Source organism: Vicugna pacos, chromosome 30 (genome assembly GCF_048564905.1).
Source record: "Vicugna pacos chromosome 30, VicPac4, whole genome shotgun sequence".
Taxonomy (NCBI): domain Eukaryota; kingdom Metazoa; phylum Chordata; class Mammalia; order Artiodactyla; family Camelidae; genus Vicugna; species Vicugna pacos.
In genome coordinates, this window is record NC_133016.1 from 35,244,380 (window position 1) to 35,316,468 (window position 72,089).

The window sequence follows — 72,089 nt, forward strand, 5'->3', positions numbered from 1 at the left end:
TCCTGAACTCTGGTAGAGTGTCTTTTATTTTGAAATACAGGAAGATTCTCACAAAATATGGTAAGGAATAAAAAGAGAAAAGAAAAATTCAGTGCAGAACTGATCCTGCAGGGAAAGAGTAGCATAGGAAGAAAGGCACACTCACACTGGGACACAACCTCTGTAGCTGGGAGATCAGCTAGGAAAGAAGCAGAGCTTCCAAGGTTTGGAGGAGACAGTGGCAACTGCATGGCAGGCAGAACTGGAGAAAACTGACACAGAGGGTCCCTGTGATGACCAGCCCTAGACATGAGCTAGAAGGGATGAGCCAGAACTGGCTACTGGAGTCAGTGAAGAGCCCAGGCAGAGGGCTGGGTCACACTGCAGACAGGCAGCCTCAGGAAACTAGAGGGCAGTGTGAGCTCTGGCTGTGTGTGTGTGTGTGGAACAGAACAGACTGAAACTCTCATAAAAAAGCACCGATGTTGGTATAATGGGGGAGGAATGAAACACAGCTGTGCCAAAGTCACTTTCTCCACTTGGCTCCATTGTTGGTGTGTTCTCATGAGAAGAGAAATGGGGCTTGGTGATAGGCAACACTTCTGCACAAAGGCAGAGCTGAATGTTGACTCCATACCCTGTGCCATTGCAACTTCACAGGCAGGAATGAGATTTGTTTACAGCCCCAGGCAGAGAGGGTGGATTTGCTGTATCTGGTCACTTTGTGGATCCACACCTCTGAGACTTACAGGCAGTGAGTGGAGTTCTGACTCAAGAAGGGTGGCCAGTGAGGGTATTTACAACAGGGTGGTGTATGGTTCCATATGTGGGTGCGGGATTAGGGTTTGAGCTGAACCTGTAGTGGACCACAAATTCATGTGTGTGACTGCACACTTGCTAAGGCAGGTCCAAGGGACTGACACTGCTGGATCTGCACTGATGTTTCCTGGGGCTCAGAACCTGAGGGGCACCAGAGTAGGTGGCTGACATTCCCATAGCTAAGGCAGGGATAAAGCCAACATCAACAAATAGTACTTTGTAAGTCTGCATAACAAGTGACAGGCAACACCACAGAGAGAACTCCCCAGTGAACATCTTCTGCCTATTCTTCTTCACAACTGAATTGCTCCAACCCTGCCTACTACATATCACAGCTCAGAAACGGGTCTAAAAGAAATACATAGAGCCAGAGAAATATAAGTAAAATAAAGAAGCCGAGGAACCACTTTCAATTAAAAGAACAAGAGAAATCCCCTGAAAGAACAATCAGTAAAATAGACTTTGATAGTCTACTAGACTTCAAAAAGGAAATGATCAACTCACTGAAAGAAATAAAAGAGACTATCAATAGAGACAGAAAACTTTAAAAAGAAAATTTAAACTATAAAGAAGAGCTAGTTAAAAATAGAAAATTCAACTACAGGCAATCAAAAGAAGACTAGATAATGCAGAGGAATGAATAAATGGCTTAGGAGACAAGATAAAAGAAATAACCCAAAAAGAACAGCAGACAGAAAAGTCAATAAAAACCAATTAAAGCAAGATAATATAAAGTGTGCCAGCCTATGCATAATGGTGAGTCCCAGAAGGAGAAGAAAGTGAAAGGGGGATTGAAAAGTTAGTTAAAGAAATCATGACTGAAAACTTTCCAAACCTTAAGAAGGAAAGAATTATCTAACTACAGGAGGCACACAGGGTCCCAAACAAGGAGAAACCAAACAGACCTACACCAAGACATATTATAGTTAAAATGGTTAAAGTAAAATAAAATATTCTAAAGGCAGTGAGAGAAAAACAAAGTGTTTGTTACAAGGGAGTCCCATAAGCATTCAGCAGATTTCACTACCTAAAATCTTCTGGCCAGAAGGGAGTGGCAAGATGTATTCCAAGTCCTGAATAAGAAAAAGGCTGCAAACTAGGATATTCTATCTAGAAAGACTATCCTTTAGAACAGAAAGAGAGAAAGATTTTCATAGACAAGCAAAAACTAAAAGAATTCAGCAGTACTAAATCTATGCTAAAAAACAATTTGAAAGTTCTAATCTAAATAAAAAATAAACAGGAAGCTATAGAAATTAAGAAACCATAATTGGAAATGCGATAAATACAGTGAGTTGCAAGGGAAAACATGAGGATATAAATAAGTCAGTAAGTCAATAAAGAAAACAAGAAGGCAAACAAGAAAGAGAGAATAGCAAAATCATGAAAGGTGGAAGAGGAGAGCAAGAGAATATATATTTTTTCTCTTTTTTTTCTTTTTTCTCTTTGTCTTCTTTCTTTTTAGGATGCACTTGAGCCCACATGACTATCAACTAAAACCAAACAGATGAAGTAAGGGGTTACCATACTTGAATGACAAGATAACCACAAATCAGAAGTATATAATAGAGTCATAAAACCCAAAAAGAAACCAAGCTAATAGAAAAGGAATTTATCAAACCACAAAAATAAAAATAATTAAAAGAAAGAAACAAATAATTACCAAAATCAACTGGAAAACAAATTTCAAAATAGCAATAAACCCACATCTATAAAATAGCTACTATAAATGTCAATGGACTAAATGTTCCAATCAAAAGAAAAAGAGTGAAGGAGGAGGAAAGATGGTGGAGTAAAAAAGATGCTCAGAGCTCACCCTCTCCCACAAATTCACCAAGAGTGACATCAACAGACACACCCACCACCCAGAACACCTGCTGAACTTTGACAGAATATTGGCTTCTTCAAAAGATAAAATTTTCCACAAATCTGGTGGGAGAACAGGAGAAAAGGAGAAAAAGGAAAATAGTTCTGGACCATTCCAATGGGGAGGGAGCTGCAAAGGAGGAATAGCATTAATACACTGGGTCTCTCCAACTCCAATGGCCAGTTCAGCAGGATGGAGATGGAACCTCAGAGGCTCAGATCTGTATAGAATAGACTTTGACTGACAGAACTAAGTTAATGGGGCACAAAGGGTCCCAACGATCCCCAGCCCTAGATGCGAACCAGCAGGTGTGGGATGGGACAGCCTGCCTGAGTTGAGCAGAGGACTCGGGCTGACTCTACAGAGGAAACCTTGGGGGACTGCAATGTTCTGTGTGCCATGGCTGGGAGAGTATACAGAACAGCCTGGGTCCCCCATAAAATAAAAAAAAAAGGCAGAAAACACTGCTGGTGTGCCCTGGGGGGAAGGGTAGCCATAGCCTTTGTGTCCGCAGACCCACAGTGCCATTATTGGAGACTTCTTGGGAGAAGAGAGTCAAGGCTCAGCCATAGCCACTATATTTTCTGGTGCATGGTTCCCAGATAGAGGAGGGGTCAAAACCCAAATCCCTACCTAGGGGCTCCACAACCTCATAGGTGGGAATGAGATTTGTTTACAGTCCCAAGAAGAAGGGACCATTACACACCGATGCCTCTCTGAGTTGGCTCTTCTAAGACAAATGCACAAGAAGCAGTGTTCTGGAACAGAGCAGGGGTGAGGGCTAGTGCAGCTGTTTCCTCTGAGTCCACCTACAAAGCATGGACCTAATGCGGCAGGGGAGCTACCTGCCAACTACCTTGCACAAGTGTGGTCCTGGGACCAGGCATCTGGTGGGGGGTGCAGACCACCCATTTACAGATGCTGGGACACAGACCAGGGGCACGACTAGACGGCCTCTGGAACCAGCAATTGGAGTTTTCACAGCAGGATATGGGCAGGAGTGTGACAACCACAGGAAAAAAAGGAGTTCCTGCTCAATAGCCAGGGCAGATTCAGGCCACCAGAACACCAGCCACACCACCAACAAAGGGGATAACAGGCAAAAGGCGTGGAAGGAAGACTTGGCAACCACCCATAGTTAAAAATAACCTTATGACAAAATTATTAAGAGTGTATATTCTTGCAGAAAGGCCAAGATAGTGGAGTAGAAGGATGCTTGTATCTTATCCTCTCCAATAAATTCACCAAGACTGACATTCACAGACACACCCATCCACTCAGGACATCTGCTGAACTTTGATAAAACATTGCCATCTTCAAAAGACAAAATGTGCCACCAATCTGGTAGGAGAAAAGGAAAAAAGAAGGAAGAAAATGCAAAATGGCTTGGGTTGGTCCTTTGAAGAGGGAGCAGCAAAGGAGGGATAGTGCTGGTTGACTGGGTCTCCCTCTTTCCAATGGAGAGGTCAGCAGGATGGACAGGGAACCTCTGAGGCCCAGATGTGTACAGAACCACCCTTGACTGACAGAATTAAGTTAAATGGGCACAAAGTGTGACAACAACCCCCAAACCTAGAAGTGAATCAGGGATGGGAAGGGACAGGCTGCTGGATCCAGGCAGACTCTGGATGACTGTACATAGGTAACCCTGGGGGACTGCAGTGTGCTGTGGACATCTGCTTGGATTGTATACAGGTCAGAACAGCCTGGGCCTCCCATAAAATAAGAAAAAAAATAAAGCAAAGCAATATTGCTGGCTTGCCTGGGGGAAGGGGTGTTTCGTCCTTTGTTTCTGCTGACTCATGGCAACATAACTGGTGATTTCTCAGAATAAGAGAGATGAGGCTCAGCAACAGCCATCATACCCACCCAGGCAGACATGGGGTTGAAACCTGAATATGTACCTGGCAGTTCTGCAACCTCATAGGTGAGACTGAGACTTGTTTACATCCCCAGACATATAGGAAGTTTCTGTCCTGGTGCCTCTACGAACTCACACCTCTAAGACAAATGAACAAGGAGCAAAGTTCTGGCAAAGAGCAGGGACTAGGGCTGGTGTGGCCATTTGCCTCAAGCCCACCCACAGAGTGTGGAACAGATGTGGAGTGGGGAGTTGCACTGAATATGGGAGCAACCAACCCAACTATTGTGGAGGACTGCTGCACCTGGACACGGCATTGGGAAGGGGCACAACCTGCCCACCTACCATGCAGGAGTGCAGCACCAAGATGCAGCACTGGGAGGAGATGTGACATGTCTACCTACAGGCACTGGGAGCAGCACAGACCAAGAGTGTGACCAGAGGGTCTCTGGAAACAACGAGCTGAGTTCATGAAGCAAGGCAAGGGCAGGAGCTGTGACAACCACAAAACAAAGAGGAGTCCCCATTCAATAGCCAGGGTAGGCTCTGGTTAACAGGTTAATGGCCACATCATTAACCAAAGGGATAACAGACAAAAGGCACAGAAGTAAGACTTGGTAACCACACATATTTAAGAAGGACCTCTTGATAAAATTACTAAGGGCACACAATCTCCACGGGAACATACTCTTTTCTTTTTCTGTTCCATTTTCTTTTACTTTTTAAATGTTACTTCTTAAATAATTTTTATATTTCTATTTTTAATCCCTTTTAAAATTTTCTTTTAAAATACTTTTATTATTATCTTTCAATTGGTCTAATTTCATTTTTATCCTTGTTTTTTTTCTTCTGTTGTGATTATACTCTGTTGTCAAATATTTTTTCTTCCTTTAATATTTTAAAAATTCATCCCAACTCAATTGTTATCTTGTTTCAATATGTTCTTCTGTTATTGATTATACTGCTTTTAAAACTAATTTCTTTGTGCTTAGTTTTATTTCTGCATCCATTTTATATAAATAAGTAAACTCTTAAAAGACCACAGTAGATAATTGATACTCCATAAGCCATAGTGCCAGAGAGATATAAGCAAGATAAAAAAGCAGAGCAACCTGTCTCAATTAAAAGAACAAGATAAACCCCCTGAAAGAACAATCAATGAAATAGACATTGATAGTCTACTAGATGATTTCAAAAAAGGAGTGATCAAAGTACTGAAGAAACTAAAAGAGATTGTGTATAGAGACAGAGAATATGTCAAATAATGAAATTGAAACTCTAAAGAGGAGCCAGTGAAAATTGGAAAACTCATTTGCTGAGATGAGAGTTGAGGTAAAGGATGTAAAATGTAGGCTGGATAATTGAGAGGAATGAATATGTGACTTAGAAGACAGGACAACAAAACAGCTGAGAGACAACAAATAAAAACCAATGAAAGCAATATAAGGGACCTATGGAATAACATAAAGCATGCCAACCTACTCATAATGGGGGTCTCAGAAGGAGAAGAAAGAACAAAGGAGATTGAAAAGATATTTGAAGGAATCATGACTGAAAACTTCCCAAACCTAAAGAAGGAATCAGATATCCAAGTACAGGAAACACAGAGCGTCCCAAACAAGGAGGACCCAAACAGACCCACACCAAGACATATTACAATCAGGATGACCAGGGTTGAGAATGGGAAATGATTCTAAAGGCAGCAAGAGAAAAACAAAGAATGAGATACAAGGGAACCCCCATAAGACTTTCAGCTGATTTCTCTACAAAAACAGTAAAGGCCAGAAGGGAGAAGCAAGGTATATTCAAAGTCCTGAATGAAAAAATGATGCAGCCTAGGATACTTTATCCAGCAAGGGTATCCTTTAGAATAGAAGGAGAGATAAAGAACTTCACAGACAAGCAAAAACTAAAAGAAGTTAGCAACACTAAACCTATGCTAAAGGAAATATTGAAAGACCTACTCTAAATAGAAAAGAAGCAGGATGCTACAAAAAGGAGAAAACCATAATTGGAAAGGTGATTGCTACAATGAATTACAACAGAATAAACATGAAATCATAAAAGAGGGCATCTAAATCATTAAGGGTGGGAGAGGCGAGCAAGAAAATATACAGGTTTCTCTCTCTCTCTCTTTCTCTCTGTCTCTCTCTCTTTTTTGTTCTTGGTAGGATGGGTTTGAGCTTATATTACTATCTGTTTAAAACAAACAGATATAGTAATGGGTTAATATATGTACAAAGTAGGTTAACCACAAGCCAAAAAGTTACAATAGAGTCACAAAACTAAAAAGACACCAAGATAATAAAAAGGAAAATTATCAAACCACAAAAAGAAAAAGTAAGGAACAAAGAGGAAATACAAAATGAACTGCAAAACAAAGTTCAAAGTGTAATAAACACATTTCTATCAATAATTAATATAAATGTCAGTGGACAAAATGCTTTAATCAAAGGACATAGAGTGCAGAGTGGATGATAAAGCAAGTATCTACAATACGCTGTATAGAAGAGACCCACGTTAGGGAGAAGGACACACATAGATTGAAAGTGAGAGGATTGAAAAAGATATTCCACACAAATGGAAATGACCAGAAAGCAGGAATATCAACAGTGATTTCAAATAAAATAGACTTTAAAACAAAGATTATAAAGAAAGATTAAGAAGGATATTTTATAATGATTACAGGAGTCATAGATGAAGATATTTCACTCATTAACATATATGAACACAACATAGGAGCACCTAAATACATAACAGATAACAAGAAAATACTAACAGATAAAAAGGGAAAATTTGATCGGAACACAATCACAGTAGAAGACTTTAACAATCCATTAACATCACTGGACAGATATTCCATACATAAAATTAATAAGACAACATAGAAATTAAATGATACAATAGAACAATTTGTCTTGGGTAATATTTTCAGAACATTATATTTCCCTAAAATAGAACATACATTCTTCTCAAGTGCACATACCACATTTTCTAGGATAGATCATATACTTTGTCACAAAAGAAGTATTAACAATTTGAAGAAGATAGAAAATATTTGAAGCAACTTTTTCTGACCACAATACCATGAAACTAGAAATGAACTACAGAAAAATAAAGGAGAAATAAATGACAGTATGGAGGTTAAACAACATACTACTTTAAAAAAAAATGGGTGGATGATGAAATCAAAGAAGAAATAAAAAACACATTCAGACAAATGATGATGAAAACACAACCATACAGAACCTATGGGATCCAGAAAAGGCAGTGCTTAGAGGGAAGTTTATAGCGAGAGAATCAGGTCTACCTCAAAAACGAGGAACAACTGCAATAAACAATCAAACTTACCACCTAAAAGATTTAGAAAAAGAAGAGCAAAAATAACAAAAGTAAGCAGAAGGAAGGAAATAATAAAGATCAGGGAGGAAAAAAATAAAATAGAGATATAAGGAACATTTGAAAAAATCAAGCCAAGAGATGGTTTCTTGAAAGAGTAAACACAATTGACAAAATTATGTTCTATGCTGGAAATTGACACAATAATGCAAACTGAATATAACTCAATAAAATAAAAATTAAAAAAATAAATATATTAACAAAAGAAAAAAGAAAAGGTAGTTTCTACTCACCAGACTGGAGGAGGGGACTGCAACCCATGCGGGGTCACACCCCATGGGAAAGCCTGGGGTCAGGATCGGAGGAGCAGGGTGCTGTGGACATGATCTGTCACAGGGTTTCTGCAGGAGGGGAGTGTGAGGCATGTGAGCAGGCTGAGGACTGGCCATTTGAGTAAGTTCATGGGCTCTGTGGTGGAGGGGCTCCCCCAAGTTTCTGGACTTGACTCTGGGTGAGTTGGGCAGGTGGACAGTGGCTCAGTGTGAGTCCAAGTCCAGTGGAGGAGGTAGTGAGTTAGATCTAGAAGGACTCCTTCTGGGGTGGGAGGGCCCACAAGGGAGGCAGGAGGCCAAGTCCAGGTGACTGAGAACAGGGTGTGTCCTGCACAGGGCTGCAGGGCAGATGAAAGCATCCAGTCTACAGAAGGTGGAAACACGGTCCATACAAGGGCTCAGCTCAGATGTCACCTCCTCAGAGGAGCCTTCTCTGCCTGCACAGTCTACAGGGACAGCCTCCTCCAAGCACATCTCCCCAGCAGACACCTTCTCCATTTCCTGCATAGCATTCAGGACACGGGCCCCTGCTCCGTACCCAGCCATGGTTCCGCTGCCCTGAGGAAAAGCCCTCACAGGAGCCATAAAGCCCTACACGACCTGGGCCCCACCTCTCTGTCTCCTCTGGCACCACTGTCTCCACCTGGCCCTCTTCTCCTCCACTCCTGCACTCCTGACTTCCCCCAGCCTTATGTGCTCTCCAGAGCACAGGTCCCTCCTAACATGCTGTGTGTGCTCACTGTGTCTAATCCACTGCATGCCTCCCACCCAGGTCAGTAACCAGCACACAGTAGGGCTCAGTAAGTAGAGTATGAATGACTCTTACCATGACTGCTGGGAAGGCTTTTGTCTGTGGCCTACAGTGATCACACACCCGTCACAAAATCTCTGAGGTCCTACTGTGTTGGGTGGGTTCCAGATACCGGGCACAGCAGGTAGTGAAGCAGTCAGGTCTCCATCCACATGCAGCAGACAGCCTGGTGGGGGACACAGAGAAAATTAAGTAAAATATATACAATGTCCGGAGGTGATATGTTCCATGGAGAAAAATAAGGTCAGGGAGGACATTTGAGCAGATTCCTGGAGGTGTTTAAGAAGCAGGGGGAGAGAGAGCCTGGCTGAAAGAGCAGCCATCCCAAAGGCCCTAAGGGCAAAGTGGGATGTATGTGGAGGGTCTTAGTTATCCGTGTGAGTTCTTAGTCCTGCCTTGAGTATGTATGTTGCTTTCATTTGTAAACCTTGATTTCACCTTTATAGCAAATTAACCTGCATCATCAGTCTGCATAATTTAGTCAACTCTGTTTCAGGTGTTGTGGGCACAATGGCAGGCTAATTACTTGGGTTGGTAAAGAATTACCAGCGTCTGAGAAGGGTTTAGGAAAGTTCAATAGGGACACTGCTATAGGCAACATCAGGCCACACAGGCAAGAGGTGCCTACACGAGAGCCAATGTTGAGTGTGTGGGGTCTGTTATTGGGGGGGTGCTGTGCACACAAGGAGGAGGGGGCTGCATGATCAATTCATGCACAGGTACCTTGTTGGTTGTGAGATCTGTCAGGGGCTTCTCTGAACAAAAGGCTTTACCACTTTAATAAGGGAAGGATGTGAGTTCTCTCTTCCTGGGGCAATGAGGTTTCATAGGGTAAACACACAGCAAGAGAAGATGTTTTATAGCTTGTGGAAATGCAGGTGTGCAAAGGGTCCTGCAGTGGGGAGTGGGAGGTAAGGGGCCACTGGGCTCTAGGCACACAGAGAGCCCATGGGTGAGGGTGTATGACTCTGAAGAGTGCCTGCTGGCTTCACACCAGGGACTTTATGTGGAAAGAGGAGAATCTAGGTTATCGGCACGTGTCTACTCAGTGACCTCCCTAAGCCTAACTCTGTCAGGCACCAGGTGGCTATGAAATGAACATGAAGGTCCCCACCCTGAGGACCCCAATGAATGAACATCTTGATATCCTCAAGCCCCTTCCCCTGCACCACCGCCCCACCACATCTGGGTCTCAGGCTTTGACCCTGACATCAGTGGCATCTTCGTTCCCTACATCCAGCTCCTCTGGACATCTCTGTGATGAGCTGTTCCATGTCAGCAAGCCCCAAACTGAGCTCTGCCTTTACCCCATGTTTGCTTCCTTCCTGTGAAGCCCCTCGTGAAGGAGCCACCACTAGCAGGATCCTACAGCTCTGAGGCTCTGCCTTCCCCACCCCTCCGATGTCTCCCAGCCCATGATCCCCTATGGAGGTCCCTATTATCCTCTCCCTCCCACTTCATTCTTGGGATGCACACCAAATCCCTCTTCACAATCTCCCACAAGACAGGTCCAGGTCCACTTGGGGACACTGAGGTGACACAGGCGGATGTTGCTGGGAATGAAGAGCAGGATACTTTAGCAGAGGAGAGGAAAGGGCTCTAAATCCACCAGAACACACGCTAAAGTGGTGGCAAGACACCCATAAAGGGTGAGGCAGGCATCACACTGCAGCCCCGCCCTCTGCTCCCCCAGGGTGCCCTGTGTTTCCTGCTTTGGCCTAGGGGACTCCCCCCTCACTCTCTGTTAGAGGGGTGCCCATCCATTCATTCACACCCTCATTAACCATGTACATGGGTCCTGCTCAATGCTAGGCCTCAGCTAGATGACAGCTCATCCTTGGGGACACAGCTCAGATCTTACCTCCTCCATGAAGCAGTTCTGGATTCCCACCCCCCCTGAAGCTCCTCTGGCCTCAATTGAGACCACTAGGGCTGTGACCACACTCTGATTACATCCCAAGTCTGTGATCTCTGTGAAAGCCCTGGGCCCAATGTAGAAAGAGACTCAGAAAAATGGGGCCAAAACGGGCTAAGAAAAATGTTACTAGTTCTCTATTACAGAGAAGGGCACTGAGCAGAGAGAGGGCAGTGTCCAACCAAAGCCACAGAGGAGGGTCTCAGTGAGCCCTCCCATGGCCCTGTTACTAGTTCTCTGTTACAGATGAGGACACTGAGCCACAGAGAGGGAGCAGAGCCCTGCTATAGCCTTGGCCCCACGACCTGTGTCCTTTATGACTAGCTCCATGCTGCCAGCAGGGGTGTGGGCCTGGAATGGACGTTGAAAGCAGCCTGACCCCCAGGCCCCCTTCATACACAAAGTCAGTCTCAGGAACACCCCTCAAGACCTACCCTATACCCCTGGGATTGGGACCTGATTGCTGTTCCTGGAAGCTGTCTGGGCTTCCCTGTGAATTGCCCCAGGAGGTGCTTGGGACAGCCACAGGGCCCCTGAGGCTTCCTGTCCCCAGCTGAGCAGCTCTGGTCCCCTTGACTGTCCCTGGCCCAGGCCTGATTACACAACGTTTTGGCCGGGTAGCCAGCTGTGGAGATGAGGAAATGGGGGCAACATGCAGATACACGCAGAGGTTCAGGTATTCACTCAACAATCACTGATTCAGGCTTTGCAGTGTGGCTGGCCTGGGCCCAGGCCTGGGTGTCCAGTAGTGAATACAGTCAACCCCTTGAGCCTTCTGGGAAAGCAGTCCTCAGAGAAACGGGCCCTCAGTGCAACCACCCTGCTCCCCATGAACAATCACACTGAGATGAGGCTGCGGCCATGGGTCCCAGTGGAGGATGAAGGGAGGAGGAAAACCCAGAATGGGCACTTACCATGAGCCTGGACACTGGAACCAGATGACCTGGGCTCTGTAATCTGGGGTGGTCACCTCAGCTGTTCTCTCTGCGCCTCAGTTACTTCTGCAGAAATGGGTGATAATGCCTGTCCCTGCCCCACAGATTTTCATGAGGAGTCAGTAAGCTTCTCTAAGGTGTGTAGGACAGTGCCTGGCTATGGGTCAGGATCCTGCTCACCTCACAAGAGTCTGTCCCACTTTAAAGATGATAAAGTCAAATCTAAGGGGGTTATGAGACCAGCCTGGGCTAGCCCCCTTCTCATGGTCTGCTGTCCAGGTCTCCTGCTTTTACATCATACCTCTGCCCCCATATCCACCCAGCAAAGTAGGTGCTGAGAATCTGAGCAAATCAGAGTATGAATGGAGGCACACCCTCTCCCCATCTTGGGCACCTGGTGTGGTGGGCAGGTTGGGGATATCGGGCTCCTCCAGACTGTCCAGGAGGCCCAGCATGTCGGTCACCTCATTTCCACTCAACACGGAGTAGGTGTGTGGCCAAGGGCCAGAGGGCGCTGGAGTAACCCAGGGTGGGTGGATGCTAGGTAGGTGTGGGAGGCACAGAGTGGCCCCTGGAAGACAGTGCCCAGGCAGCCAAGGTGCAATGAATGAGGGTCCCCAAAAGGGACAGAGGACAGAGTCCAGCCTGGACACCACCCCCTGCTGGACCCTGATCTGGGGTGAGAATTGGGACAAGCCAGTGCCCCTCTGGGACTCTACATCCAGCAAAGAGGTGAGGAAAAGTTAAGGAGACCGTGCTCCCTGTGTGAGGGCGCTGCTTCCAGGATCCTGGAGGTTCCATAGACCCTTGTGAAGTGGCTGCTGTTTGCAGCCCCATGTGGGCAGAAGAACTGAGGCAGGGAGGACAGAGTGACTCAGGACAGAGCTAGGATTCATCCAGGAGTGTGTGCTGAGCCTCTTGCTAAGAGCAGCCTCTGGGCATCATGGACTCAGGAAGTGTCTTGTCGTCCCTCTTAAGGCTCCTGGCATGTTAGGCAGGAAAGGTCCCAGTGCCCATACCTGGGCCTCTCTGGGTGATTCTGACATGTGGGATCATGATGGTCCTGAGAAAGGAGAGAGAATGTGGGCTGGGCGTCAGGTCTGCATCAGACCCTAATGATGCCCCTAATGTTGTGTGACTTGGAAACTCCCTGACCTCTCTGTGCCTGGCTTTCCAGCCCTGACTCAGAGGACTGCTGTGATTGGCACACAGTAGGACCTCAATCAGAGGAAAAAGCCAGCCCTTCCCCAGGAACCTCTCCTCTTACATTCCCAAAGCTAAGCCCATGTTCCACACATCACCAGAGCTGAAACTTGACAAACAGGGCAAGTGAAATCCAGCAACTCCTCCCTCCTGCCTGAGGCCCTTCCCTCCTCAGTGACAGTGGCTCTGAGCAGATCTCTGCATCCCAGAAGTCTGAACTGAGCCTTGTGACCTGGAGGAGTCCCTGTTCCACACAACTTTGTTTCCAGGTCCTTCCAACAAGACACAAGATCACCTGGTCAGTGCCTTAGCTACAAGGTCCTCCCTTTGCAAATTGCCCCATCACACCCGGGCTAGATGATGTGAGTTCCAGAGCACATGACCATCCAAATGATGACTTCAGGGAAACATCCCTGCCCACACTGCACTCTTCAGAGCCCACCTTCTAAACTAAGGGGTAGTGACCCACGGTTGTGCACACTTTTATCAGAACACAGCCCTCACCCACCCACCATTGGAAACACGTGAGAAGCAGAGATTCCCAAGTGCCTGGACCCCTGTCATCCAGAAAGCAGAGGGTAGGATAACAGACAGAAGGGGAGAAAGTACTTTCAGACTATATATCTGATAAGGGGTTAACACCCAAAACATATAAAAAACTCTTACAATTCAACAGCAAAAAACAAGCAATCTGATTTAAAAAGTGGGCAGAGGAACTGAATAGACATTTTTCCAAAGAAGGCACACAGATGTCTATCAGGTACATGAAAAGGTGCTCAACATCACTCACCATCAGGGAAATGCAAATCAAAACCCCAGTGAGATACCCCCTCTCACCTGTCAGGGTGGGTGTCATCAAAATACAAGAGATAACAAGTGATGGTGGTGGTGTGAAGTAAAGGGAAACTTGTGCAATGTTGGTGGGAATGTAAATTGGTGCTATCACTCGGGAAAAGAGTAAGAAGGCTCCCCCAAAATTTAAAATTAGAACTTCCATATGATCCAGCAAGTCCACTGCAGGAAATATATCCAAAGGAAATGAAATCACTATGTCAATGAGACAACTGCACCCTCATGTTCACTGTATCATTATTTACAATAACCAAGATATGTAAACAACCTAAGTGTCCATCAGCAGATGAATGGGTACAGAAAACGTGATGCATATATATGTATATAAAATGGAATCTTATTCAGACATTAAAAAAGTGAAATACTGCCATTTGTGACAACTTGGGTGGACCTTCAGGGTATTATGCTAAGTGAAATAAATAAGACAGAAAGACAAATACCTATGATCTCATTTATATGTGGAATCTACAAAATAAACCGAAACACATAGAAACAGAGATCAGGTTGGTGGTTGCCAGAGGTGAGTCAGGGGGTGATTGAAATTCGGGAAGATAATCAAAATGTACAAACTTCCAGTTAGAAGATAAACAAGTCCTGGGGACATAATGTACTGCAAGGTGACTGTAGTTAACAGCACTGCGTTGTGCATTTGTTAGTTAAGAGAGTACTTCTTAAAATTTCTCATCACAAGGAAAATAGTGTGTCACTATGGGTGATGACAGACGTCAAGTAAAGTTAATGAACTGATCATTTCACAATATGCACATGTAACAAGTCATTATGCTGCACACCTAAAGCCAACAAAGTTATGTGAAAATTGTATCTCAGGAATACTTATGTCAGGAAGCGGGGGTGCGAGCCTGGACTACCTACTGCAGGAGCTGCCTTTGCCCTCCAACAGCAGAGGGTGGTAGTTGTGACAGAGACTGTAGGTCCCTCAAAGCCTAGAATGTTTACTGTCTGGACCTTCACAGGGAACGAGTGCAGACCCTGCCCTGGAAGACAGTGGTCATGGCAGCAACAAAGGCCTGCCTGTATGCAGGCTCAGCCCAGACAGCTCCTGTGCTCTGCTGTCACCGCATTTACTTCCCTCCACACCCTCAGAGGGAGAGGCTTCAAAGTTCTCATTTTACACGTGAGAAAACTGAGGCTGATTTGCTCTGAATTATTGACAAAGTGGTGGGGGAAGCTTTGAATTCCAGTGTTCTGATTTCAAAGCCACATCTCAGTCCTGATTTTTAGAAGTTGGAGGTCCAGGCACTGGGGATCCTCCACCTTCCTCACTTGTAGTCGTACTCCAGGGCTGCCACTCCCAAGGCGTCTGGGTGAACACATTTAATCCGCTTACTCTGCACCAGCTGAGCCCTTGGCTGCCAGTCTGTGGTCACTGCCTGAAACCAGCTGAGGTTTTACAAGTGAACCATCACCCCCTGCCAGCCCACCTGCCCTGCCATGTGGAGAAGACCCCTCCTAGCCTGGACATTCTAAACCCTTAGCTCGCACATTTGCACAACTGCATCAAAAGGACCCTACTCCCTGTGTGGAGATATCGACAAGGGGAAGGGAGAGGAGTTTGGGGTGGCCGCTTACTGTGAAGGTGACACATGACAGGGACATGTTCATGTCCATAATGGCACTCAATTTGAAGCTTAGAACATGGTCACAGCGAGGGGTAAAAGCTGAGAGGCTACAAGGCTGCCTAGAAAGGGGCTTGACTATTGAATTGTAAATGTGTAATTTAATTTAAAAATTAGCCCCCTGGGTGATAAGAATTTGCCCCTAAGGCCAGAATTGGCCACCTGACCCCTGGGAACCCCTCAATTCCAGGATGTAATCATCTGAGCATGGAGGGGGCTTAAATTGGAGTGCTGTCCTCTCAGTCATGGTGCACCTGCCCACGTGTGCACCCATGATCTGCAGTGCTCACACATCAAGGAGGTCCAGGTCATAAGGAAGGGATGACAGACTGTGAGGTCACACGTGTGCCCCTGCAGGGGTGAATGTTGTATAGAGAAGAGCCCCCCACTCTCACCTCCAGGAGGGGTGATGGAGGGAACAGGACTCCTGAGCCCCGAGGCTTAGCAAGCATCCTGGCTGAGGGTGGGGAGGCTGTCCACTCCGAAGTCATAGGTCAGATGGTAGATTGGGGTCCCACCCCCACATCTCACCAGTGAGAACGTCTAGTCTGTTTTCTCTGTAAACTGGAACCCAGTCACCCTCACCCTCAGAACTGGGGGCAGCCTGTGTAAATTACTACACAAAGCCCTGGGCTGTTTCAGGTGCCCGGGGGTGTCCAGCCCCCCCTAGGCCTGGCAGGTGGGAGAGGAGAGTTGTGGGTTAGCAGGTGTGACAGCAGAGCTGAGACTTGGCTGAGTGCATGCACTCTAATATCCAGGAACTGGGAGCTACCAGTAGCAAATCTGTTCACTGAGGCCATGTGTACTCTCCCTTGTCATTTACAATCCCCTGTTTGAACAGAGGCCTCTGGAGTCTATTTGCCACATTGTTGCCTGTCACCTCACTGTTGCAGTTCCAGGGTCTCCATTTAGCCAGCTTGAAGGAATAGTCAAACTTTTTCTTAAAACCAGTGACAGAACACCAAAGTGGCTTTAAGAAGCAAACAGGGCAGGAGAGAATGACTTACCTAACTGAGACGTCCACAGGCAGATAGCTTCAGGCAGGTCTGTACCTGGTGCTCAGTGACATCAACAAAAGTCATCCTTCCCCACCTCTGGGCTCTGCCACTGGTGTCATCTTCACATGGCTCTGCCTTTATAAAGCAAGAGAGTCACCAACTGCCACAGGCTGACATCACCACCCCTCAACTCCCAACTGAAATAGAACTTCTCTGCTCCCAGGATTCCAGCAACTAGGCCTGACCTCCGTGGAGCCTGATTGGGCTGGTGCCCAGCCTTGAGCCAATCACAGTGGCCAGGGAGGATGGAAAATGCTGATCGGCCAGATCAAGGCCATGTGACCATCCTCTTCAGGAAACCTGTGAGCTGTTCACCTGTTTCCAGCTTGGGAGAGTGTGATGTCTCCCAGAGGATTCTGCTTCTAGCACAACCTGCTGGTGGCACAATGAGCTGGAATGAGCCTGTCTGCTTGGTGACAAGTGACAGGTCACTTAGTGGTTCCTTGCTCCGGGGAGGGAGGCATGTCCACACAGTATTGGGGCTTCAGAGCCAGAATGTAGTAGAAAAGCCTCCTGGTCTCCCAAAAGGTGGGAAAGTGAGCAGTGACACTGGAAAGGCACTCCTCTCTGTGGCCCTTGGCTTTCTCCTTGTTACAGTGGAGAGTGCAGTGCTGCCACTGACAGCCCACTTCCCTGCTTGGAGGCCTTTGCAACAGGTGGAGAGTGCTTGGAAAAGCCCATTTATTCTGAGGAACTGTTATTGCTCCTGGTGGGATTATTATTTTCATGTCACTTGTGAGGTGGGCCCTGAGGGGTCCCTGATCTGGGGGCACAGACACCCACAGAAACTTGGCCCAGTATTGCTGTTCATTCAACAATGTCTTACCAAGCACCTACTGTGTGCCAGATTCCCAGGGTAGAGCAGTGATGTTGACAGCACAGGTCCCTGCCTCACCTCATCTCTGCATCCAAGGTGGGGTCACCAGAGTGGGAGTTCAGGAAGCAGAGGATGTGGCCGAAGCCTTGTGGGAACCCCTGGGTTTTTCTCTGTGCTGAGGACCCAAGCAGCACACCGGTTGTGGGACTCAGTACCCGCAGGACCCAGCATTGATGGGTAAAGGAGAGGGGCATTTCTACAAGCCCATCCTCACTAACCCCAGGCTCTGGAGGGCAGCTCCAGTCTGCTCAAACCCAGGGGGCATCTTCCTCCATCCTGATCACCCTCTGGTATTACTCCCCGCTCAGATGCAATTTTCCCTGTGATAGCTACACTCAGAATATGTGTTTGTTTCTCTCCCATGTGGTTAAGTGGACTTCACATGCATGATAGCGATGGAGTGGCTAAGCCTCTGGGCAGATTGCTGGGTGACCCGTGGAACTTGCTGCACATGGTGAGCTCCCTTCTGTCAACCAATGGGCCAGGCCCCACCACTGTTCTGTCTGTTCTACCTCACTTAATCTGCACAGACACTCTGTGCGGGACATCCTGTTATCCCCCATCTCTGCTAACCGTGGGTGGACAAAGCTTGGGTTTGAGAAAGTTGCCCAGGTCACATGGTTGACAAGTGCGGAGCTGGGGATTTGCACCCTGGTCCCAGGAGTCTGGATCATGGAAAGGGCTGGGTGGGGCAGCTTATTGCAAAGGGAAGTCCTGCCCAAGCCCCTCCCATGAGAGCCCACCCAACAGCACATCTAGGAGAGTCAGCATTTCCTGGACCAGATGGACAGAACCTCAAAACTTCTTTGCAGATAGTTTCCATGTTCTTTTGCAAGCACAGAAAGGCCGCAGACCAGGGAAGGATAAGGCCAAGAGTGTTTTCACTGGGGAGAGTGAAGGACAAGTGTGAAGACACACAGCACTCCCAGCAGCCCTCTCGGCAGAGCCTGCCACTGGGTGAGCAGCTACCGTGACTACCTACCATAACCCTGTGAGGTTCATGCCTGTACAACTCTGCCTGTGAGAAGAGCAAAGTGAAGCTCAGAGAGGTGTGGGGACATTCCAAAAAGAAACAGATAAGGTGGGATCATCACCACCATGCTGTGCAGGTGTCACACTGTCACACTGCTCATGCATGGCCTGCTGGGAGTAGTGAAGGCCTGATAGGAGCACAGGAACACTGTGGTGAAGGTGACGTTTCTACCTGGGACAGCTGGTACCGGGGACTCTAGCTGGTTCTTCATTGTGCCTGCTTTGAGTGTCAGCGTGTTGCAGCCTCATGTAGGGGAAGGGCTGTCTCCTTTCCACACCGGTGCAAAAGGAAGAGCATGTACACACTGGCATCACCATAGACCACCGGCAGGATCAGGATCTGGAGCTCAGAGCAGAAACTGCCAACACCTCAGGAACTGGTGCAAGAGGAGGACCTGAGTGCCCCCTGAAATATTTCTAGTTTTAAAAACATACTTCATTAGGGGGAAGTGATAAACAGTTGATCCCTTCAAAATATTCTGTTATCCAAGGAAGAATAGCACCTCAGCATTGTAAGAGGTTTAACTCAGTCATCAATAACCATCACTATAGGTATGAGAAAACAGAGTGTTAGGAGTTACAAAAGGGTCTCAAGATCATGCAGGTCAGAACTGAGAACCATCCAAAGCATGTGCTGCATGATAGCCTCTCTAAGCTACCTGAGGCTTGGTCTGCTCCTGACACAGGGCAGATGGTTCTGAGAAAACCACACTCCTCAGGGGACCCCAGGGAGTTGACAGAGTTGAGTTTGGGTTCCTGGTCATCTTCTAAGTCTGGAATTTTGAGATTCTTCTGCACCTGTCCTTCCTCCAGAACAGAATCTGATTCAGGCGGGATTCCAAGGACTGAGGCATGTGCCAGGCAAGAGAGCAGGCATGGCTGGATGAGAGCATCACCAGTGCCATTAAAAAAGAGGCCAGGGCACTGAGATTTCCATTGATTTAGCATCATGGCTGGGAGGGGTCATGTGTTCTACAGTGAGTTCCGAGTATCCTGCACCGCCCTCGAGGACCTGCAGGGGGCGAACGAAGCCAGCGTGTCTTAGGTGGCGGTGCGCATGCGCAGTCCGCATCAGCAGCCAGCGTCTTCCCTGGGGGCGGAGCTTGCTTTCCTCAGGCCTGAGAGGGCGGCGCCAAGGAGGCTCCGGTACAGCGCTGCCTGCGTGTCTGCGGGAGGATGCTCCCCACTCTCTGTCTGAAGTTACGCCGGTTTCCCACGGCCTGAGCCCGCTTCCTGCCGGGGTGTGTGTGGACCTGACCGAGCTGGGGCCCCGGCCAGCAGGGCAGGAGGGGACGTGTGCCCTGGCGGGCCCGCTTCGACTATTCTCCTCGCCCGCCGGGAGCGGGTGAGTGTCCGTGTCCATCGGGGCCGCTGGGGTGTCCGCGCCCCTGGTCCTCACCGCCCGGGTCCCCCCTTCCCCCGTGTGATCGTAGGTGTGTACACCGCGGGTCAGGAGCGGGGATGCGGGTGTGAGTGTCCGTGTCCATCCGGGCCGCGGGGGTGTCCGCTCCCCTGGTCCTCACCGCCCGGGTCCCCCCTTTCTCCGTGTGAACGGAGGTGTGTACACCAAGGGTCAGGAGCGGGGACGCGGGTGTAATGGGAAAGGGGCTGAGAAAGTACTGAGAGTTAAAGAGAAGTGTGTAAAATTACATTATATTAATTTTTATATTTTAAGTGTGTCAAAGTCAGAGTTTATCATGCTTTTACTTTCTTGTCTTTAAAGGAATGCAATCATTTAGTTTATACTTAAAATATGCTTCTCAGCTTATCTCATTTTCAAGTCAAAATACTGCCACGGTTGACATTTTCTCATAATACAGTGACAATCTTAAACATGTGTGAATATAAACTCATTGAAAAAATCTTGCAGTATTCCATGGTGAGTTGTCTTCTTAAAAATAATATCCAGGCCATTGCTAAATTATTACAAAAATACAAATTTTTTGAAGCACTTTTAGAAGTTCCACACACAGTGGTATTTTTAAAACACCAACCACTGCATAGTGCTTAAGATCATTTAAGATGAAATATATTCAGACCTAAAACTTTAGAATACTCAAAAGGCAGGGTAATGGCTGCTTTTTCATTGCAAATACATTTTTTTCTTCATAAGTGCAAAATACGAAGGTATTCAGCTAAATTTTGTATATCTTAATTCAAAAGGTGAAATTAGAATATAATCTCCTTATTTTTTATTTTAAGGCTATTTCCCATAAAAATTGGTATTTTTATCTGTAGGACCTTAATTGTCTATTCATTTGTTTTTTTCTTTTCGTTTATTTTCTTTAACAGAGAGTGCATTCTTGTGTCTTGTTAGAGTTTTTAATTCTCCTAACTTATTCCAAGACTTTCTGACACTGATAGTAAATAATGGGAAAGGCCTTATAGTAACTGCATCTTTTCATGTAGTCAGGATTTTTTTTTTTTTTTGGATAACTTTTTTTTACAATTTCCACTTGGTTCACAATATTATCCCATTATGACAACTCAATAAAAAATTGTAATCTGTTTACACCAAGACACTTATGTCAGCACAGTGCTTTTGCTGATATGATTTTACATTAGATTATAATATAATATTTGATTTGATTTACATATAGACTAATACCTATTTTATATATTTACACACATATATGAATATCTGCTAAATGTCATTAATTTGCATGGGGTGGTAGCTGATAACATGTGATCTTTCTGACCATTGGCTATTCTTATATGTGTCTAACGTACTTCTTAGAACAGATACTAGAACATCACACCTCTCATTATACAGTATTTTAAAGGTTATATTTTATTTTATTTATTTTTAAACATTTTTTATTGAGTAAGAGTCATTTTACAATGTTATGACAAATTCCAGTGTAGAGCACAATTTTTCAGTTATACATGAACGTACATATATTCATTGTCACTTTTTTTTTTTTGCTGTGAGTTACCACAAGATCTTGCATATATTTAAGATTCCACACATGAGTGATCTCACATGGTATTTCTCTTTCTCTTTCTGTACTGCTCCACCATGAATAACATTCTTCAGGAGCATCCATATCTCTGCAAATGGCGTTATGTAGTCAGTTTTTGTGGCTGAATAGTATCCCATCATATAAATATCCCACATCTTTATCCAGTCATCTGTTGATGGACATTTTAGGCTGTTTCCATGCCTTAGCTGTTGTAAATAGTGTAGAAAAATCAGCTGAAAACCTTATGGGGGTTCCCTTGTAACTCACTCTTTGTTTTTCTCTTGCTACCTTTAGGATCATTTCTTTATCCTTGAATCTGGCTATCTTGATTAGGATATGCCTTGGTGTGGGTCTGTTTCGGTTCTTCCTGCTTGGGACCCTCTGAGCCTCCTGTGCTTGGATATGATTCCTTCTTTAGGTTTGGGAAATTTTCAGTCATGAGTCCTTCCCATACCTTTTCAATCCGCTTTGTTCTTTTTCCCCTTCTGGAACTCCTATTATGCATACATTGGCACAGTTTATATTACCCCATAGGTCCCGTATATTGTTTTGTTTTTCATTTGTTTTTCTCTCAGCTGTTCTGATTGGGTGCTTTCTGTTGTCCTGTCTTCTAGGTCACTTATTTATTCTTCTGTATTTTCTTGTCTGCTTTGCACAGCCTTTAGGTCAGCTCTCATCTCAGCCAATGAGTTTACTAATCCTACCTACTTCTTCTTTATAGTTTCTATTTCATTTTTGATACATTTTATATACCTAAACACTATTTCTTTTAGTTCCTTCAGTACTTTGATCACTCTTTTTTGAAATCTTGATTTAATAGACCATCAATGTCTATTTCTTTGTTCATGCTTTCAGGGGATTTCTCTTGATCTTTTCATTGGGAGTGGTTTCTCTGCTTCTTCACATTGCTCATATCTCTCTGGCACCGTGGCTTAAGGAGTAGCAGTTACCTACTTATCCTGGAGATGGTGTGCCCTTAATGATTTTATCGAGAGGTCTTTGTGTCTTTGCCCTGCTTCATGAACTCAGCTTGCTGTTTCATAGGCCTTCTGTTGGCACCCTCATCTGTGCTGCTCTCAGTGGCTGTTGGCCAGCAGATTGTGCCCCCTCCTAACACTAGGTCAGGAGCTGAACTCTTATCCAGTGGGTGGGCAGGTCACTCCCCCTCCTGATGCCACAGTCAGATGCTGTGCTTAGGGGGAAGCAGGTGGGCAGATCACACCCTGTCCCAGCACTGTGGTCAGGTGCTGTGTTCCTGCCAGGAAGGTGGGTGGCTGCCCACCTGCCCTCTCCTGGTGCTGGTCGCTCCGCTGCTCTGTGCAGCTGCCTGCTCTGCCTCGGGTAGGCGGTCTGTAGGTGGGCTCAGGGAAGACCACGGAACAGCCCCGCCTACGCTCTGTGCCAAATCTGAGCTCCTTGTTTCCCTTGGCGGCACAAGTTCTCTGAGGTGTCAGGGTAGAAAAATCCTCTCTGCCTCAGGCTATAAACAAGTCTCAGTCCTGCCTAAAAGGTTGTGGGGCCCCCACGTGCAGATTCAGGTCTCAGCCCTGCCCCCGCCCTGGCAATATGCACAGGAGGAGATGGTAGCTGTGGCTGAGCCCTGCCTCTCTTCTTGCGAGATGTGTCAGTAATGGCACAGGTCTGAGGAGACAAAGGCTTCAGCACCCCTCCCCCTAGGGCACATGCCTGCTTATAGTTTTGTTTACCTTCTGAGTTAAAATTTACCTGACAATGAAATGTATAAATTAGGCTTTTGAGGTTCATCCTTGTATCAGTAGTTGATTCTTTTTTATTGTTGAATTGTATTCCATTGTTTGAATATACTATCATTTGTTTTATCCATTCTCCTACTGATAAATACTTAGGCTTTGGATATCTTTTTTTGCAAGCAAACATTTTTTTTAAAAAATGCAAATATAATATACATGCTTACATGTGAACATATCTTAAGTATACAGCTCAGTGATTTTTCACAAAGTAAACACATCTATGTAACCTTCATCCAGTCAAGAAACAGAACATTGCTGTTCCACTTTGGGTTTCTTCCCAGATACTATGGCACCCCTTTGATGGATTCACCATCCTAAATTCAGCCACCATGGATTGGTTTTTTTGCTTTTGAAATTTTTAGTCCCGTACATTCCACTCAACATTATGTAAGATTCATCCACTAGTGTTTTCTGTAAACTAGTATATTTATTTTTATTGCTTTAAAGTATACAACTTGTATGCATGTGCCACCACTTATGGTTATGTATTTATTGTTGACAGGTGTTTGGGTCATTTTCTATTTGGGGCTATAACAAATAGTGATTATGAGAATTTTCTGGATGTCCTTTTGTGCTCTGATGTAGAAGCTTCTGAAGGGTACACAGGGAGTGTGTGTTTGTATGTATGTATATGTGTGTGTGTGTACATATATACACACACACACATATACATATATAACTTTCATTCAAAAAGCCTACTTTCAAATTATTTGTAAGAATTTATATTCCCACTGGCCATGTGTAAGAGTCCCCATTGCATGTTACCCTCACCAATGCTTCATATCACTTAACAACTAACTATTCTAGTGGATGTCTAATGGTGTTCCAAGTGTGGTTTTAGTACGTATTTTTATTATTACTAACGAGCTCAGCCACTTTTCATAGCTTATTTGGATTTTTCTTTTTTTTTATGAAGCACCTGTTCAATTTTTTTGCACATTTTAATATTGAGGTTTTGCCTTTTTCTACACTGGTTTTTGTTCTCTATATGCCCTAGATACAAGTCTTTTGGTGGATATAGATATAGCAAATATATTTTCGCACCATGTGGCTTTTCACTTTCTTAGTGGTATCTCTTGATAAAAATAATTCTTAATTTTACTGAAGTCCAACTTAAAACTCTTCTTTTATGTTTAGTGCTGTGTCCTGTTTAAGAACTCTTTGCCGCTTCAAAGTCATTAAAATATCTCCTACACTATTTTCTAGATGCTTTATTTTGGTGGGGGATTAGGTTATTTATTTTAATGGAGGTACTGGGAGTTGAACCCAAGACCTTATGCATGCTAAGCACACATTCCACCTGAGCTTTACTCTCCCCCAGATGCTTTGCTTTTTGTTTCAAATTTATTAGATTTATAATCTATCTAAAATTACTGTTCATGTATGGTACAGGGTTTAATTCAATACTGTTCCATTGGTCTATATGTCTAACTTTAGGTAGTTATCACATAGACTTAATATTGTTTTATAATAAGTTCTTTAACATTGTTCTTTAATATCAGCTTGGCTATTGTTGGCTCTTCAAGCTTCTCTATGTATTTAGAATCAGCTTGTCAAGTTCTACAAAGAAACAGTAACAACAATTAAGTTTTGGGGATTTTGATGTGCACATATAAATCTTTGAATCAGTTGAAGGGGAACTGACATCTTTAAAATGTTGAACCCTCCAATCCATAAATTTGGATTACCTCCCCTATACTTATTTTTATCACTGCTGTTACAAATTATCACAAATTTTGCAGCTTAAAGCAACACAAACTTATTATTTTATGATTCTGTAGGTCAAGTCAGGAACAGGTATCACTTGGCTAAAAATCAAGATGTCAGCAGGCTGTATGCCCTTCTGTAAGTCAAAGGAAGAATATATTTCCTTGTCTTTTCCGGCTTCTAGTGTTCACCCACATTTCTTTACCCATGACCCTTCCTCTATCTTCAAAGCTAACAGCTTTACAGCTTTCTAATCCTTCTTCCAAAGTCATATCTTTCTGACCACATCTGGGAAAGATTTTCAATTTTTAAGGACTCCTGTTGTTAGACTAGGCCCATGTAGATAATCCAGGCTAATCTCCCTGTCTCAGAGTCCTTAACCTGATACATCTGCAAAATACCCTTTGCCATGTAAAATAACATATTCACAGATTTCAGGATTAGAACATGGATATAGGTAGGGGTCAGTGTGGTGCACTATTCTGTTTATCAAACTGTTTAACATTTGATACTTTCTGACAAACGTATAAGATAGAAGATCCTGGTCATGTTTAGAATGCTTCCTCTGCAAAATATTGGGCACTGAGTTTATTTGAAAGGACTGAAAATAATATTACCACAGGAATGGTTTCCTAATTCTACTGACATTTACTTACTTTATACTTAAATACCCAAAATGGTCAGCCAGGAGTGGGATCTTGGCAAATAAAATAAAAGTATAATTCAAGCTTTTATCACTGAATTTATTAGCTAATTCTATTTTAGAAACAGACAGAAAATAAAACAATTTAGAGTAAGCCTGCTTGCTTATATATTAAGTGAAAATAAAGTTTTAAAAGCATGTCTGAATATGGGATAAAGTGAGCATCATAAAATGTAATGTTAATATTTAGTACCTGGAAATCTCAAACTCCCAATTTATAAACAAGTTCATACTGTATAGCACAGGGAACTATATTCAATAAAGTTTTGTAGTAACTTATGGTGAAAAAGAGTATGAAAATGAATATATGTATGTTCATGTATGACTGAAGCATTGTGCTGCACACCAGAAATTGACACAAAATTGAAAACTGACTACATATATATATATGTAGTATATATATACATATATATATATATATATATATATATTTGAAAGGACTGAAAGGACTATATATACCAAGAAAAAAATTAGATTGCTAACCAATAAAAAATCTGTCAGTAATATAATGCTAGAAACCCTGAGACACAAAAGAAAATTTCAGGCATACATCTGTTTATAGAGTCATAGAAAAAATAGTGCCTATGCAAGTCCCTGATAAGCATGAGAAAATAGGAAAGGCAATATAAAAGTTCAAAATGCTTTGCTATGTAAGAGCTGCAACATGACTCAGACACAAACTTCAGTGGTCAAAATATCTATATAATTAATGATAACTTAAAGTAATTGAGGGCATCATTTTAAATGAGATAAAAATAGCTGCTCAATTTTCATATTACTAACCAAGTCATTTCTGTTTATAGTAGGTTTATATTATTTTTATATGTATTTATATTTTATAAAGACATATCAACTTAGATCCTGGCAGATAACTGACAGTGGAGCAACTGATTGATTTAAATGGGCATCACAGGCTTATCAGATTTCATATGCTTTAAATATACATTAGATATTAGCTGTCAGGAAGAGTTCAATTTTCATTTATTCTAACATAGCTGTGCCACAGGCAGGTTACTCTGTATTCACAATGGAGGATCATGATAGATATGAAGATATCAAGCCTTATTGATCTTCATAGGGGTGCTTTTATAAGAAAAGGAGAATAAAATAAAAAAAAATCTAAAATACTACTTTTTTTTATAGTGTTCTAACAGTTATATCTTTTATTTTTTAACTGAGTTATAGTCCATTTACAATGTTGTGTCAATTTCTGGTGTACAGCACAATTTTTCAGTCCTTTATGAATATACGTATATTTGCTTTCATATTTTTTCACCATGAGCTACTACAAATTCTTGAATATATTTCCCTGTGCTATACAGTATAAGCTTGTTTATCTATTCTATATATACCTGTCAGTATTTACAAATCTTGAACTTCCAGTCTGTCCCTACTCACACCCCTCCCCCCTGTAAAATACTATTAAATCAACATATATTTTTGAAGAATTATGAAAAATGGGAAACTATAAGTTGTTTCTTTAAATTGGAGCAAAAAGAACTACTTTAACTGGAAAAATACTTAAAATCTGGCAAGTTTTATGATTTCATGTTCACCCCTGACAGCTTTTCTTTCCTCCTTTCTCCTTCAATCTTTATTGGACCTTCTAAAGAATTAAATTACAAAAAAGAAAAAAAGAAAGAAAGAAAGAAAATTAAGAAACAGCTCTGCATCTAAAATAACCTCCTAACTGGAAAGATGGTATACTTTGTGAAAAATTTACAGCTGCCAACTTATGATCTATGTCTCTGTCCACACTGCCTTACTTGTTAGGGAGGGTCTTAAAAAAAAAGTAAAGAAAAATAGCAAATTATAATGGCTTTTACATTTTAAATGCTTTTCTATGTGTCTACAATCTGCTCTATCATGAGTTATTAAGATAAACATTATCAGCTATACTCTACTTTCCTATCATGCACATTGTGACTCTAAGAAGCACGCACGCTCTAACTTACCATCTGCTGGTGGTGTACAGGTTAATGCAGTTCTTTTGACAATATATGGTTTTGTAGTCTAGTTGTCTAACTACTACATAATGGAAAAGATGTAGAACTACTGGTACCACTGCCCTCGGTCTCTGTCATTTACCTTAAACATACCTGGAAAAGTAGATTCAAAAACTCATTGGCAAGAACATTTTTCACACTCCAGATCTGATATTCTTCTAGAGTTAAGATGGCCATTCTGAAAGAGAAACAATATTTAAGAATATCTTAAATCTTCATTTTCTTATATTATTTGAATTAAATTTGTTTTATTAAACTTGCAATGGTCATTTGTCTGAAAGAAAACTAATGATTTAATGTAGATGCTGTGTATTCATCCGAAAGTAGGCCAGCAAGAATAAGTTCAAAAGTAACCAAACTCTGAAGTAGTCCCTCATAACGTGGGCAATTTATCACCAAAAATCTTCCTCCAGTAAGACCTGGGAAATAACTCACAGTATCTTCTGGTTCAAGGTGAAGTTTACTAACAGAACCCACAAAAGGTTCTGGGTAGAGAAAAAGGACTATTTACTAACTTTGAAAGCATTTTTCCAAACTCTTTGGATTATGCCCTTTGACCCTAACAATTTTCTAAGATCTTTAAAACATCTGGCAATATTATTAGACTTCTTAAGAGATTTAAAAGAACTAAATATATATAATAAATGAGTATCTATATTAACATTTCCTCAAAATAAAATGTAACATTACTTTCACAAGTTGAGTAAAGCAGTATTTTTTTTTTTTTTGGTGTCAAAGTGTACCAAAAATTACATTTATATACAGTAGACAATATTTCTTGGCAGGCAAAAATATAACCAAATGCTTCTTACTTCATGTTTTGAACAATCACCTTAACAATCCTAGATGAATAATAATGTTCTTAGCGTTTATTACTTAATTATATTTTTATTATCTAATGATTTATTATTTAAAGATATTTAATAATATTTACTATTAATGATATTCATGTATTCATTCAATATATATTACCATTTATTACAAGAAAAGATTTTAAAGCACTGTGATGGTAATTAATGGCTTTCATGATGCAACTTCCATTGAAGTATATTAACACCAATGTAATGGTACAAAATAATGGGTAATATTGTCACCGTCTAGTCACCAGTGAATATGGGTAATAGGTTTGGTTGAAAGGTCCAAAATCTATTCTAAATTTTTACCATTTCATTATTATGGTTACACGGAGATGGAGCAGCTAAATGATCTTTTTTTTTAATGTTCAAAAGTACAGCCATATGAAGAAACTCGGTCTTATATAAAAATAGACAGCAATGATAACCTCCATACTTATCAAACACCCAGAAGAAAGGCGATGGAAATTGTATCTCTACATAAGGTATTTCCTAATAGAAACTTTCCTGTGTTTCTGTTTTCATATATACCAAATATAAATGGCTACCTTAGTTTTGGGCAGAAAAGTAAATGAAGACGGTTATCTGAATTGCCAAACAAAGATCAAGCCCTGAAAAATTCATTTCTATTATTTATTTCTATTGAGTGTCAGTTAATAAGACTATGATGATTTCTTCTGGATTTGTGATTGAAAAAAATGTTACTTATTTTTCTAAGCCTGTGTAAGGCCACTATGGTCTACATCCTACCATTTGCAACTTGGTACATGTCAACATTTGAATAGAAAGGGTCAAATTAACTCATATGTGTCTCACATATATGGATTATCTTCAGTTTCACAGGGATACATAGACATTAAGGCAAACCTATTATAATATCTTTAATAAATGTTTTGAAACTAAAAAAATTCAAGGCTTTATTCTTTGTAAAGTACATGCTTGTTTCTGCTATTATACACTTATTCTGGCTGCTATTAAAGAACTTAGGACAGACCCTCACCAATATTATTGAAAAAAAAATTTAAAAACTATATACACCACCCAGATTGAGATGAAAAATAATTTCCATCATCCCAGATATCCTATGCTCCTTCTCAGTTAACTCACCCATCTCCAAAATCACTATTGTACCACTTATTAACATTAGTTCTGTCTCTGTTCTAGAACTTCATATAAATTAAATTGTACAATGTGTTCTTTTATTGTGGCTTCTTTTGCTCAATATAAGTTTTGTCTTACCATAATGTATTAAACTGGGAGAAGTAAAGATTATAAACTACAGATGGCAAGGGCTGTCTCTACTTAATTTTTACAAAATGCCTAGCTTATAAAATATAATGTTTTTATGTAAATAACACTTAATGGAGTTGTTTAAAGGTCGAATGGGCTTTCCTTAGGGACAACTTGGAGTTATTGTAACCACAGGTCCAAATAAGCATTTAGCAGGGATGATGCAGAAGAGATTCAAGTATGTATATGTAACGTATGTATACCAATTCAGAATATAATGTATTTTTAGAAAAGAATAAATTAGTCTCTGCTAGACTCACCTTTGTGGTGTCATGTGCATTCTATGTGTCTCTACAATGTTGGATAGATCCACAAGTAATTCCTTTAAAACCAGAAACCCAAATCAGTAGTTAGGAAAGAGAAGGTATCATTTTTATTAGACAGTAGCTGAAGTATAAAATATTTTTTCGGTCAAGTTTTGTTTTTTTTTAATTCCAGAAAAAGATTGCTTGTTTACCTTAAAAATTTATGACAATTTTCCAGTGGTTTCATTTTTTTTTTACATAATACATTCAGTTTATTAAATTTTCTAAGGTAAATTCTCTTCCCAATTTTGCATCTTTGGCTATGAATATTTTGAGTAGCATAATATAGAACCTAGAAGTAGAAAGAAATCTTTTTCTCAACCTCTTTTAAAAAATTCTTCACTCTATGTTCCTGTTGGAAGTTTACATGCAAGAAGATGTATACAATCAGACTTTACCAGGGTATCATCGGTGCAGTTGTCCTTCCAGACCTCTGTGCAACCACGTGTCTCTCAGTTCAACCCTACAGAGAACTCCATCACCATCAACATCAAATACCTTGAAGCAAACTAAAGAAAAGAAACTCTTATGGAGGAAAGTTACTTTTATATTCTGAAGTATAATACATTTTATTACAACCTGCCCTAGTGAAATTACTTAGTTCCTCAAACAACTACATTCTGGATTAAGTTCTTATTTGGAGGAGATTGTGTCATTAAAGTCCTTTGAACTTGTAGGAATTCCTGTACACTTCACAAGTCTCTCTCCTTATATAATTAGCCAGCTTAGAGAACTCTATCCTTCATCTAAATCTAAAGTTAAATTTCTTGCAAACTGAAAAAGAAGGGCCAAGTTACTATACAATATCTCACAGATTTTGAGAAGGTAATTCAAGCTTTTAAATTAATTTCTAATATTTATAACTGATCACTTCAGAGTTGATTCTTACAATGCTGAAAATATTCCATCTACATTAAGAATCAACAAAAAGCTGGTACAGTCAGCTCCCCGTATCCATTGGTTCTGCATTCACAGGTATAAACAATAGATCAAAAGTATACATGTATATGTATATGTATATATATATATATATATATATATAAATTTTCCCAGAAAGTTCTCAAAAGCAAAACTTGAATTTGCTATGCACTGACAACTATTCACATATCATTTACATTGTATTTACAAATAATTACATTGTATTAGGTACTAAAAGTAATCTAGAGATGATTTAAAGTATACAAGAGGATGTGCATAGATTATATGCAAATACTATGCCATTTTACATAAGGACATGAGCATCCATGGACTTGGTATCTGAGGGGGGTCTCAGAACCAATCCTCAGCAGATAATGAGAGATGACTGTATAAAGATTTTGCCTCGCCAATGTAATTAATGTGCACCCAATATTTTTGCCTAAGAACAATTTCAATTCTTCAATGAAGTTTATATACAACAAGCTAAAAATCCAAAATATCAGCACTTTGCTAATTAACATCAATATCAGCAAAATTGCTAGTTAGTCTATTTGGTTAACTTCCACTAGTCCACTGGCAAAAAAATAAATTAAAAAAAAATTTAAGACAACAACCTCAATTGAGAAACAAAGACTTCAGCCTCTTTAATACCAGAACTTTAATGTGAACAAATAATCTATCACAAAGCCAGGTTAGAGTAATGGTATACTATCAGGGAAGATAAAAGAAATCTAAATTTTTAAGATTAAATAATTATCTACTTCACACACCCATGTAATAATTATGCTATTAAGTTAACGAGTGCATCACAGTACAACATTACTAAAGAATATTGAACTATTAAGTATCATACCCAAAATATGCAGTATTTGTGAAGCTGTATTTTAGAAAGATGCAGAGATAATGACCCTAGTGAATATGTAAGAATTAGGTTCCAATTAAATGTAAACTGCTGCATTTTCCTAAACAAATATGGTTAAGATTTAGGAATGTAATATGCTTATAAATTATGCCATAATATTTTAGATAGGTTTAAAAGATAAATTTAGTATTTAATAAAATTGTTTTATCATAAATTTAATTTTGCTAATAAAATATCAATATACACAGTGATAGAAAATAAGTTGAAATTCAAGTTAAGCAAGACAAATTTTCTATATAGACTACCAGAAAATATTTTCTATATGCTTAACATTTTCAAACACATCATGACTGATGTAGTTCATTTATCATGAATTGTACATTTATCTGGAAAATCAACCATTATTAATAACAAAGATCTTAAATTACTCCACAGTAAAAAAGAATAGATGATTGAACCTTTACACTGACGTCAGTAAAACCTTAGCAAGAGATTGCTATTTGCAAAAGGGATGAAAATTCAAGCCTTAATCAGATGATTTTTTACATGAATGGATGCTAATTTTTTTCTCTGTATAGCTTCCAAATTTTGTGATGTTTAACACACTTACATTTCTGTCTTTCAGCCAGAGGTCCTCTGCAACAAGCTGATAGCCCACAGGATATCTCCTTAAAATCTATGTGGCTGTCATGATTTTCACCAAAAGCATTAAATAAACCTGTAAAATAGGAACACAGACAGAATAAATCACAGCCAACAAACTTTCTGTTAATAATGACATGCCTATGAAAGGAGGCATGACTCGCATAAACTGATTTAGTTTTTAAAAGTTATCAGTAGTTTCCACTGTCTTAGGAAGTTTTTCCCCCACCCCCTGGCATAATTATAACCAACATTTAACTTCCTAGAAGAAAATACTATCATTTAGTGTTTGGTTTTGTCTGCATACCTGTCTCTATCTTATATTAATTCCAAAAGTCAAAAGTGATTGTAGAATGTAAAAAATAAAAATGTATTTTAAAAATTTAACTGGAAAAATGTCAGAGACCACAATTATCCTAATTTGGAAAGACTAAGAAGAAAAAGGAAAAAAGAAGAAGAAAAGTTGAACTCTATCAAAGATATACTGTGTTGTTATTAATGAGATTCATACAGCTCCTTCATGAAGCAAAGAAAACTAACACACTATATTATAAGAGACAGAAATTCTGTACTGCAGTCTTCATTGTACCACTTAATCTGTATAACTAAATATATTAAATTTCAGAAATAAAGGGCAATTTATAATCTAATCCTGTGGTTTTTAAACTTTTCATAAAAAATAAATGGAATCATTTTATTTTCAAATGAAATGATTTCTCAATCTCTAATTATAAAAAGGTAAAACCATAACTGCACTGCTGAAGTGGAAACCCTGTCTGTTCTAGCTCCCCTAACAAATAAATATTTCTAAAACACACTAGAAACCTGAAGAATACAGACTGTCTATTTCAAGAATCTAATTCTGTGCCCTCAAAGAGCAGAAAATTGAAGCTAAGAAGTAGTTAAATGACTTGCTAAAAGTAAGAAATTTTTTTTAAAAAGGTCTGAATCAGAAGAAGAACCCAAGCTTTCAGATTTCAAATACAGTTTTTGTGATTATCACCCACAACTGCTCCTTGTAAACCTCATTTAAAATATATATATATATATATATATATATATATATATATATATATATATATATATATATATATATATATAGTAGTGAAAAGTTTAGAGCTAAGTGGGGACCTTAGAGATGGTCTAGTGGTTTCTTAATTTTTTAAGGGTGGGGGAAGTATACAGCAGTGGAACCTTCTTCTATATAAAAGAAATACAATAGACACTCCTCAGCTGAGGAAGAGGTGGGGTCATGTGTGGAAGCTAGAGCTTTGCCTATTCAGTGTCCACCACCCTGACCCTGCACCAGATGCTGAGGCACCACACTGGAGCACACTTTCATAATGATTGTCTTGGTCAAACTGATTTTATATATGAGAATATTCAAGTGCAGAAAGGTAAACCGACTTACACAAGGCTCCAAAGGTGGAACAAGGCTCAGGTGTTTAGCAAAGAACATTTGTAGAAAATAGAAGGATTCCCACCTTCACTCAGAGATGGACGAATTGGTGGTGAAGCCAATGGGCCAAATGTCTCTAAATCAAATCATCCAGTTCAGGATTGAGCCCTCAGCAACCAATAGCATTTCTCCAGATGAATGATGTCTGATTCTTCCACTGACAATCAAATCAAACAAGATTATAAAATCTCACTCTTCTCTTCTGGACAATTAATTAGTTCATCCTGATAATGTAACTTCTAAATACACATTTTAATTTCCCAGTTAAACTGTTAAAAAACTACCTAAAACAAAAACTCTGAAAGTCAAATATATTGTATCTAAAGTGGCATGAAAATTAAATTCAAATTAATGTAAAAGAGGCTTTAGAATGGGAAAAAATTTGCAATTTCCCATTAAGCAGGCTGTTTAATTCCAACATGTAAAATAATAAACTAAGATACTTATTTTTTGCTTCCCACACTTTTATCTGTATACCCTTTGGTGATTTTAATCTCTATCTTGGATTTGAAAATTCTTGATCATAGTCTCTCCTGGCTACACAGGTAACACACTAATAGCAGAAACTATGTTTGATTTATCCTGTCACTATGGTAACCACTTACACATTTAATACTTATTAAATAAATGTACAAAGGGGATAGACCTAAGCTTCTCCTTCTTGGCCCTAAAATTCTTACTACCCCTCCTATAAAGGCAGGAGCCTCCTCTGTAGGACAGAGAGTAAATGTATCTCATGAGAAGGATTCCCCAACAAGGGCTGTCTTTTCAGCGTGCTTTTAGATGTTTTTATGGGACATTTCAATAAAAGGATCAAGGACCTAAGCTTCCCAGTATGGTGGGCGTTGTGATGGGCATGGGAGGATGCTCACTTGGGAGGATGAGATGTTAAAGACACTAACAGTGAAAAGGACAGGGCAAGATGAAGGGCGATTGGGAAACAGGACCACAGAGATGTGACATCTACTTCCCACTGTCATCTAAGTGATACCTACTTGAAAGAAACATTTCTACAGTTAAATTCTATAATGGGGGGTTATTTAAATGAAGCACAAATATACTCAATGAGTAGATCACATAATTTTTAGAGATTCAGAGTGCAGTAGCATTTTCAGAGTAGTTTTTACATCAATAACTAGTATTTATAAATTCCTGTGTGCTAAACAAGTATGTGGAATTATTTCCATTTTGCTTTTAGACTTACTACAGCTTAACGTATTCACTGCACTGATACAGAGTAATTTTTCTAATGAATAAAAATGATAATGTACAACCTTGTTAAAGATTCTTTAATTTCACCATCACCAGATTTATGAACATTTAGGCCTATGTGTCAGGCCCCGTTTCTTACCAGCTTTTTCACCAACACCTTACATTGAGGTTATATTGCATTACCCAGAGGTCAGGAAATGTTCTTTCACACATCCACATCTTTATTAGGTCCTGTGTCCTCTGAGGAGAAACATTCTCCCCACTTTCACATCCTTCCATTTTACAGCCTAACCACTAATCCTTCTCTAAACACCTTCTAATGCTTTCCAACCTCACCAGCTACCCTAGGATTTTAACTTCTCTCTTCTGCAACTGTCCTCCATTGTATATAGTATCCAATATTCAAGTGAAGTATGAGTCCTCATTTACAGGTCTGTGGCCTCTCTAGATTACAAAGTATTTGGATTCAGTAACCTTGTCCTTTTATCACTTTTGCTGCTAGAGTTCCTTTCATAGGACCTGATACATAGTAACCACACAATAAATACTTCCTGAATGAATAAATGAATGAATGAATGAATAGCCAAGGCAATCTTCACAGCCAAGGCTTCCCCAACCCAGCTCAGTATTCTTTCTGTTATATCAAAGAGACTCTGCCCCATGAAACAATAGACCCTGCACATTTTAACAAATGTATACAATTATTAGGAACTATTATTAGAACAGAGACTAGCACTACTGTTCTCATAGTTATGTCACATAAGTAGTGTATTAAAGCTCGTTCTGATTTCTTGTTTATACAAATCAGCTATGTCTGTCACCAGTTTAAATGTTAGTAATTTAGAAAACAAAAGTTATTGATTTATCTACTCATCAGAAATCATTACAACAGATCTATTTACATACCTCTTCTGTCAGTTTATATACCAACTGGAAAAGAGGGGTGTACAGTCAACTCTGAGAGTATAATTGCCTGCAAAATAAATAAGAGAGAATTTTAATACCTCCAAATGGACTACAAACCTGTATTTAATTCTAACTTTATTTTCTAATTATAAACAATATATAACAGATTTCAAATTCAAGGCATCATTCCTGGAGAATTAAAAATAGGGTGGACCTTACAGATTATCATATTCAGTGAAGTATGTCAGACAGAGAAAGGCAAATATCACATTCTATCACTTATATGTGGAATGTAAACAAACAAAAAAATGATACAAATGAACTTATTTACAAACCAGAAATAGACTCATGACATAGAACAGAAACTATGGTTACCCAAGGGGAAAGGGGGAAGGGAAGAGATATGTTAGGAGTTCAGGATTAACAGATATACACTATTATATATGAAACAGATAACCAACAAGGACCTACTGTATAGTACAGGGAATTATATTCAGTATCTTATAATAACCTATAATGGAAAAGAATCTAAAAACAATGTATATGTATATGTATATGTATATGTATATGTATATGTATATGTATATGTATATAACTGAGTAACTTTGCTGTACACGTGAAACTAATATTACAAATCAAACGTACTTCAGTAAAAAGAAATAAATAAAATTTTAGAATAGACAGATAGGTAGGGAGATAAATAGACAGGCAGACAGTCTGGCTAAAACTAAAACACAAGGTGGAAATAACTCTTCAGGAGCCAGAGAGGCTGCAGCACACACTCAGGATAGGAGACTGCAGAGGCGGACTCTGCTGCTAAGGCTGCAGCTCCTGCAGTAAAAGTAAGGGTCATTGCTCATTACGGCAGCAGTACCTAGGGGTCTTTGCCAAAGGAAGTGGTAAGGCCATAATATTCATGTTTTTATTCATTTATTCAATTCAATATGAAGGCTTTAGACTAGAGCATGTCAGTAACTAACATGTGTCCTGTGACACTTACCTAGAAATAACCATAATACGATGAAAGCCTACAGATGCACATGCCACATGTCAGGGTCAAAAGGAAGTTTGTAGTGGGTGCTTATTTCAGAGTTGTTCCAATACATACAGGAACTATTTCTGTATGAAATATTTTAGCCCAACTTTTAAAAATAGCTCCACAGGAAGAATGTCAAAAGTACTAAAGTTTTAAGTAGTAATCCAAGATAGGCAAATGGTAAATATACTAAAGAAATTAGGATCAATAGCTTAGTTATGAATCATATTGATTCATTTGAATCATAATAATGTTCTCTCTGGTAAAATGGAGAAATGGAGGTATTATTGAGGCATCTCATAGAAAGAGGATAATCCTAGTTTATGAGTTGGAGTTGATAGACTTAAATACTGGTATACTATTTAATGACAATCTGAAATAAAATTTACCTTCTGTGTATGAGTCTGCATTGATATATGCAACCTCTCTCTCCTGGAGTGTTTTCACATTCTCCTGTAGTTGAAGCAAAGCAGTCACTTAACTCACAGCATTTACAATTTTGGAAATACAAGCAAAACAAATTAATTCAGTAAAAGAGTGGTTTGCAGATACCATTATAAATCAAACACCTATGCTTTTGACCATAATTTTAAGAAAATGCTATTAACTGGTTGATAATATTAATGCAATTAAAACAAGAAAGAAAAATATTAGTGATGCTGTAGCCACTGTTAATAGCAACAGCAGGGAGACCCAGAGGAAAACTGCCCCTGATCCCCTGCACCATAATATGAAGGGGGAAGGCTCGGAGATGCTCAGCCTCACCCTGGATCTACTGGAAGAGGACTGCTCAAAGTAAGGGCTGGAAATCTGTACTTTTAAAAGGTGTCTCTGGAAATCCTTACAGACATTAAAGTATGAGATCCCTTGATGTTGGGGATCCAAGTAACTTTACCATATTAAAAGTGAGGAAGTTGGAAATTTGATTTATCAAGAATTTTTTGAAAGAGAAGATATTGATGAAAAAGAAAAATATAGGAGGGGAGGATAGAGAAAAAAACTAGAGGGAGAGAAGAGTGGCTATTAGGACAAAGACAAGACATTTCTCACACATACATGCACACACGCACACACATTCTAGAAAAATACAGCAGAAGAAGACTAATGCCATCACACAACATGGGAATATGCAGAGAGAACTCTTTTCTTCTCTCTGTTTCTCTCTCTCTCTCTATCTTGCTACCTTATAAAAGCAGTTACAGTAAAAACATTTAAAGCTGTGAGTGGTCATCCCACAAATGAGAATTCTCACCTCTGCGCTTGACCACATGGGATAGATGACAGCTGATTCTGCGGCAGAGTATCCATTATGACAGAGCTACAGTAGAATTAAAAAAGATTCCTTAATTATATGTAAAGGTAAATGTGCTGCTGAATATGATCAAGAAGCTAGTAGAAAATGGGAAACAATATTCAAATTGTCTTTTAACTCACATGAATTTAAATTAATGCAAGGCATATTATCTTGTATCTTGGATTTATTTTATCTGTATTTTAAGCTGCTTAAATTATAAAAAGACACATGTATTTCTATATACATGTGTTCACAAGAAATTACATATTTCTAAAAGTAAATGACCTTAATGAATAAGCTCTGATTCATCTAAATAAGTGTATTATGAAATGCATGTTCATAACAACAACATAATAATAAGACTTTGCCATATAAATGGAATCAAATGTGATACAAGTAAATGTGATTTTATTCCCATACTTATTTGATTCATATTATTATTTTAAAGTATGCAGAAATGAGTCAGAAGGAAAGCATTTTAAAAACCATTCACAATAATAAGAAAGATATGACATTCTTTAAATCAATTCTATAAAATTTGGACTCATAAATGAACAAAACAGAGGATAGTCACAGGAAAGTGCTTTTTGGTGCGCCTGCCTTTAAAAAAATACACAAGCCTACCTTGAACATGTAAGAACTCAGAGTTACTGGACAGAGAGCATAAGGGAAGAAGATGAAAGAAGGGGGTCTATGAGAGACACTTTAAAATAAAGCATTAAGAGCCAGTGACAAATGAAAATTAATCATAATTGAATTAAAAATAAATCCTTGAAATTTTAGAGTAATTCAATTTACAAAATCATTGTATTACACTCCCCAACCAGGCACTTTTGTAAATGGTAAAATATACCTATGGTTACAATTTAGTGTTGAATCCATAAAGGAGAGACTATAATCAGAGTATAGTCATCTAAAAAGAGCATGTTGTTTTCCTGGATAGAAGAAATCCAAGGAAACTGTAAAAACTTGAAAATTAATGCCAAGGATCTAAATCAGATTTTCAATAGGCTAATTCACTTGTCAGAAGTAGTTTCCTAGGTTTGACTATTTTCTGAGCTTACAGATTTTACTTACTTATCACAAAACCAATATAAATAGAAACTAAAATATTTTAAAAATAATGAAAAAATTGGTTTGTGCTTAGTAATTAAGAGGTTGTTCTGTTTTGCCAAACTGATGTAAAAGCAAAAACAAACTCTATTTCTTAAATTTTCTTGTTTTTATCCAATTTAAAACAGTATCAGGTAATGGAACACATCTGTGATTACCCTGAGATACATGTTGACCAAGAAGATATGTTTACTGTCTTAGTTACCTCAGCCCATTTGTGGAACCCAGAAGTCCAAATTTTTCTGCATCCCAGCTGGCAAAAATGGCAGTTCTTCTCAGTCTTCAGCTTGAAATCATTGTTAACATACATGGTTAGGTACATCTGCCTAAAAACAAAGGAAAATTCACTGAAGTCACTTTCTGTCATCACTTGCCATGGAAACATTATTTACCTCTACTAATCAGTTTTCCAAAATTCTGGACAACTTCTTATAAATCAGCAGTTCCACTGGTTAGGTCAATACCTCCAAATACCCAGAAGTCCTGATGATCTCCCAGAATAACACATCTGTCTGGAAAGGAAGGCATTCAAAAGAATGACAACTTAGAATGTATTATAAAGAGCAGTAATTTATGTTTTTAAATTAAACTTCCTCCTGCTTGAGTTTCCTCCATAGAAAACCATCAAGGTACTGTCTCCTTTTAGAATTTACCTTTTTTTCCCCACATTTAATTATATCACATCAACCAGGAAAAAAATATTAAGAGTTGATTAAGATTTACCTTCTCTTACTCCTGTAATCTTTGTAAAAACAAAATGTTTTAAGACATTTTAAAAAATTCACCAACTCACCAAGTTTCACAGATCCTCAGGTAGTTCTGATTACATCATAAATGCTTGTGACTTTCTTGAAGTTATGAACATGCATTTTAACCTTCCTAGAATTTCACAAAGGGAACAAATTACTTCACATAGAGCATTATGTCTAACAGGTTCCTTCCAATGTTTTATTATAAGTCTCAGAAGTACAGAAAACTGTTTAATAAGATGATAAATTCCCATATGCCCACCACCTAAATTCAATCATTGTTAATACTGTTGAACTATTTGCAAGCGAGTTGTGCAAATCATGACAGTTGTCTCCTATGTATTTAAGAATGCACCTTACGGTGAAATCAAATAAAAAAATCAGTATTTTATATTTTTCCTCCCTCATAGCTCTATTGTTGGTATTTATTTAAACTCCAAAATTATTACTCAACATGAAAAAGAATCTTGTTCTTAGCAATTTTTTTTTAAAAAAAATGTGTATTTGTCCATTTAGAGCTCAAATCAATTAAGGGATATAAGCCCCAGGTGCTTTTTTTGGTATTTTGACCAGGGAAGATTTCTGTTTCTGACTTTTCTCTTAAACTGTTACAGAAGCTACATGCTCTGTTTTCCTTCTGTCTGTATGTATCTGTTTATAAATCACATTTTTCATTGTGTACCTCTAGAGGGTATTAATACATGAGATAATAAAGTCTCCTATGTTAAAGGAACTCTGTTCTAATTGAGTTAAATAAACACTTTTTAAAAATTCTTATAAAATAAAACTGAACTTCTAATACCTTAAGAGTTCTGAAATTTTAAAACAAGCTTCTTACAGAACTTATAAAATACTTGCAGAATCCAAATTCAAATTGCTAAGGCAAATCATTAATCAACAAGGCTCATTCAACCATTTTAGTTTAATAAAAAACAGCTATCTCCTCTCTGATTCATCAGTGTGAAGTTTCCCTTTCCCTCTACATTTCAAGCCAGTCAAACTAAAGTTCTGATCATGCCATGCTCTTTCCCAGCCCTGCACAAGCTGTCCTCTGCAGCTGGCGTTTACTGCCTGTCTTGATTCCGTGGAAAACTTACTGTTTGTGTAAAATTAAGCTCAATGAGCACATGTTCTGTGGTCATGCCTCCTTAATACCAGAACTGTCTGGGGTTAGTAACAGTAACGACTATGATGGTAAGCGCACTGGGCCATGTAGCAGTTACGCGTTCACCACTGTGACCACTTAACCCTCCCCCGCAGAAGTGACCGGTGAACTTCGCTCCTTTCCCCCTTCTCTCCTACTCCTTCCCTTAAGTTAACCTAATATTTTGCATGTACAGTGTTTTGACAGTTATCTGAAACACTGTTTTAAACCGTCAGTTGAAAAGGGAAGACAAAATGTTACACCTGGCCCAGAGGAGGAGAGGGGTGGGGAGTGGCTCAGAGGAAGTCAAACAGGACGCGCGGCCCCCGATCACAACACAGCCCTGTTCCTTCCCGAGTTTCCCAGCCGGGAAAGCAGAGGCGTGGGGCCCGGACCGCTTCGGGGCCTTCGTGGGAGGCCGAGGGAGGGACGGAGACCCGCGCAGGGCTGGGGAGGGGCCCGCAGGGACTCACCGTCTGTGCAGCGGCTCCTGACCCACAGCTGGGCGGGCGGCGGTGGCGGTTGAGGCGGCGGTGCCGGCTGAAGGGGCTGAGGCGGCAGCAGTGGAGGTACCGGCTGAGGGGGCCGAGGCGGCGGCGGCGGCTGCGGTGCCGGCTGAGGGGGCTGGGGGGTCGGCGGCTGCGATGACGGCTGAGGGGGGTGGGCGGGCGGCGGTGGCGGTAGAGGCGGCGGTACCGGCTGAAGCGGTGGCGGCTGCGGTGCCGGGTGAGGGGGCTGGGGGTTCGGCGGCTGCGGTGCCGGCTGAAGCGGCGGCGGCTGCGGTGCCGGCTGAAGGGGCTGAGGCGGCATCGGCGGCGGGTACCGGCTGAAGCGGCGGCGGCTGCGGTGCCAGCTGAGGGGGCTGGGCGGTCGGCGGTGGCGGTAGAGGCTGCGGTGCCGGCTGAAGGGGCTGAGGCGGCATCGGCGGCGTTACCGGCTGAGGCGGCTGTTCCGGCTCAGGGGGCCGAGGCGGCGGCGGCTGCGGTGCCGGCTGAAAGGGCTGAGACGGCGTCGGCGGCCGTGCCTGCTGAGGCGGCATCGGCGGCGGTACCGGCTGAAGCGGCGGCGGCTGCGGTGCCGGGTGAGGGGGCTGGGCGGGCGGCGGTGGCGGTACAGGCTGCGATGCCGGCTGAAGGGGCCGAGGCGGCGGCGGCTGCAGTGCCGGCTGAGGGGGCTGAGGCGGCATCGGCGGCGGTACCGGCTGAAGCGGCGGCGGCTGCGGTGCCTGGTGAGGGGGCTGGAGGTTCGGCGGCTGCGGTGCCGGCTGAGGCGGCTGTTCCGGCTGAGGGGGCCGAGGCGGCGGCGGCTGCGGTGCCGGCTGAGGGGGCTGGGAGGGCGGCGATGGCGGTTGAGGCTGCGGTGCCGGCTGAAGGGGCTGAGGCGGCATCGGCGGCGTTACCTGTTGAGGCGGCTGTTCCGGCTGAGGGGGCCGAGGCGGCATCGGCGGCGGTCCCGGCTGAAGCGGCGGCGGCTGCGGTGCCAGCTGAGGGGGCTGGGCGGGCGGCGGTGCCGGTAGAGGCTGCGGTGCCGGCTGAAGGGGCCGAGGCGGCGGCGGCGGCGGTATCGGCTGAAGCAGCGGCGGCTGCGGTGCCAGCTGAGGGGGCTGGGCGGGCGGCGGTGCCGGTAGAGGCTGCGGTGCCGGCTGAAGGGGCTGAGGCGGCGGCAGCTGCAGTGCCGGCTGAAGGGGCTGAAGCGGCGGCGGTTGCGGTGCCGGCTGAGGGGGCTGGGAGGGCGTCGATGGCGGTTGAGGCTGCGACGCCGGCTGAAGGGGCTGATACGGCGTCGGCGGCCGTGCCTGCTGAGGCGGCATCGGCGCCGGTACCGGCTGAAGCGGTGGCGGCTGCGGTGCCGGGTGAGGGGGCTGGAGGTTCGGCGGCTGCGGTGCAGGCTGAGGGGTCCGAGGCGGCGGCGGCTGCGGTGCCGGCTGAGGGGGCTGAAGCGGCATCGGCGGCGGTCCCGGCTGAAGCGGCGGCGGCTGCGGTGCCAGCTGAGGGGGCTGGGCGGGCGGCGGTGCCGGTAGAGGCTGCGGTGTCGGCTGAAGGGGCTGAGGCGGCGGCAGCTGCAGTGCCGGCTGAAGGGGCTGAAGCGGCGGCGGTTGCGGTGCCGGCTGAGGGGGCTGGGAGGGCGGCGATGGCGGTTGAGGCTGCGGTGCCAGCTGAGGGGGCTGGGCGGGCGGCGGTGGAGGTTGAGGGGGCTGGGCGGTCTGCGGTGGCGGTAGAGGCTGCGGTGCCGGCTGAAGGGGCTGAAGCGGCGGCGGTTGCGGTGCCGGCTGAGGGGGCTGGGAGGGCGGCGATGGCGGTTGAGGCTGCGATGCCGGCTGAAGGGGCTGAGACGGCGTCGGCGGCCGTGCCTGCTGAGGCGGCATCGGCGCCGGTACCGGCTGAAGCGGTGGCGGCTGCGGTGCCGGCTGAAGGGGCCGAGGCGGCGGCGGCGGCGGTGCCGGCTGAAGGGGCTGAGGCGGCATCGGCGGCGTTACCTGCTGAGGCGGCTGTTCCGGCTGAGGGGGCCGAGGCGGCGGCGGCTGCAGTGCCGGCTGAGGGGGCTGAGGCGGCATCGGCGGCGGTCCCGGCTGAAGCGGTGGCGGCTGCGGTGCCGGGTGAGGGGGCTGGAGGTTCGGCGGCTGCGGTGCCGGCTGAGGGGCCTGGGCGGGCGGCGGTGGCGGTAGAGGCTGCGGTGCCGGCTGAAGGGGCTGAGGCGGCATCGGCGGCGTTACCTGCTGAGGCGGCTGTTCCGGCTGAGGGGGCCGAGGCGGCGGCGGCTGCAGTGCCGGCTGAGGGGGCTGAGGCGGCATCGGTGGCGGTACCGGCTGAAGCGGCGGCGGCTGCGGTGCCAGCTGAGGGGGCTGGGCGGGCGGCGGTGCCGGTAGAGGCTGCGGTGCCGGCTGAAGGGGCTGAGGCAGCATCGGCGGCGTTACCGGCTGAGGCGGCTGTTCCGGCTGAGGGGGCCGAGGCGGCGGCGGCTGCGATGCCGGCTGAAGGGGCTGAGACGGCGTCGGCTGCCGTGCCTGCTGAGGCGGCATCGGCGCCGGTACCGGCTGAAGCGGTGGCGGCTGCGGTGCCGGGTGAGGGGGCTGGGGGTTCGGCGGCTGCGGTGCCGGCTGAGGGGTCCGAGGCGGCGGCGGCTGCGGTGCCGGCTGAGGGGGCTGGGCGGGCGGCGGTGCCGGCTGAGGGGGCTGAGGCGGCATCGGCGGCGGTATCGGCTGAATGGATGAAGCGGCGGCGGCTGCGATGCCGGCTTAGGGGGCTGAGGCGGCGGCGGCGGCTGCTGGAAGGACTTGAGGGACTCGAAGTCCTTCACCATCTTTTCCAGGGTCGCCATGGCGGCCTCCCGCCACGCGGGGACAGCCCCCGGGGTCGCCGATCCGACCGGCGTCTCTGGTCAGCAGCGGTGGCAGTGAACGGGGCTCGGGGCCGCCAGCAGTTGCGGACCCCAAGCGCGCGGCCATCTTGGAATCGTCCCGACAGTCCCCGCGGCCCTGCGTCCTGCCACGCTCCGCCGGTGGGGCGGGGCCGGGCCGCGGGATTGACAGCCAGAGGCAGCGGCCTCCGCCAATGGCTGCCTCGCTCGCCCGTTGGACTCAAAGAGCCGCCACGGCTGCTGGAGTTACTGCCGTTCTTCCCGGCGATGGACGGAGGGTACTACACGGGGATCGGGAGGGCGGTTCGGGGGCGGGGTTGCAAGGCACGGACAGGAGGGTGGGGAGGGCGGGTGACTTGTGATTGAGGGTCTCTCTTGGCGAGGGGCGTCCCCGGATGACGCATAGCATGTGGCAGGGAGGCCGGGCAGTGGGCTGGGAGCCCGAGACCCCTGCGGGGCGCTTGCCCACCCCGCGGCGCGGGCGGAGGGCCGGCTCGCCGGACAGCCTGCTATAATATGTTGACTGTTACATATTTGGCCTTACCCTTGTTAGTAACCTCAAATCACTCCTTGTTCACCTTCAGGATCATTATCATAGATATACTTCTGACAATCCTCGTACTTAACTATGTTCCCTCATGCTACAGGGGCATGCACATGCTATTCTCACTCTTAGAAATAATCTTTTACAGATCAATCCCCTACTCCCCTCAAGGGATTTGCCTATCTAATTCCAATCACTCTCATTGCTCAGCTAATTTGTGAATTCATAAAGCCCATTACATTAACATAATTCCTTAACACCATGTAATTCTCCTTTATCACAATTATTAAAGTATACTTTATAATAACATAAAAACTCTTCCATGCATGAAGGTTGATATTCAACAATTAAGTTCACTGTATGAAGTTGTAGTACATATACTCTATATTATGAAAAATGTTAAGGAATTACATACTATAGTTAAATTCATTCATATTTTTTCATAGAAATATGGAAATATTTATTCCAAGTTGGATCATCACTATATGTGTGTGTGTATATATGTATATATCTTTCATCCTTCATTCACATTATAAGTTCTGATAAAATATTGCCAACAATTAACTTTTATACCAAGGAAGGAAAGAGGAAGGAAGGAAAGAAGGAAATGGAGGGGTTTTAGAACTCTTGAGATTGATACATATTAGATACAAACTCATATCTGTACATTTTTATATGATAATTATTTTCCTGAAATTATATAAAAACGCATAAAGAAAACTGAAAGCTAAATATAAAATTATTTACAACCCAAATTTGAGGTTAATTTATATCTTCAATTGATATGCATTTTTTTAAATTTAATATTACACTGTTCCATTGCTATAATCAAATTCATAAACAGAAAACTATATATGATATATAATCCTCTCACCATTTATAACATCTCTGAAAGCATTTTTGAAGTAGAATATTTTATCTTTAAAGTTTTTATCATTAGAAAGGCTTTGAATATTTTAACACTATTAGATTTAATTTACTTCATCGTATTATTTTTTCCAATACATGTGAAATAATATCTTATATGGTTTTGATTCATTCTTTAAGTAGTTTGTTAATATTGTGTAATAAGTGAATTCATGGAATATTGTTATAGAGTTAGACATTTTTATTTGAAGATGTCATCTTTTGTAGTATAATAATAAGGCCATTATTGTAGGAATGTGAAGGAGTTAGACATTGCTTTTAGTAAAATCATCACTCTAACGGGCATATTGGCAATAGCAGCATGCGGTTAAGATCATGTCAATTTTTTGTAAATCTTTAACAAATTCTGAAATCACTCTGGTTGCTTGCAAATTTATAAAACACAATTACTTAATGGAAGAACAAGGCTGTAGTCAGTGCATGACAAAGGAATGCTGCTTAATAAATAAGTGAGAAGAATTAAGTTTAATTCAAGGAAAGCAGCATTCTTAAAATATTTTGAATTGATTCGAGAAACAGATTTTATGATTATTTAGCAGAGCTTATATAGACATTTATGTGTGTGTATGTATCCTTCATCTCTGTATCAATTCAAATAAGATTTTGCCAAAAAAATAAATTTTAGAGCCAAAAATACCAATCAAAAAGAAAGAAAAGAAGAGGGAAGGAAAGCAGGAAGGCAACTTAACATCAAAAAATTTCATCATTATTTAGAGTAAAGATCTATATCAACTAAACATTTGTATTGTGACCTCCACATTCCACTAAAACTTATGCCATTTACCTACAAATATAAGCTTTTATTTGCTTCTACAATAAATAATACATAAATTTAATGAAACTGCAGCTCAAAAGACGGAAATAGCATTAGAAATTCAGTCATCCAGTGCAGTAGCTAAAGCATGGGTATGACCTGACTCTAAGCAATCAGAGAACAACCAAGAAAATGTGCCCAACTGTTGGATATCCAGATTTGTTCCCAGGGCAGGGAAATAGGCATATCAAGATAAGTAAAATAATATACCATGTTTAAAGCTTAATTATAATGCAAAATAGATATATATCTATATCTATTTCAAAATGTTAAATTTAAAAGTGGACCAGAAAAAAAACAAAAAACAAAATTACTTCTATAGAGAAAACAAAGAATAGCCTTGTCTTCTTCTATTAAAGACTGACTAGCCACCAAATATTATGGAAATAGCTATAAAGCTTTAAGAAAAAATATTATAATTCTATAATTGTGTTACCACTAATGTTGTTATGTTTGTAGTTAAGCCAAAGTAATACCAAGACATTCAAAGAATCAGAAGGAATGGTAACTATATATTTATCCTAAAAAATAAATATAAATACTAAGTAAAGGATACATTTTTTAAAATTTAAGAAGTACGATATGATTATTTAAATGCTATGTTAAAGGGTATTGAATCTACAGGTAGACAAAATAAGGATCACGTCTATTTTGAAAATATTTCAAAATAAATGCCAATAAATAAAAGTAATTCTTAAAATGATACTTCCGTCTAACTTGTTTGATTTTGTAAATGCATGTTACTTTATATCAATTTGCATTATTGATTATTATATGGTTAATAACACAGATACAATTAAAAGAAAATTATAAAAAAGTTGAGATAGCAAAAATAACTTTCTTTTCTAATATTTACAAATAAAAGATTTAACAGTGAATTTTTATCAATCATAAGTCTTTATATTTTAAGTATAATATAAAATTATAATGGAGAAAAAAGTAAGCAAAAAATGATTCAAATAAAAATGTTAAGGGGAATAATCGTTTATAACATTTGCCAGCTACCTCTGCTTGGTACTATAACCAATCACAAGCCACTGTAGCCGCTGACCTCCATCACTCCCTAAAAGTTCACAGTGGAGATCAGGAATGGAGCACTTTGTGCTGTGGGGAAACTGACCAAATAGAGCTTCAGATAGATGTTTTCAGGAGAAGATTTTATAAGCCCCAATTCTTGCATCTCCTTATATCTAGAAGAGCACAAAATTCATTAATGGTGACGTCTGCTCCTCATAACTGGCAAAAGAACTCAATGTGTGTTTGATTGCACGTAATCCCCTTCACTAAAATTACATATATAATATTGAATTTCCCCCTGCCTCTTCAGAAAAGGTCCTCAGAGCCATCTGAGGTGCTGTCTCCTAGATTATAGTCCTCATTTTGCCCCAAATAAAACTTAATCCACAACTCTCATGTTATACAATTTTATTTTAGTAAACAGCATGTATATTAAAATAGTTCAAAACATTGATGTAACAATTGGTGAAAAGATACCTCTGCCTATATAATTTCAAATTGAAATAAAAAAAAAAATTGGGCCACCATGATAATGAATCTGTGTAAGGAGAGACATTTTCAGCATGATGAAAGGAAGATAAATCACTCTAAGCTTAAAACTATGCATCTGGACAAATTAGCAGTTGTGAGAGTAATAACCAAATATACTTCTAGAAATAAAAAGGATGAAAAAAAATTTACACCCAGACATCTTCACAGAGAGAATTTCTGGAGTATGTACTTCAGCCCAGTCTGCTTGATGATCCATGAACTGGTCCAACACAGACGGGAAGGAGACCATAGAAAGAAGCAGAGCCCTGCAGCTTAGTGGGCAGCAGGTTTTATCAGCAAGATAACTTAATTATGAGACTTGTCTTGAGCAGCCACAAGAGTCTCCCTGCAACCCCACCAGAATCTTAAAAGTTTATATAGAAGCCTTAAAATACTGTCCGATGGTCTCGGCAACAAGCACATTACTGTCGCAAGGCTGAGTACTTGGTGGGACTTCTGCAGGGAAGGCAAGCGAAACACATTCCAGTAGTCATGTCCTCTTGATGATCCCTTCAAGACTGATCCCTATCAGGTATAAGTAGTGGGGAAAAAGAAGAAAAGGAAAACAGAGTTAATGACTTCTTGGATATGTAAAACATTTTAAAATTTCTGTGCAAAATTTATAATTAAAATAATGAGTATATTTTTAATGATAGCATTCTGGAAGTCTCTATATCAAAGATTAAATTTAGTTAATTATGGGCTTGTGAGTAATATTTTTTCTGTTTCTATATTTCATAATCTATATTATTCACTAAAGATTTTTAATAATTTAATTACAAAGTTAAAATCATTTCAAATGTATAAATAAAGAGATATTAGAATGGTTATTTTAATAGAAAAATTACAGTGTGAAGCATTAAAAACAATGTAACAACATCAGTAAAGCTGAGTAATTATATTTCTTATGGTTTTCACAAATAAAATGTTACTTTGTTATTAATAATTATATTTACAGTCTTTGAAAACAATCAGGGATTCTCAATATAGAATGTCTAATGTTCATAAAGCAAAATTGTGTGCATAATTTGATTCTAGGACAAAAATATACATATATATAATATACACACACATAATACCCAGGAATTACATACAAAAAAGAATGTTTAATTCTTTATTTGTTACATTACAGTAAGATTTGATTATATTTTTTATTTGCATTTCTAAATTATGAAACATTTGATACATACAGGTTATGATTATAAAATATTTATCCATTACTCTACCACCCAAACTGAGAAATAAAACATGACATTTCCAATATATTTACCCTTGCTCATTTATGTTGCTTAAAACTAAAACTGATATAACTACATTTTATAGTAATAGGTATTTCTTTCTGGTGTTTCTTTTTCTATATTTTTATTTTCAATAATTTTTGCAGCATGTTTAAGTGTTCCTCTTGCAAATATCCTAGAGATTCCCCCCAAATATCTGAGAATTTATGCATTTTAATGTCTTTTAATAGGGAAATTGACTTAATTTAGGCTTATCCATATGTATTATTGACTAATTTATTTATGACTTTATTTTGTTTTCCACATATAACTTTGTTCATTAATTTTCTTTTTTTTTGAGTGACTTTCTTTTGTTTTTCCTTCAGATGCGTTTTTCAGGCATTAAACACCTCATTCATTATACCACTGAAGATAATTTCATTTATTTCATACTTGTATAATATTTTGGCCTTTTCTAGATTTTAAAATTCAGGATGACTTTTCTACAAAACATACATTTCAAGAAGCTGTCTTCTAATCCAGTTTTGCCAATATTATATAAAAAACAACCTGTTTATTGTTATTTTCTGATAGTTATTATTCTATCCTACACAAGGATAGTTAAATTTTTTCTAATTATATATTTTTATATATATTTTCTACTTTATATCAAGAAAGTAGTCATGTTAACTGTTTTTTATATTATAAGTTCATTATGGTATTTTGCTCCATCTTTGGAAATTAGTTTCTGCTATTTAAAGGATTATCTAGTCCATATTTTGACTTTGTTCACTTTACTTTTTGATATACCATCAAAGGCATGATCAATGAAAGGAATAATTTCTAAGCTGAACTTTAAAAAAAAATACAATTTGTTTTCTTTGCAAAAGACATTGTCAAAAGAATGATAAGACGCCACAGATTGGGAGGATGCATATTCAAAAGATATATCTGATAAAAGGCTATTAGCCAAAATATACAAAGAATTCTAAAAAGCTCAACAATAGAACATTAAACAACCTGATTTAAAAAATGAGCAAATTACCTGAGCAGATACCTCACCAAGGATGATGACAGATAACAAACATACGAAAATATGTTCAGCATTGTATGCCATTAGGAAACTACAAATTAAAACAAGAAGATACTACTACATACCTATTAGACTAACCAAATGTAGAACACTGACAACACCAAACATCCTGCCAAGATGTAGAGCAACAGGAACTCTTACTTATTGCTGATGGAAATACAAAATGATTAAAACAGTCTGGAAAGTAGTTTGGCAGTTTCTTACAAAACTAAATGTGCTCTTACCATAAAATCCTTCAAGTCTACTCTTTACAGTTTACCTAAAGGAGCTGAAAACTATGTCCACATGAGAACCTACACAAGGATATTTACATCAGATTTGTTTGTAATTATCAAAACATGGAAGCAACAAAAAATCCTTCAGTAGGAGAATGGATAAACCATAGAACAATCAGACAATGGATTATTATTCAGTGCTGAAAATAAATGAGCTATTAAGCCATAAAAAGATAATATAGATCCTTAAATGTATAATGATAAGTGAAAGAAGCCAATCTACAAAGGCTATGTATTATATGATTCCAACCTCATGATATTCTGGAAAAAACAATACTATGGAGATAATAAAAAGATGAAAAGTTGCTAAGTGTTATGAGAAAGGGAAGATTGATTAGGTAAAGCATAGAGGATTTTTAGGGCAGTGAAACAATTGTGTGTGGTACTGTAACAGTGGATAAATACCATTGTACACTTGTCCAGACACATAGAGTATTCAACACCAAGAGTGAGTCCAAAGGTAATTATGAGTGATTATAATGTGCCAGTGTAGATAAGTATATATTTATATATGCTGCTGGGTCCTATAGATCCCAGGACATGGGCTTTCTCTGGGAAGAATGATTGTTGCATCAGGGTCTTGGTCCTCTCACATATGTAGATATAGGGTAGACTGACAAAAAAAGAATGTCTGGATACTGAGAAACTCAAAATTAAAGTGAGAAGATTTACAATAATAAAAACCAACTAATCCCTTGAAGATTTCTAGATTAATTAGACAAAAAAGAACAGGGAGGACTTTCTTATAGAGTTTCCAACCTTTGTCTAACAATTTGTACACCTCACAGAATATATATTTTTAAATGTACATATAAAAATGACAAAAAATAACTATATAGTAAGTCAGAAAGGAAGTGTCCACAAATTTCATGATGCTAAAGTTGTACTATTTTTACAAAAATAAGTAAGATAAAATTTAAACAACAAAAATGGCTAATTGTCTGGCTAACTGAAATTTATCAACCTTCTTTTTGAAATTAACTAAAACATGTACTTTATTATTAAAGCCCTTAATGTGCTTTTATTTTATCCTATTTACCTCTCTTTCTTCACTACGGAGTATCCTGAGATTTTAAAATGCATTCTCCTGCTTTTCTTTATAATTTCTTGAACACACTTATATATCAATAAAATGATATCATTTAGTTTAAGTTGCCATTTATATTTATTAAATGTTATATTGTTGTTCAATTTCCCCTGAAACATTCTCTTTACTGCAATTTTTATATTTAGAATTATTAATTTTTATAAAACTGAAATTTTTAGAATGCAACTTAAAAATTACTCCATTAATCCATTTTCCAAAAAGTGGATGTTTGAGTTATTTATGATGTTTGATTACTATAAGCAATGATGTTATAAACATACTTGTATATTTATCTTGGTGCACACTGAACACAGGCAGAAGGTTGAAGGTAACTTAGGAAAGAAATTGCTAGAGTTTGTGTGTTGAAACCTTTAATTTATAAGGATATTATAATTTTCTGAAGTTAATGTAATAGAGGAGAAAAAATCTGACTCTATATTAGATCTGTTCCTTTAGCTTTGACCACTGTGCCCTGTTTCCTAGGCTTGGTCTTGCTAGCTTTGCACTCACATAAAGATAACAAGCTGTAGAATAGAGAATAACATTTGTTTTTTGGAGGTTTACAGGGACACCATGAACTGCCCCTCATGGACAGCTGCAAGAACAAAGAATTTCTACAGCAAGATGTTTGCAACAACCTACCATACACCTTCCCTTGTTTTTTATTTGTTTGTTGTTGTTTTTTTTTGTTTTTGTTTTGTATAAAAGAAGCCTGTATTGTGACTGGACCTGGATGGTTCTCCAAGACATTATTCAGCCATCCTCTCGGTCTGCCAGCTTTCCAAATAAAGTCGCTATTCCTTGCCCCAACACCACATCTCTTGTACTTAAAGTTTAAAGTTTAAACTTAAAGTTTCAAGTTTGGGTAAGTGTTTTTCTAACTTTTCTGCTAAGTGTTACTGCCTAATATTTATGGCTGGAATTTACACTCACCTAAATTTCTTCAAGAATAACTTGACTATCATTGGCTGTGTCTTTTTCCATATAAATTTTAGAGTAAGTTTGTTGAGTACCATTCAAACCTCTGCCAGCATTTAATCATAGAGATTAAATCTGTGAATCACTTTGGTAAGATTTTATATGGTTAAAATATAGGCTTTCCATATTCATGAAGAAGCTATATTTCTCCATTTACTTTTGTATCTTTAATGCATTTCCACACAGTCATATTTTTTTTCTGATGGCTCACAAGACATTTACTTGGTGAATTCCTTTTCTTCATATTTTCTGTGGTTAAAATTGTATCTGTTTATTGTATTTCTAACATTTTGTTTCTAGGCATAGAAAGACACCTGATATTTAGTCCCTGAAAACTACTCTTTTATATTTATTTTTTTAAACATAAACAGTTTAGATTATTTCTTTCAGATTCTAGTAAATAATACATTTGATTCTGTTTCTTACTAAGTTCTTATGTACCTCCCTTACAATGATGAATGGAAGAGGTCATAGAGGATATTGTTATCTTGTTTCTAATTTTGAATTTAATGTTTTTACCTTTTTTGTATTAATCACAATAGTTTACTTTGGGTGTTTTTTTTTTCCAGATATTCTTTGTCAGAATAAAGAAGTTCTTTCATTTCTTGTTTTCTAAGAGCTTTTTATCAGGAATAGTATTGGACTTTAATCACGTACTTTCTCTGCATCTTCTGAAATGATCAATTGCTTTTCCCCTTGTAGTTTTGTAATCTATTAATGTGCCATAATACATTAATTTATTGTACACAGGCAAACTAATTTGCATTGTTGGAATAATCCCATTTATTTTTACAGGTCAATTTTGCCTACAGATTCATATTTTTCTACTGTATTTACTTATTTTTGTTCTGTTATTTTGTGTGATAGTAAATATGAGACAGTTTACGCTTTAAGAATTAAATATGCAATGCTGAATCTCACTTTTTTCATAAGGGGTACCTGAGCTCAAACTATTTAAATTGTGAGTTATGAACAAGTAACATTTAGTCAACCTGTGATGAAAGATTCATGGTGAAAAAACGCCCACTATAAAACTATGTAAAGTGAACGCTAGGTCCTTGCTTCACCTAATCCACATAACTGGATATTTACATTTGCTTTTCTCACAGGAGGGTACATCCTTCTTTTAATTTTATATTTATATATAATATGCTGGAAGGAGCATATTCTTGTCAGAGATTTTATAGTTACTAAAAATTTAATCTAATTTTAAGGGGGTCGATGTCAAAGTGTACCAAATAACTACTTCCAGAGATTTGAGGTGTGACCATAATCACTGAAAATACACAGTTAATTTATGCCAAATGACTTTCTATTATTAATGTACATATGTACATGAAAAGGTTGTTTTAGTAAATTTAGTACATTATACAAGGACTAACAATACAAAGGTCCCTAAACATTTAAATTTTCATTAGTAATATATTTATGTGTGATCATTGTTTTAATCACGTAATACTATTTATTGCTCATACATGATATACCAAAATCATGAAAGACATAGCTCTAAGGACTAGAGGTGTATAATATAAAATAAGAGTGTGCTTTATTTTAAGGAGTTAACAGTTACATATTAATGGCTTTAAGTCTAGCATATATTTCTTTCTCTTAGTGGCCTTGAATTTTTATATTTACATTGCCTATTTGTCATTTTTTGAGCCAACTCAGATCAAACACAAACACAACTCTAAAAAATTACCTAAACACACTGACACAACTTTTTTTTTAAATCAAGAAGCAACTCCATCACTGTCTTCCATGTTTATGTAAACTGGTTAACTACACAGGGAGCTTACAGGGCCTTCTGAGGAGAATAATTTGCCTATACTTTGATGATCACTTAAGAAATTGTCATGGATACATTTGGTAGAATATAATCATTCATATTATTACATTTATACCATTGATGTTTTCACTGTTTCTGCCTTTGTTGCTTGGTTCTTAAATTATAGTTAAATAATGATGAAGCCTCTGTTTCCTTAAAACAGGGAACACATATTTATACTCCTCTAAATATTTTTAAATAGAAGATCTAAAAAGAAAAACATATCTGATATTGCAATCACTGTAAAACACAGATTCATTTGTGTCTGTCAGCTATGGGTCTGCAACAAAACATCCCATAACTTAGAGGCTGATAAAGATAAATATTCTTATGCACTGACTAATTGTTCAGCTGGGGTTCTAAATCAAACTGCTGACCCACTAGGCCAGCTCTGCTGAGACCTCTGATGCCCTCACTTTTGTTTAGTTCTAGGACATGGGTTCAGTTCAGGTCTAATCTTAAGTGCCTTTGATTTGTTTGAAACCAATCAGCCTACTCAGCATGTCTTCATGGTAGAGGTAGAGTACAAGAGAGAAAGCCCAGTGCATAGGCACATTTCAAGCCTTGGCTTGCATCACATCATATCTGCTGATAGCCTAAGGGCCAAAGCAGGTTACAAGTTCAAGCCCAAAAGTAGGAGAAGATAAATACTCCTCATGTGGAAATATAATGGCAAAGGATATTCTAATATGCACCATAACCTTCCCTGACCTCCACTCAAAAGTTCCCCACTGAAAATTAGAAGCTTAATTGTAATGGTTAGTAATTTTAAAAAAGATCTTTTTTAGAAAAAGGACTCTATATTAACACTTTCTATATCACTGACATTTAAGACAGTGCTGGTCACGTATTAGGCACTCTCTAAATGTTTACTGGCTAGCTGGCTGGGTGACCTGGTGTCAGACACATAGACATGTTATCAATATAATAATGTCCAACTAAAAGAAAGTTACATTATTGTATCAAGAACTGGATTGTCTTGCCCACGAGTTTTTAAAAAATATGCATATAAAATACAATATACAGTATAATTCACTCAATTCACAATATGAAACACAACAATGAAGGTAATATTCCCACTGGATATTCCCCGTTGACATTCTCTGATGTATTAACTCTCCTGGAAGGAGTTGCATTAATTATTAGATATTTAATTAGATTTTCACTAATGGTGTAAACACAATATGAAAATTGACTTTGATTTGCATTGTCATTTAGATTCATTAATCAACTGAGAGATATGAACAATCATGGCAGGAGACTGAAACTTCAGCATTGAGGGGTTTTTAAATTATGCTTGGCATCATTAGATGAACATATAGTCTCGATTACAGAATGTGAAATTCCATTAAATTACCCCATATGAGTCAATGCCCAGAGGACCATTTTTGATCAGGGTAGAATAACTCATTCTCTAGGACCTTAGGATGGAAAATTTTATATTTTAATGAAAAGTAACATCATGAATACTCTTTATTCCTTCACTGTAAAAGGCAGGAACTGTTATTCCCCTTCAGTAAGTATAACAGTTGCTTGAAAGAATAAACAAACTTTGAATTTAAAAACTAGAAAAATTCTTTGTTTTTGTTTTTGTGATTTAGATTCCACGTATGAGCGATCTCATATGGTATTTTTCTTTCTCTTTCTGGCATACTTCACTAAGAATGACATTCTCCAGGAGCATCTATGTTGCTGCAAATGGCATTATGTTGTCAGTTTTTATGGCTGAATAGAATTCCATTGTATAAATATACCACATCTTCTTTATCCAGTCACCTGTTGATGGACATTTAGGCTGTTTCCATGTTTTGGCTTTTGTAAATAGTGCTGCTATGAAAATTGGGGTGCAGATGTCATCCTGAAGTAGATTTCCTTCTGGATACAAGCCCAGAAGTGGGATTCCTGGGTCATATGGTAAGTCTATTCCTAGTCTTTTGAGGAATCTCCACACTGTTTTCCATAGTGGCTGCACCAAACAGGACAGAAGTAGACTCACAGACAGAGAATACAGACTTGTGGTTACCAGGGGGGTGGAGGGTGGGAAGGGTAGACTGGGATTTTAAAATTGTAGAATAGATAAACAAGATTACACTCTATAGCACATGGAAATATACACAAAATGTTATGATAACTCACAGAGAAAAAAATGTGACAATGAGTGTGTATATGTCCATTTTTGACTGAAAAATTGTGCTGAACACTGGAATTTGACACAACATTGTAAAATGATTATAAATCAATAAAAATGTTAAAAAAAGAAAATAAAAAAATAAAAAATAATAAAAAACTAGAAAAATTCTGTACTTTTTACTTATTTTGCCAGTGTTTTTCTTTATAATTATTAGTAGTAAAAAATCACAAAGTCACTTGGGATCTATTGTCCACCCCCTTTTTTTTTAGTATTGGCTAAATGAGCTAACCCTGCAAAATACACATTATCTTTGCCCACAACAGGCATGTGTGTGTGTGCCCCCACATACAGAACACAATATATCCACACACCCTCCTTACTACTATTTTTTGTAGTATAAAATCTCCTAAGTTTAGGACCAAAGTCATTGTTTTGAACTCTATGTCTCTGATGAAAACACAGAAATGAATCCTTCACTGCCTCTCCTATGAAACAGTCATTGTCAAACACTTGCACTGCTCTGTAACTACTGACTACATGTCTTTCACTATCTTAATAAGACCACATACTCCCAACATCAGGCACTGTGGTTTGAACCTCAGTCTATATACCGTGTACATAACAAGGCCTAGCCCAGATTTGTTTAAAATCTGTTTTCTGCAATAGGGCCATAGGTTTGATTGGGATAGTCTCTTGCAAATTCTCCTTTGATTTTTGTTTAAAATGAATTTCTAATTCCTCAGTTGTCTTAGTTATGATAAGGTTTGCAAACCCAAATGAATTTGGAACACACCATAATCAACATTTGTATGAATGAATCATAGAAATATGTGCACAATTGGTAAAATATATACCACAGTGGTTGGTGTAAGTAGTCAGTTGTATTACAAAAAACAATAATAAAATAAAACAGGCACATGAATAGTTCAGTAAATTATACAAAAAGTTTATTTATGATCTATATAATTTTTCTTACTTTGGGTAATTTTCTATTTTATCTATCAAATGATAGGATTAAGAAAGATAATTTTGAAATTTCTCTTCATTTCCAAGAAAAATATAGTAGAACTTTAGAAATCTATATATTAATGGCATTTGCATTTATTTATACACAGTTCCTATGTGTTTCTGGCTAGAAGTAGAAATTACTGGCTTAAATGTGTGCTGCTTTCCACTGTTCACTAGCTAAAATTGAAGTAAATAACTATTAAAAATAATAACTATTTAAAATTCAAAGTACTGAATTTTCTTCCAACTAATTTTATCAGAGCAGCAGTTACATAAGATTCAAATCTATATTTATATTTTTCTTGGTAGTACATGAACTTCAGAATTCCATGTAATAGAATATGTAAGCTATCCACCTCTTTGTATGTGTCATGAATATTAAATTATTAATATATTATCTTAGAAGTTAAAAGTAAGGATTTAGTTAACAAATGATTATTGAATTTTTTATGTAAATTTTGTGTCCTGCACTGTAAAAATTTGAAATCTACAATCATAGACTATAGAACAAGCAGATATACACAAGACAAGTTAAGCCCACACTGTTTCAAGAGGCTTCTATTTTTAAAATGTATTAAATATTTATTTTCACAGATTGATGTGTTTAGGCAAATCGTTTTAAAATATTTTGTCACAATTACTTTGGAAACAACAATAATTTTTATCACTATCCTAATTTTCAGTGTATATTCACATGTGATTCCAACAACTATGACACTGAGTTGCTGAAGCAAAATCAAACATTTTAGAAATAAAGAAATTAAAGTATAGGAAAATTAATTGACTAGCAGCAATTTTTTGCACTGTCATCTTGGCTAAGCTAGAATAGTTTACAAGAATCCCCTATCCTGTATGATACTTTGTTAACTGGCCCAAATAAGAAATTCTTTTTACAAATTTTGGAAGGGGAAAATAAAGCAGCTCATCTGAAATCTGTTATTTTAGAGGTACGAGTAACAAACAAACAGATACATGTGGATTCTAGCTAGTTCTTGCTGTCTTTCTCTCCACACCCACATCATCTTCCCAAATGAAAATCTTGCTGACCAAGAGCCACTGAGACCCAACAGATAATTGGAGACAGCAGCTTTCCATAATCTTTTCCACCTTTGCAGACCCACTTGGGCAGCCCAAACTGCTTTATTTCAAAGGGTTGGATATCGTCTTTTCTCTGATCCTCCAATTCTCCCTTTTAGAAATTTATGACCCCAGCAATACACACAATTTGGGGAAGTGCTATCACATATCTAACCCTTTTTTACATAATACTCATATTTTTTTTCATTTTCAGATTGAATATGACTGAGACATAACTTTGATGAGATCACACTGTTATTAAATGTCAGTATTGAAAATCAAATATTTCTTACTATATCTCAATCTTGAAAGAAAAAATATTTCCAAAAAAAAAAAAAGAGGATTTGTTAGGGTATGTATTTACTCAAAAAGAATTTGGGAGCAAGAATAAGAGGTTTCAAGAGAGAAAGAAGTGAGAAAAAAGGAGATAATCTAGCAGGAGAGAATAATTCATGCTTAAGAATGTTTTCATGGTACCCAATGCTAACTGCCAGGTGGCTGGTTATATCAGAAAATACTGGTATAATTGATAACATGGAAAACTTTCAAAGTTTCATGCTCTTAAATTTCATTGAGGATAAAAATGTCCTGATTTTGTATATAGGCTAGGTATAATCATATGTGTGTGTGTGTGTGTGTGTGTGTGTGTGTGTGTGTATGTGTGTGTGTGTACACACACACACACATATATATATATCTCCAAATTTCAGTGGATTAAACAACAAAGATTTAGAATTTACTCAAGCAAAGTCTGTATCCAGATAAGAAGCGAGATGAACTGTTCCAAAACCAGAAACTCAGTGATTCAGAACAAGGAAATTACCACCATCTTGAAGCAACACCATATGGAGCTTACTGCCTCCTGATGGGCATCTCAGAAAAAGAGGCACCTGCAGAGCCATTGCTGGGTTTTCCATGCTTTGTGCCAAAACTTATACATGTAAATTTGACTCATGGCCATTGGACAAAGCTAATTACATGACCTCAATTATCTTCAAGTGGATAAATAATATAGTCTTGCTTGTGCACAGAAAGGATACTAATGAACACTGATAATAATTTTTCCATAAAGCTTAATATTTGAAATATTTGACTTTGGCATAGGGCTTTATGGTATTGGGTATATTATCTGTTAAATTATCTGTTCCTCAATTTTCTCACTAATAAAATGGAAGGCAGTAATATTCCACTATTAGAACAATTAGGGAATCAAATGCAGGCATATAGCACTCAATAATATTAAACATTATCAAAATCATCATTATCATCATCATCATTCTCTATATCTCTAGTCTTTGACAACATGTATCACTGAGGCTGATAGATTTTGACAAAAAAATAAAATATCAGAGTTGAAAAGAATTTTAGAAATTACGTACTCTGGTCCTGTCCTTTCATTTATGAGGAAAGAGATGTCCATCAGTTAAGTGACCTTCCTGGGCCCAAATCTCCTTAACAGCAAAATTGAAAAAAGATGTCTAAGTCCAGTGTCCTTTTTTCTCAAGATAGGGAAATTAGAACTTTCTATCAAGCATAGACTGAAGATATCCAACTCTTTTGTATATTGCTAAATCTGTTCCATGTTACCTTTGCCCATTTTACTCCATCGATTAATTGACATTTTGTAATTAATTAAAATCTTCCCAAAGGTGCAAGCTTAATGACTTTATAAGCATGGCAGAAATATGTTGATATAGTAAAGTGCTTATTGCCTGAGCAAATGCATTTTACAATTTCTAAGAACTAGTCACCCAAGGAAATTTTGCTTACTGTGCTAAAATTAGGGATATTCATGGGGGGAAATGAACAAGAAAAAATTAAAAAGAGAAACTGTTAATAGATAAGTTTACTTAAAATATTTCATTATTGAAAGAAAGTAGCATTTGACTTATAATGATACAAATGATTTTTTATTCTCCCATTTCCATCAAAACAGAAAAAAAGATGCTATTAGAATTGTATGGATCAATAAAACCTTACAGAACACAAAATAAAGAATATAACTAACATTCTTGCCATTATGAACTTTCTTTGGGGAAGAAATTTGTACCATCTGGAAATATATGAATAAGACAGAAAAGGCCAGGTGACAAAAACACATAAAATTGCTTAATAAATGGATAAAACTTAAAATGCTAAATGCCAAAATGTCAAAATTCCACTTCAAGTTTAGAAATGCTATTTTAAAAGACATTCCAAAGCATTTTACCACTTTTCTATGAAATCAAAAATTCCCTTTTAATCACCTACAGATGCACAAGGACCTCATTTAGACTCACAAAAAGACCAACCAAGAAATATGTTTGCTATATCCATGGCATGTTGCTGACACAAAAGAGAAAAAAAGAGAGTGATGACTTTGTGTGTGTGTGTGTGTGTGTGTGTGTGTGTGTATGCATGTGTTTGGGGAGGGGAAGGAGGTTTGAAGGTGAAGTAGACAGGGAAAAAGAGGCTTTGATTATGGTGTTTTAAACTTAAGAGATAATAAAAACTCTGATGTAAATTTATTTAAATCTGCAATGTTTCATCATTACAAAGAATGGAAATCAAAATGCATTAAGATTAAAGAAACCTAGATGCTAAAAATAGATAGATGTTTTGCATAAATGAACTGCATCTAAAAACTGTTATTCTCATTAATGTGTATTAAGAAACACAATTTCAATTTATTTGTCAATTATTCCTGAGTTAAATAAAAAATAAAATTAAAAAGTCACAATACACTCTGTTATATCTTTCAGAACAGAATGGGTCTTTAAACAGAACAACTTTCAAGCAATGAATTGGGGGAAGTACATAAGGCAGAAGTCAGAAATGCTAGGTAGGAAAGTACTGTAGTTGACCAGGAGAGAATGTAAAGTGTTATAAAAAGCTGGATTTATTGAAGAATTTTTAAGGAGATAGAATTGATGGGCTTATGTACTATTTAAAATTAGGACATGAAGTTGACAAATATAGATTGACCTTCATTCAAGATTCTTGCTGGAGTAACTGAGTCAAAGGAGTGACTTACAACAATAGAGAGAGTGGGGAAGAGACAAGAAGATAGGGAAATTCACCAAGTGTAGTGAATTCAGTTTAAGATATGTTGGGTAATCTGTGCCTGATTTTAGAAGGCATATGCAATTTCGGTATATAAATGAGTACTAGTTTAAACCACAGATTTTGATATTATTCTAAAACTGTATATAAAGGATGATCCTCAAGAAGACCAGCATTTTAGGCATTATAGGGGATGGTAAATTCAAATTTTTTAGAGACTCTTAAAGAATCATAATAAAGATGAAAAAGCCTGGAAAGAATAGTGGATTTGATAAAGAAAAGAAAAGGCTATATATTAACCGATGAGGCCTGCAAAATACCACAAACTAAGTGGCTTAAGCAGCAATTTATTGATTAGGATACTAAAAGTCTGAGATCTAGGTTTTAGTGGGGCTGATTCCTTCTAGGGTTTCTCCCCTAGTTTCTGGTGGTTTTCTGGCAGTCCTGAGAATTCCTTGGTGTGAAGAAGCATTGCCCCAATCTCTACCTTCATTTTCACGTGGCATTGTCCCTGTGTCCATGTGTATTCATGCTCTAATTTTCCCTTATCACAGGGACTCCGGTCATATTAGGTTAGAGGCCCACACTAGTCCAGCATGATTTCATCTTCACTAATCACACCTTCAACAGCTCTATTCCATATAAGGTCACATTCTGAGGCAGCCAAATTTTAGACTTCACATACAAATTATACAGGGACACAGTTCATTCTATAACAAAATTCTTGCTCAGTGGTAGAGTGCATGCTCAGTATACACAGGATCCTGGATTCAATTCCCAGTATCTTCATTTAAAGACACAAACAAACAAACAAATGATAAATAGATAGATAGATAAACAAATAAATAAATACCTCCCCCATCAAAACAAAATTTAAAAAATATGATCACAAGGAAAGTCATTTTTACAAACCAATTTCAATTGGTGGTAGAGGCTGATGTTGAAAATCATTTACTTAGTTTAAAACATAAACTAGAGACAATAAATTTAAACTCATTTAAAAAGGCACTTGGATTTGAAGTGAAGGCCAAATATAAAGACACAGTTAGAAGAAGGAGATTGATCTTGAATTAAATATGAGAAAAAGATAGATGTTCATTTTTTTATTTAATTTGGCCTACCTTGAAATTTCTTTTGAGAAAGTATTCTGTGGAGATAGACCTGGGCTGCCTGGATCTATTTCTGGAAGTAGCATGGTCTAGCAGAATGAGTAAGAGATTTTGAGTCACAAGATTCACTGTGTGGTTCTGGATCTGAAATCTAAACTGTGCAACTTTGAACATGTTTACTGACCTCTCTCGGACTCACTTCTCTTCAATTGTAGATAATAGCATTCCTGTACCAGAGTGTTATGAAAATTAAATATTATAATGTTGTCTAAATGCACTTTTATCAAAATATTATATGTGTATAATTTTTTTATATTGTCAGCATCATTTTATACTGTCTAGCTATAAAGCTTTTATAAACATTTAGAAAATGCAGAATTTGACTTCCTATGATTACCAGAGCATAAGAAGGATTGTTAGAAACATAACCATCTGTCCAAAATAGTACAACTTTTTGTCTTAAAATACTAAAGGAATGTATTACTATAAAAATGTGTTGTATTGTGGCAATGGCAGAAACAAATCTTAAGAAAACTTTGTGAACATCACTCAAGACACAGAATGTGCAAACCAAATGGGCAGCAAAACAGAAATATTTTTGAATTTAATAAAATAGTACAATTGCATTCTGGTGCATGGACATCAACCCACAGGAAATATTAATAGCTATTATACTCACATTTATAATTCAATAAAATGTAATTTTATATCCTTTTTAAAATCAGAAAACACTAATAAGATGGATTGATTAAATTAGATGTGAGTAATGACTATGATGCCATTGAGAAAATGGTAAACCACAATGTTGTTTCAATCACAAAAGCCCTCGGTGTTTGCTTCCCCAAAATAAAGCAGATAGTGCCCTTTAAAGATTGATATGAAAATTTTGAAATTGTGAATTTTCTCATCTTAAAGTGCTCTTTTCTATACAGTGAATTAAAATGTGTTAAATTTATATTCTATTTACCTGTAACATCAGGTTGTCTGACAGACTATAAGACTGCATAATTTATCCAAAAGTTTAATTGAATTAAACTAAATATCTAAGGAGATATATTATATATATATCTATATATATTATAATATTATATATATGTATATGTATATGTATATAAAAATACTAAAAAGTAGCTTATTTTTTGGGGGGTGCACATTGTAAGAGGAGTAGAAATCTATCGTGTCATATTCCAGAGCATTCTGTGCCCACCATCCCCTCCAGCCATCCACAGGTAGTGTGATTGCCCTGATCACCTACTCCAATTACCCCGCAAGAAAGCTTCATGTAAGGAGCATGACCTCAGTGTTTCACATACAAAAGGGAAACTTAAATCTTCTTAGTGCTGTACTTAGACATTTACACTGAATCTGTCATTCTAGCCAGTGGCAGAAATCTCCAGTTGAGTATGCTATGGAGTTTCCTATTGAAACACTCATCTTCACCCAGCATCTTCATGATGTGTACATGTTAGTGATCAAAATGCTCAAGTACACTTCTACAAGAAAGTACATGTATTGAGGAACACATAAAAAAAGAAGTACCCTAAACTCATTTGCCTTATTGATTGAGTATATTTACATGTTGTCTCTTTCCCGAAACAAGTGGAAACATTTCTTCTTCTACTTTCCCTTTGAATGCAAATTACTAAGGATTTATCTCCTGGAAAATGGGAAGAATGTATTACTCACCTCTACAGTAAAGTGTATAGTATAATACATTATAGTATAATATAATATGTAGCATATATGTTATAGCATGTATAACATAACATATTCTATATGTGGCATGTGTATGTGTGGTAAAGCTGTTCATGCTGGTTGTTGAAATACTTGTCATATTCTCATTGTACTATGGGTGCCTGGGGGTCTGTAACACATCACAATTTTATGTATATTTTGTTCTCTCCTATAGTAATTATCAGGACTAACACAGATCTTCATATGCATTAAGTCCGATCAAAATTTACTCAATGAATAGTATCATCCAAATATATTTAAAATAAAATACAACTACCTGTCCCATGCTCTAAGCTTAAACTTAAAGGAACCAAAAATAATTATAACAATCTCATAACATCCTGAAGGCCTTCAGTGTCGAGGACAGAGAAGTGTCTAAAGTTTCTTTAGAACACAGTTCATCTCTTTCACAATAGATCAATTTTGCTTTTGGCATCTGATAGTTTCTCCTCTGAATGAGCAGCTGACTTACTGAGAGCAAGTGACGTTAGAGCAGAGGAAGGCAGGACACAAATGCTTACTCTTGATTCTGAAACTCACTTTTCTTTTCTGTGAGACAAGGGTTGAGAGTCATAAAACTACAGGCTTATAAGAGGATTTACACTGATTCTTCGTTAAAGGAGTTGTGGGCCAGACTGCCAGTTTTCTATCATTCAATGTCTGCTGCTCCTTTCCTGGGTAGAAATGATAGTTGTTCTTATCTGGGAACATTTCCCAGCATGACTTGTAGCTAGATTTAGTGACTAAATTGTAGTCAGCCACATATAAAAGTAAGTGTTACTTGTTCTTTGAGTACAATTTTAAAGGGTTTCAATGCCCTTCTTCATCCTTCTTCTTTTCAGCTGCCCCGGATACATATGCGCTGGCTTGAGGACCAGCATATTGAAAGAACTTGAAAATGGAATCCCACCTCCACCCTACTGCCCTCCTTAACAGAAAAGCAACAGGACTGGTTCCTGACATTGTGCCCTGTGGAGCTGTCATTACAGCTTAATCATTCCACTCACCAGAGAACTCGACATATCACATCACATGTCTTAAGACTATTTAGGATGATGGCACACATTCCAAGCCAACTTTATGATTTCCTTATTGGTGATCTCCTACTATTGAAAAGTAAAATGTCCTCCCAAAGTTTGTTTTCTGACGTTGGTTAAGTGTCCACTATCAGATTGCCATTCTCCCCTCTCTTTTCTCATGTTCTCCTCTGAATGGATAGCCATCCCTTTGTCATCATTTTGTCTAGTTTTCTAATATCCTAACCATTCTCTTAATTTGCAGTTCCATCTCCTGTATACAAGGAACATTATTCTGGAAGACACTTCCCTGAAACATGAGTTTCAACAGAAACTTGGGGGCAAGGGTTCTGCCCATACAGTGAGAACAAGCAATTATAACCTTAAGAGAGCATGGGAATTCTGATGTCACTACTCCATGATTCTTTATTTTCAGTCAATAAATAACATGTACCTCTAATGATGGCTGTATGGTCAGGCAACTCAAGATGGCTGCTCTCTATACATCTCCTGCTTGACTGGTGCCTGCTTCACCTACACACAACTCACATGACTGATCTTCCTTCATATTTGCCCCAGGCCCCAGCTAATGACTGTTCTAGATTTAGAGCAGAACTCACCACTATGCTTATCATAGGGGTGGTAAGAGCCATGACCCTCTGCTGATTACCCTGGTAACCAATGAGCCAACCTGACATCAACTCCCCTATAACTGGTAACCTTTCCTTCCCCACCAGAAGCAAAGACTGCCATCATGTCCTGCCCTCCAGCTCCCACACATGGCAGGATTTTGCTCCAGGACTTTGCTTCAGATGTGCAAGATCACCCTAATCATTAAACTATTGATTATCTCTGTTGCTGACTCTGGGCTTTTTCTCAGGTCTTGAAGCTGGGCAAGTACAGGGCTTGTAGACCTGCAGGGTGCAGTCCAGTGCTGACATAGCTAATTAATATCCTCACATAAAACACTTTGTTTTTATAAACATAATGTAACTAGTAGCCAAATTGGGTTCAAAAGAATAGAAATACATGGAGATCAGAAGCAACCTTAGCTCTAGGGTCCCTCAGTGGGATATCATGTTACAGCACAAGGCTTGTGGGGAGAAATGAATAGCAGGCACAGCTTTGTCCATCTCTTATCTAATTCTCAATAGTTCCTTCCGCTATTGGACCAACCTGGGATGTGTCTATGTCCATCCAAATACTATCCCTTTCTGAAACTCTTATGAAAATTTCAGTGCAAAGTCATGTTAATTATGATGTTTCACTCATGATGCCACTTAAACATATCATCATCTTGCATTGTTTCAAAATATTGAAAGTATGTAATTACTCTAATTATTTATGTTGCCTTATTTTAGTTGTAATGGCTATATGTTTTTCCAGGTTTATTTTCTTCAATTGTAAAACTGTCTGCTCAAGCAAAGTAGATCTACCCTGTGTTTCACAATGATACCCTGTACACTTTGCCTTCCCAAAATGTTACTTTAAATATTCTATTTGAAGAGTTTTCTCTCTCTTCTCACTCTGTGTGAATAGTGTTCATCCTTCAAAAAGCAGTCAATGCCGGTGACTCCAAAAGTGTCATTCCTCTCACAAAAGAGTATCTGACCTTGTGACTATGCTTATTCTCAGAAAAAAAACATGAATTTGCATAATTTGTTTGGAAGTTTCTATATACAGGTATATCTTATTTTATTGTGCTTCACTTAACGGTACTTTGCAGATATTGAGTTTTTTCCTTACAAGTTGAAAGTTTGTGGCAACCTGGTCTCTGGAAGTCTATCACTGCCATTTTTCCACATTGTATCTCTCTGTCACACTTTGGTAATTTTACCAGTATTTCAAACTATTTCATTGTTATTATATTTGTTATGGTGACCTGTGGTCTTTGATGTTACTACTGTAATTGTTTCAGGGTGCCATGAACCCCACCCACATGAGATGAAAACCAGATTCACAGATGATGTGTGTGTTCTGACTGCTCCACTGACTTGACTGTTCCCCCCTCTCTCTTTCTTTTCTTGGGCCTCACTATTCCCTGAGACACAATAATATTTAAATTAGATGATTTGATAAACCTACAGTGGCCTCTAAGTGTTCAAGTGAAAGAGGAATCAATCAATGTTTCACTATCAATTATTATTTATTGTTATTTTAAGAAATTGCCAGACATCTCAACTTTCAGCAACTGCTAGCCTGATCTGCCAGCATCGAGGCAAGACACTCCACCAGTAAAAAAATTATGACTCACTGAAGTCTCAGATGATGCCTAACAGATTTTAAAGTATTTTTAATTAAGATATGTGTATTGCTTTTTAGATATAATACTATTGCAAGCTAAATAGACTACAGTGTAGTATAACATAAATTTTATATGCACTTGGAAACCAAAAAAATTATGTGGCTCATTTTACTGTGATATGTGCTTTATTGTAGTTGTCTGGAATTGAACATGCAATATCTTTGAGATATTCCTGTATACCTTTTTCTATCATGTATCTAATTATGTCCCTATGAATCTAGTTTCATATCTACCTGTATATCACTTAGTTTGTAAATGCTAAGAAAGTTAATACAATTTTAGGTACCACTTCACACCTACCAGGATAGCTATCATTAAAAAAAAAAAAGACAAGCAATAACAGGAAAGAATGTGAAGTAATTGGAAACACCATACATTGCTTTGAGTCGGGGGGATGTAAAATAGTGAAGCCAATTTGTAAGGCAGCTGGTTCTTCAAAAAGTTAAAGAAAGAATTATCATATGATCCAGCAACTCCACTGTTATGCCCAAGAAAATTTTAAAAATACGTTCAAAAATTTGTACACAAATATTCACAGCATCAATATGCATGATAGCCCCAAAATGAAAACAAGCCAAAGTCTATCAATAAGAAATTGGGTAAATAAAATGTGGTATATCCATACAATACAACATTATTTGGACATAAAAAGAATGAAGTTCTGATTATGCTAAGTGAAAGGAGTCATACACAAAAAGCCATATATTGGATTCCATTTATATGAAATGTTTGGAATAAGTAGGACAATAGAGAGAGAATGTAGGTCAGTGACGGTCAGGGGCAATAACCAATTGATATATGGTTAAATAGAGGACTGACTAAATTATAAATAATAAGATAAAGGGGTACTTTGAAAAAATCCAATCTAATTTTCCTCTTTTTGTTTATTATTTTTGTTGGCCTTCTTTATCCCTTTTAAATTTTTTAGTTTCTTTCTTTCTTTCTTTCTTTCTTTCTTTCTTTCTTTCTTTCTTTCTTTCTTTCTTTCTTTCTTTCTTTCTTTCTTTCTTTCTATTTTCTTTCTTTCTTTCCTTCTTTCTTTCTTTCTTTCTTTCTTTCTTTCTTTCTTTCTTTCTTTCTTTCTTTCTTTCTTTCAACTGAAGTAAAGTCAGTTTACAAAGTTGTGTCAATTTTTGGTGCACAGCATAATGTTTCTGTCATATATGTATTCATACATATATTTGTTTTCATATTACTTTTCATTTTAGGTTGCTACAAAATACTGAATATACTTCCCTGTGCTATAGAGAAGAAGCTTGTTGCTTATCTATTATATATATAATAGTACATATATCTACAAACTCCTAATTTATTCATTCCCACCTCCTTTCACCCTAGTATCCATAAGTTTACTTTCTATGTCTGTGAGTCTTTTTCTGCTTTGTAAAGAAGTTCATTTGTGTCTTTATTTTTAATTTGTTTTAGATTCCACATATGAGTGATATCACATATAATTTTTTTTTTCTTTCTGGCTTACTTCACTTAGAATGATAACCTCCAGGTCCATCCATATTGCTGCAAATGACATTCTTTTATTCTTTTTATGGCTGAGTGGTTTTCCATTGTATAAATATTCCACAGTTTCTTTATCCAGCCATCTGTCAATGGACACTTAGGCTTCTTCCATGTCTTGGCTACCTGTATATATTGCTGCTATGAACACTGGGGTGCATGTATCTTTTTGAATTAGAGTTATCTCCAGATATATGCCCAGGAGTGGGATTGCTGGATAATATTGTAACTTTATTTTTAGTTTTTGTTAAGGAATCTCCATATTGTTTTCCGTAATAGCTGTACCAATCTACATTCTCACCAGCAGTGTGTGAGGGCTCCCTTTTCTCCACACTCTCTCTTGCGTTTATCATTCATGGACTTTTTAATGATTGCTTTTGGTAGTGTGACCATTTTAACAATATTAATTCCTCCAATCCAAGAACATGGGATATCTTTTTATTTCTTTGAGTTATCTTTAATCCCCTTAATTAATGTTTTCTAGTTCTCCTGATAAAAATCATTCCCCTCCTTGGTCAGATTTATTCCTAAGAATTTTTTTTATTTGGATGAGATTTTAAAAGAGATTGTTTCTTTATTTTCCTTTTCTGATATTTCATTGTTAGTGTGAAGAAATGCAACTGACTTGTCTATGTTAATCTTGTATCCTGCTACCTTGCCAAATATTTTATCAGCTTTATTAGTTTTAGTGTAGAGCCTTTAAGGTTTTCTATATATTGTATCATGTAATCCACATTTAGTGACAATTTTACTTCTTCTCTTTGAATTTAGATTCCTTTTATTTCTTTTTCTTGTCTAATTGCTCTGGCCAGTACTTCCACTACTCTGTTGAATAAAAGTGATGAGAATGGGCATCTTTGTCTTGTTCCAGATTTTAGAGGGAAGGTTTTCACCTTTTCACTGTTGAGTATTATGCTGGCTGTGGGTTTGTTATAAATAGCTTTCATTATGTTGAGATATGTTCCTTCTATGCCCACTTAGGTAAGAATTTTTATCATAAATGATTTTTGAATTTTATCAAATGCTTTTTCTGCATATATTGAGATGATCATGTGATTTTTGTCCTTTCTTTCGTTGATTTGGTGTATCACATTGTTTGATTTGTGTATATTGAACCATCCCGGTGAAGAATCCAACTTGATCATTGTGTATGATCTTTTTATGTGTCATTGGAGTCTGCTAATATTTTGTGAGGGATTTTTGCATCTATGTTCATCAATGATATTGGCCTATAATTTTCTTTTTTGGTAGTATATTTACATGGTTTTGATATTGGGTGATGGTGTCTTTGTAGAATGAGTTTGGTAGTATTCCCTCCTCTTCAATCTTTTGGAAGAGTTTGAGAAGGATCAATAGGAATTCTTCTTTGTATGTTTGGTAGAATTCCCCAGTGAAACCAAATGTAAATTATCTTTGCATTCTTCATAGGATGTGTTAGAGCCTTTATGACTACCACTCTAAAGCAAATAGATATACTAATGGGCTAACATAATTAAAAAACTGGGTAACCACAAATCGAAAACAGGGTACACAGACCTACGGTTGATGCCAAACACATCCCCAATGTGCACCAAATCTCCACTCATTTGTCTTAGAGGCACAGTTCTACAAAGGCACCAGGAGACCAAATCCACCACCTCTGCCTGGGACTAAAATGACAGTCTTGCCTGTGATGTTGCAGGGCCCCTGAGTAATGGTTCATGTTTCAGCCCCTCCTCTGCCCAGAAGACGAGCACCAGCAGTTGTAACGCTCCAGAGCATGCTGAGAAGATGGTTGTGACTGAACCCCGCCTCTCTTCTCACAAGAATGCTCATCAACATTGGTGCAGAGCAACACCCTGTGCACTAGTAGAGGTGGCAGCTATGAAGGTTGCAATGCACCCCTCATCCCACATGCAATGGTGCTTTCTATGGAGGGACCCAGATTGATTTGCACTCTCTTCTAGCCACAGCCCGCACCACACTCCAGGCTCCTGAGGCTGCCTGTGTGCAGTCAACCCCAGTCCTCTCCCCAGGCTCATCCGTGTAAGCCTGAGTTCCA

General features: G+C 39.1%; 1 long non-coding RNA gene across 2 annotated transcripts; it reads right to left on the bottom strand.

Annotated features, from left to right (window-relative positions):
• Positions 1 to 9,026: 9,026 nt before the first annotated feature.
• On the bottom strand, positions 9,027 to 42,079 carry LOC140690401 (uncharacterized). Of its 2 annotated transcripts, XR_012065670.1 has the most exons (16): positions 41,923 to 42,079; positions 40,350 to 40,435; positions 39,762 to 39,882; positions 38,402 to 38,467; positions 37,539 to 37,602; positions 36,114 to 36,180; positions 34,021 to 34,152; positions 32,505 to 32,612; positions 30,513 to 30,623; positions 30,070 to 30,131; positions 27,759 to 27,843; positions 18,690 to 18,934; positions 16,558 to 16,683; positions 12,878 to 12,921; positions 11,838 to 11,924; positions 9,027 to 9,174 (listed from the first exon to the last, which is right to left on the bottom strand). It is a non-coding gene; the product is annotated as an uncharacterized lncRNA (long non-coding RNA). The 2 variants fall into 2 exon arrangements; XR_012065671.1 differs by lacking the exons at positions 9,027 to 9,174; positions 11,838 to 11,924; positions 12,878 to 12,921; positions 16,558 to 16,683; positions 18,690 to 18,934 and adding an exon at positions 24,445 to 24,809.
• Positions 42,080 to 72,089: the final 30,010 nt, after the last annotated feature.